Source organism: Amblyomma maculatum, chromosome 1, assembly GCF_055883805.1.
Source record: "Amblyomma maculatum isolate TAMU_Amacu chromosome 1, ASM5588380v1, whole genome shotgun sequence".
Classification (NCBI taxonomy): Eukaryota; Metazoa; Arthropoda; class Arachnida; order Ixodida; family Ixodidae; genus Amblyomma; species Amblyomma maculatum.
In genome coordinates this window covers 479,554,685-479,626,773 of record NC_139344.1, presented here as the reverse complement: position 1 = coordinate 479,626,773, position 72,089 = coordinate 479,554,685, and positions in this window count along the sequence as shown.

The following is a 72,089-nucleotide window of genomic DNA, read 5'->3' as shown; positions in this document are numbered from 1 at the left end:
AAAAAATTGAGCATGCTGTAAAGAACGGGGGAAGCCTTAAAGCGGTAAAGAAGAAATTGGGCATAGGCAAAAATCAGATGTATGCGATAAGGGACAAGGCGGGCAACGTCATCACTAATATGGAAAAGATAGTCAAAGTAGCCGAGGAGTTCTATACAGATCTCTACAGTAGACAAAGTAGTCAGTACCGTAATGAGATTGGCGGTAGGGAAAAACAATCAGACGTTCCACCAGTGACGAAGGACGAGGTCTAGAAAGCACTAGAAACTATGAAAAGGGGGAAATCAGCTGGAGAGGATCAGATAACTACAGATTTGCTGAAAGACGGGGGGGATATCGTGCTAGAAAACCTGGCCACCCTGTATACGCAGTGCCTGGTGTCATCGACGGTACCGGAACCATGGAAGAATGCAAACATTATCCTCATTCACAAGAAAGGGGACTCTAAGGACCTTAAAAATTACAGACCAATCAGCTTACTGTCTGTTACGTATAAGGTATTTACTAAGGTAATCGCTAATAGAATCAGGACAACCTTAGACTGCAATCAAGCAAAGGATCAAGCAGGGTTTCGGAAACGGTACTCTGCTATCGATCATATCCATACCATCAATCAGGTGATAGAAAAATGCTCGGAATATAACCAGCCCTTATACATAGCATTCATTGATTACGAAAAAGCATTTGACTCAGTTGAAACCTCGGCGGTGATGCAGGCATTGCGAAATCAGGGGGTAGACGAGCCATACGTGAAAGTGCTGGAAGATATATATAGCGGCTGCACAGCAACCATAGTTCTGCATAAAGAAAGTAACAAAATTCCCATAATGAGAGGTGTTAGGCAAGGAGACACAATCTCCCCAGTACTATTCACAGCTTGTTTATAGGAAGTATTCAGAGACTTGGAATGGGAGCAGTTAGGAATAAGGGTAGATGGAGAATACCTCAGTAATCTGCGATCTGCTGATGACATTGCCTTGCTAAGCAACTCGGGGGATGAACTGCAAATAATGATTGATGACCTAGACAGGAAAAGTAGAAAGGTAGGCTTGAAAATCAATATGCAGAAGACTAAGGTAATGTTCAACAGCCTCGGGAAGGAACAGCAGTTTACATTAGGTAGCGAAATACTGGAAGTAGTAGGCGAATATGTCTACTTAGGACAGGTAGTAACCGCAGACCCGGACCACGAAAAGGAAATAACAAGAAGAATACGATTGGGATGGAGCGCATTTGGCAAGCACTCGCAGATTATGACTAGCAGCTTAGCGGTATCGCTCAAGAGGAAAGTATACAACAGTTGCATCTTGCCTGTACTCACCTATGGGGCTGAAACGTGGAGGCTAACCAAGAGAGTTCTACTTAAGTTGAGGACAACCCAGAGGGCTATGGAACGAAAAATGGTAGGGGTAACATTAAGAGATAGAAAGCGTGCAGAGTGGGTGAGAGAAATAACTCAAGTTACCGACATTATAGTAGAAATTAAGATGAAGAAATGGACATGGGTAGGACATGTAGTGCGAAGAGAGGATAACCGATGGTCGCTGATGGCAACAAACTGGATTCCAAGGGAAGGAAAGCCTAGCAGAGGGCGGCAGAAAGTTAGGTGTGCGGATGAGATTAAGAAGTTCGCAGGGGTCAAGTGGATGCAGCTAGCACAGAACCGGGTTAAGTGGAGAAATATGGGAGAGGCCTTCGCCCTGCAGTGGGTATAATCAGGCTGATGATGATGATGATGATGATGATGATCGGTTAGGGCGCGAGAGCGCATGCGCAGAACCCAATCGGGTTTTGGGACAGTGGACGACGGTCACCCTATCTTGGCGAAATAGCGTGGACCTTATCGCCCGATAGGGTCGGGGAAAATCGCGGCGTCCTGCCAAGCGGCCGCCGCTCGCCTTGGCACACATTCGTTGTGACGGCATACGAAAAGCCAACGAAGCTTGTGCTATGTCTCATGATGCCCGCACCACCAAATTTAGGCGATAAAACGCCCCATATTTTCTGATTGCTTCCGGATTCACCGAGCTGCTGGGCCTAGCAAGTTCGCCTCGTTTGGTTGCCATGGGAACCAGGTGTCGAAAAGCGCGGAAGGTTGAAATGAGGTTTCCGGGCTCAGCCTGGATTGATAAAGATTGGCCGATTTCGTCTTGTCTGGAGAAAACAGTTTATATAACTAACATTTTTAAGATAGCTTTCTACAATGACAGCAGTTTCTGTTTAATAAAATAGCGTTGTTAGCTTTTATATATTTATATGCTTTTCCCGGGTTACCGTCTGGGCGCTGCAATCGACAAACGCAAGCCCCGCCCCGCTGCGTCGGGAAGACCCCTATTCTAAAACTCACCGGTCGGCTCGAACGTTGCGCCACGGCACGCTATTGTCTTGGTACCCCAAGGCTTGGGTTCCCCTAATCTAAAACTGCCTGTTGTAGTAAAGGTTGTTTCGTTAGAAGACGCCTCGTCTTTGCTGCGACCGTTGATGCCGTCCGCCGAGTCTCGGAGCCGTCAGGCCAACGCTACCGAGGGGCCGCGAGCCGCATGTAATAACTGGTGGCAGCGCTGCGATACCCAAGCGCGCGACCCCGAACGTAATAACTGGTAGCCAGCGACGGAAAGACCAAGCCGCAATCGTCGTCGGAGGGACGAGTCAGACGAGCCAGGCGATACCATCGTCCAACAACTGGTGATCAGCGAAGGGACGACGACAACCAAGCCGTGACATGAGCCAGGCCTGACCGAGGTGCAACATCTGGTGGGAAGAGCCGAGATGTCACAGGCGTGACCCGTGCAACAAGCAGCTCAGCGGAAAACCGGGATCAGTGCAATGAGCCCTGTTTGATGACTGGTTGCCTGCAGCGGAATGACTGCGTTGGATTCTTGGCTGCGAGGTTTGGTGAGTGCGGGACCTTCTTCTACTGAGTTTTGCCAGGCTTTTGTTAAGTAGAGAACAGAGCTGGTAATTGTGTTGTCGTTGCTGAGTTTATTCCAGCAAGGCAATAGTTGGCAGTAGAGAAGGCAGCACTCGGAACAGCCATGGATTTGGATTTGAAGTCGTTGCGCAAGCCGAAATTGCTGGAGCTTGCAAAGGAGTTGGGTCTGAATTTGTCAGATAAACTCAGAAAACCAGAAGTGTTAAAGGCTATTCTTGCGTTGAAAGCTGAAGATGACGAGCTTTCGGAATGCCTTGAGATCATTGACGAACGTCACGAGAAAGAGGAATGTGAACGCCAGAAAAGGCTAGAGAAAGAGGAACGTGACCATAAGGAAAGGCAAGAGAAAGAGGAGCGAGACTGTCAACTCTCTATGGAAATAAAACGTCTCAAAATAGACGCGGGACGCGCTGGTAGGTCTAGTCGGGCTCAGGGTGCAGGAGAACGGGAACCGTTCAAAATGAGCGACCTGATGCAGCCGTTTAAGCTTGGAGACGACATTGGCTTGTTCCTGGTTAACTTCGAGCCAACGTGCGAGAAGCAAGGGTTTTCTCGGGAAACGTGGCCACAGCGCTTGCTCACTGTGTTACCCGGTGAGGCGGCAGACGTAATCGCTCGCTTGACGAAAGAGGAAGCAGAGGATCACGAGAAAGTGAAATCGAGTCTGCTAAAAAAATACAGGCTGTCAGCAGAAGCATTCCGTCGAAAGTTTCGGGAGTATGAGAAAAGCAAAAGAGAGTCGTATACAGAGTTTGCCTGCAAGCTCATGTCAAACATGTATGTGTGGCTCAAAGAAAAAAAAGCGTATGGTAACCACTATAAGGTTCTGCAGTGTTTCGGGCTGGAACTGTTTTACAGTCGGTTACCCGAGAACATGCGGTACTGGGTCATGGATAGGCCAGATGTTAGTACGGTGGATGGAGCCGCCGAGCTAGCTGAAGAGCTTGTGACGCGTCGGGCTCGTGGAGCTAAGGACGGGCAACAGGGGGAATTCGGCTCGAAGTTTGAGGGGCCGAATTTCACGCCCTTTAAAGCCAAGGAGAATAAACGTGGTGCGGATGCGAGTGAAAGCAGTCCGGCCGACGATAAATCGACGGTGGTTGCCGAACGGAAATAAAAGGTTCGAGGCAAGGCAATCGCGCGTCTGTTATACGTGCCAGAAGCCTGGTCATTTTTAGGCGCAGTGTCCAGAGACAAAACCAAAGATCGCGTTTTTGTCATTAGGCAGAAGTGACAATAACATGAAGCTTCTCGAACCGTACACTCGAGACCTCCTAGTGAACGGGAAGCAGTGTCTAGTGCTTCGCGATTTTGCGGCTACCATAGATGTAGTTCACCCCTCTTATGTAGAACCAGAGATGTTCACGGGTGAGTGCACGTGGATCAATCAGGCCGTGGAAGCTCGCAGCGTTCGTTTGCCAATAGCCAATAAATCCCGCGGGGCTTGCCCTGATGTACCCAGGCCAGTACAACCCAAACTGCAGTAAATGCGGCGAAAGAGCAACATACGATCACATTCTCTGGAACTGCGTAAATAATCCACCTGCGGTGGAATTAATACAGCTCCCTTCTCCCGAGCAGTGAGAAGCCATGCTGGTCAGCTCGGACCCGAAGATTCAACTACGGGCCATCGAGCGGGCTAATAAGGTCGCCGCCAGCCATGGACTAGCTGCCATCTAGTACGTCTCTCCTTAGACCTGCTTGAGCAACGAAATAAATGTTTTCCAATCCAAATCCAATTCTCCGCGCCGTTCTCCAAATTGGATTACGTCGCATCTCCACGTGAGTTGACCAGCTGGCATCTTTTTCATTTTTATTTCGCCGCGCGAAGTGTCTGACATTCGTGTGTGTTGCCCTCCGCGTGTTGTCCTCGTATCTTGGTGACGTCCCCCCTCCCTTCTCGGCGTGCGCCCCCCGTGTTTCTGCTCGGACTCGCTGTCCTTGAGGGCATGTGTGCGTGTGTGTGCCCGCATTCACTTCGTTCCCCCCCGTGAACCCTCTGTGGTCTGCTTTTTCCTCGCACTCGTGTGTGCCGGTGTTCACTTTGTTCACCCGCGCGCTCTGAACCCTCACCCGACTCCTCTGTGCTCGCTCTCGTGTTTGTGTGGTGTTGTTAGTAAAGTGCGGTGCTCCCCCTTTCCGCCATGGAACTCACATGGCTTGAACTGACACCCCTCCACTGCCACGGCAACTAGGCGCACGTCTCAACACCATCTTCACTGAGCATGGAGGACTCTCCCCCAGAACCTCGCGCCCGGCTTGCCGGCCGCCGTGCTGGTAGCGTCGGCTGCACCCGCACCCTTCAACAGCTCCTGAACCAGGCCAACCTCTCCCTGGCATCTCAGGAAGATGCACGAAGCTTAGCCGCTGCAATCAGCCGTCCTCCAACGCAAGGCGATCCTATGCACCACAGTCACGTCCCACAGACTCAACCCGAAGTACGGCCATTGGGCGACAACCCCACTGCCAATGCCCCACCAGCCAACCCACGAGAGTAAGCTCCAGTTACTTTCATCGCTATTCCAGTCCACAACGGAGAAATGAGCAGCATTCTCTTTCTCACTCAAGACAGTCCCGATGGCCAAGCCCCCGTCCTCGCATCTACCTCCCAAGGCACACTGAACGAGACCACTCTCCAATATTGGAGCGACGACTCGGTCTCCGTTCCTCAGGTCCGACCTGCTGAAGCCCCTGCCATTCTTCAAGCGGAGGAATTTCCCCCTATCCCACCCGCTCAGGGCTCCGTCCCTCCAGCAACCGCCAGCACTGTCGACGCTTTCGCCAGTGCCGATTATTCGCGCCAAACCAAGGAGACCCCTCCTAGTAGTCAGACAGCACAGTCACAGCCACCTCACTAAAAATGGAGAAGTGCTCTCTATCAAGAATGCTGCAACCTCCGCAGCCCTTCCCCAACAAAAGAACGCCACTGCTGCTCCCATTTTATTCGTCCCCTCGAACTGAGAAAAAAAAAACATAAAACAAAATGAGGGGGAGCCCGGACCGGCAAAAGCTTTGCAAGCTTAAAGGCAATTAAAAGTAAATAAAGAAGAGCAGAGCTCGAGATAAAAAAAAAACTTTTTAAAAGCGATAGAAGGTATTAAAAAAAAAACAAAAAACCAAACAAGGTCAATTCGCAAGGTGGTCCACGCTGGTCGAAGAAGAATAAAAGGAAAAACCCAGAAGGTAGCATCCAGTCCTGCAAATGAAACAAAACAGGAACCAGAACCAGAAAAGAGAACAGCAGCAAAACCACCTTCACACAAATGACAAATAACAATACGGAAAGAGATGCAGACGTACGAAACCCAAAGCATGAAAAAAAGAGAGTCTGAGGTAGAAACGTAAACAGGACAGTCCCCAACAAAGAAATAGAAATCGGGTGAACAATAGAGAATGGCAGTCTCCTGCGGCATTGTAATCGAGGGTCCACAAATTAAAGAGAGAAAATATACTGTTTTTAGGAACAGAAGAATCAAGCAAAAGAAAAAAATTAAGTGCCGATGCCACAGACAAGAGGTAGGGGATGAGAAAGAACTGCAAAACCTAGACAAAACATTCAGAGAGAAAAAAAAAACTATTAAATCTAGTCTGATGCAAAAAGACGTCCGTCACTAAACCAGATTATATTAACCGCAAAATGCAGGGGTAAGAGAAACGATGGAGGAAGATACATAAAAAAAGAAACTACTGCACCACTATACCGGACTCGCGTGACAACCGCAGCAGAAATGGTAAAATAAGTAAAATGTCATATCACAGAGGAATAAGTAAAAAAAAATAACTCCACTCATTTCATAGCAGTATGCAGGCTGCCCATACGGACCCGGCTCTGTAGGCAAGAGTGCCTGCAGTCACGGGCACATCCAGGAAAGCTGAGAGGCATGCCTTAAGCACTCTGCTCAACACAGGAGCACGGAGCCCTCCCCTGTGCAGAGCGTGGTAGGGGGTCTTCAGGACCCTCCGACGAGACCCTCGCCCCCACCACCGTCAGGCTCAAGCACAGGGTCAGCAGGTCGTCCGCTGGTGCTTGTAAAAACCAAGATGGAGAGTTGGCGGCATCGAAGGGCACGCCACAACGAAATACCAATGGACACGTAGAAACGTGATCCAGTAGGCGCACTACAGCCATAGGCGCCTCCATGTAGGCACGTGGGCGTGTCCGAATCAGACAGGCTGAAAGGAAGAGCAATCTTCCTCCTCTGTACTGAGCGTGGTTAGGGGTCGGCAGGAAACTCCGAGAAGTCCCTCATCCCCAGTCTCAAGTACAGTACGGATCTAACGGAAATCCACTGGTGCTTGTAGAGTCAAGGATGGACTGTTGGCAGCAGCAGCGTGCACGCCACAACAGGAAACAGATCAAAAAGGCACCCAAGTAATAAGGCAGCCAGAAAAAAAAAGAGAGAATTAAAGGGTACCTGAGAAGAAAAACAAAGGATTCAAGGAAAATATTAGAGAGAAAAGAAAAGGAAATCAACTCTAAATGATTACGTACGTAATTGGAACGCATGTTTCGAAAAGAATATATATATATATATATATATATATATATATATATATATATATATATATATATATATATATATAATGGATTAGGACAGAAACCCTGCGGCATATAATTTAAAGAATGCGAAATAGCAAGCAAATAGTTAACTTAACAGAATGATGTCAGCGAGAATAGTCAGGTATAGTGCTGCTTATGTGTTGAACCATTTGAATTAAAATTGCACAAGCGACAGGATTCCGAAGCAACGTCGGGTATTGAGACGTTGTTATATCTGATGAGCAAAAAGACTTCAGGCGAGAAACAAAAGGAGCAGTAAGAGAGCAGTCTTGGAAGTAGTGACGGACGTCATTACACATCTTGCCACAGGAACAAAGTGAAGAGGAGGATAGACGTAATTTTTTGAAATAAAAAGGAAATCTGCCATGCCCTGTAATTAGAGTTGTAATCGCATTACTGGGAGGACAAAGGCGTGGTATATTGAGGGTATCGGGTATCCAATTAAATAATTCTGTGCCGCCATTATTTTCGCGCCAATATGTGCTCCACAAGACAAGGGAAGAACGATGTAAGCGTGAACGGACATAACGTTTTGAAAGAGTAGAAGGATGTAAACGGCCGTACTGGCCTGCGCTACCAGCTGCTTGGTCGGCCAACTCATTGCCATAAATGCCGGAGTGGCCCCGGATATGGAATAACATGAATTGAGCGAGAGACGATAAGCGCGACAGGTTCTTTTTAATGGTAAGAATTGTGGGGTTAAACGAATTTACTGAAGAGATGACAGAGAGTAGAGACAGAGAATCTGTATAGAAATGAATAGACGTAGTTGGAGGGTTGCTAAGAGCATATTCAACTGCAGAATTAAAGGCTACAAGTTCCGCTTCATACGCACTGGAAGGTGTCTGCAAAGAAAGGCGATGAACAAATAATATGTTTTGAGTTGAGTTAAGTACTACAAAAGCTGCGCCCGCGGAGTAAGTGTGAAGGACCCATCAGTATAGATATGCAGTGCGCGTTGAGAAGAACAAAACATGGATTCCTGGTAGGTGAGTTTAGTAAAAAGAAATTTAAACTTGATTGAGGTATGATCAGCCCACGGATTGAACAGTGGCTGTATTTTAGAAGGGTTGTATGTAACGTTGCCATAAACTATAGGTTGCCGGAGTGTAAAAAGCTTGAACTCGGCACATAACTGGTCTAGACGAATAGGCAACGGAACAACATTTGCAAGAAAGCAAAGTGCAGCTGTTCGCGTGGTAGCGTAGGCGCCAGTAAGAGCGAGGAGTGGTATTCGCTGTAGTGATAGGACACGATCTCTTAGTCTAGAAAGAGGACAGTGATACCACCATGCAGGGGCAGCATATGTAATCGAGGGGAGAATGACTTGATGATAAATTTGACGCAAATGAGAAGGTGAAACGCGAAAGTGTAAATTAAACCAATTAAGGAGGTTAGTGGTAGAGGCGAAAGTTTTAGTTTGCAAGTGATTTACGTGGGGAATAAAGGTAAGGTACGAATCAAAAACAACCCCTAATAATTTGACAGTTGGCTCGCACTCCAAGACGGATGGTGGGTTTACGCTTTTGTAATGCTGGTACTCCATTATGAAATAAAACATAAGAGCATTTTTGTGCGTTTAACTGAACACGATTTTCGGTGCACCATTGCTGGACTAAAGTCAGAACGCTGGTTGCCCTTGTAGATAACTCGCGACTTGTCTTACCAGGTACAAGGATAATGGTGTCGTCGGCATATGCCTGAATGTGAATTGGGGAAGGGAGAGATATATTTAGGAGGTCATAAAGGACAATGTTCCAAAGTAATGGGGAAAGAGATGAACCTTGCGGACTACCAAGAGTAGAAGGAGCCGAAATAGAACAAGAAGGAGATTGATATGGTAAATGCCGGTCATCTAAGAAGGAAGCCGAAAGAGAATATATATTTTTTGCACATCGATGCTGCCTTAGAAAACGCAAACTTAAAGGGTGCCAAACACTATCAAATGCACCTTTAAAGTCCAGAGAAATTAAAACCACAGGGTGCTTCTGTTGTTTGTAGTACTGTAATAGTTCACGTAATTTATAAAATGGCCTGGACAGCATTCCGGCCGTGAGTGAAACCATACTGATTCCTGTGAAGCAAGTTATTTTTTGATAAAAAGTAGTACATTCGACCATAAAGTAAGTGCTCGAGTACTTTACCAAATGAAGAATTAATACAAATCGGGCGGTATGAGCTCGGAAGGTCCGGCGGTCTGTTGGATTTGGGAATAAAAATAACTCTGCCTATTTTCCATGGTTGAGGGAAGTGACCCAAAAACAGAGAAGAATTGAAAATTGAGGAAAACAAGAAGGGATGAGCATTAAACAAGGAAACGACAAAACGAGGAGAGATAAGATCAAGGCCAGCAGAAGACGTTTCATTTCATTTCATTTATTTTTATTTTCGTTAAAGACCCCCTTGTTGGGGGTTTTACATAAGGGGTGGGGTTAACATGAGAAAGCAAAACATTTATTTCATGTGACAGGTGGGATGTAACTTTATCTAGCAAGGTTGTTGGGCAGGTTATGGCTGCAATTTCATGGGTAAGGTCGTTCCAGTCGCTGGCTGTTTGGGGGAGAAATGACTTGGAAAATGTAGTCGAACGGGCACGCTGGCGTGCAAATTTCAGCGGATGACCAATGCGTTGAGAAGTGCGCGGTGGTGGTGCGCAAATGTATGGCTGCTGTTTGAGCTGGGAGTAATAAAATTTGTGAAATAGGCACAGGCCAGAAATGCGGCGACGGAGGGAAAGACTGCGTAATTGAGACTGTAGCTTTAGAGATGAAACACTAACATAGGATGAGTATGAACGATGAATGAAACGGGAGGCTCTGTTTCGCACGGCTTCTAATGAATCAATAAGGTATACTTGCTGCGGATTCCAAATTGCGGATTCATACTCAAGTTTTGGTCTGATCACTGCTTTATAAGCAAGTAGCTTTACATTTTGAGGGGCGTCGTGAAGATGACGTTTAAGAAAGCCTAGTTTTTTATTTGCAGATATTAGCTTTGACACGTGCTCACGCCATGATAAATCATTGCTGATAGTAATGCCGAGGTAAGTCTAGGACGGGACAAGTTCGATAGGAGAGCCAGAAATCTTATAAGGAAAGAAATGCGGGTTGCGACGACGATGAAAGGACATGAGCTTGCACTTATTGGGATTAAGTGTCATCAACCAGTGATTGCACCATGATTGAATGTGGTTAAGATTGTCCTGGAGGGATTCTTGATCAGCGGTATTAGAAACTGCGACATAAATAACCCAATCATCAGCGATTAGACGGACATGACATGACAAATTTTGTGGCAGATTAAAATAAATTAGGAATAGAAGGGGGCCAAGGACACTTCCCTGAGGGACGCCCGATGCTACCGGCAGACTGTTAGAGGAGTAGTTGTTAATAGTAACGGACTGTGAACGATTTGTAGGGAATTCTTTTATCCATACAATAATTTTTCGATCTAAGTTCAATGCGTAAATTTTTAAGGGTAGTCGTTGATGAGGTACCTTATCGAATGCTTTAGCAAAGTCTAAAAAGATGGCGTCAGTTTGTAAGTTAGCATCAAGGTTGGAATGAAGATCGTGAAGAAATATGGCAAGCTGCGTCTCGCATGATAGGCCTTTTCTAAATCCATGTTGGCATGGAGTGAAAAAATTTATAGAATCTAAATGCCGCATTATCTGAGAGTAGATGAGTTGTTCCATGAGTTTACAAGGGATGCAAGTAAGGGAAATGGGGCGATAGTTGAGTGGAGAGTCTCTGTTACCTGATTTGAATGCAGGAAAGACCTTCCCCATCTTCCGGTCTTCTGGTATGATAGCTGTGGCGAGTGATTGAGAAAGCAACAAGCATAAAAATTTGGAAGACATGACTTTAGTGTTTTTGAGAAACTTTGTGTTAGTTTCGTCGATTCCGGCTGACGATGAAATTTTTAATTTGTCAATTGCGCACGAAATGCCATTTGGATGGAAAGTGATGGCTGGCATTGCCTGTTCAGTAATGGGAGGTAGCGAAGAGAGTGGTTCTTCAGGTTCTATCGTGAATACTGATGAAAAGGGCAGTATTGAATATATCGGCACACTGAGTATCACTGACAGTGTCGCCGTTATCATCAGTGAGGGTGATGTCATGCGATTGCTGGGGATTTACCACGTTCCAAAATTTTCTCGTGTTACTTGTTATCATTTTGGGTAAGTCGTTGTGAAGAAAGAAATATTTCGCGCTTTTTACTGCTGACAAGTGCGCCTCTTCTGCGCTGTAGTATTTCTCCCACGCGGAAGGGCTGGATTTAAGTTTTGCTGAACGGTACAGCCGCTGTTTTTTTATTTTTTAGTCTTTTGAGTTTTTTGTTGAACCAAGGATTTTGTGAATCAGATTTGATTGTGCACTTTGGAATATATCTGCTCGTTAGATCAGTAATTGTGCATTTGAAGATTAACCAGTTCTCGTCGACTGTACGCTTATGGTAGTGAAGTTCAAATGTGGAGAAGAGGGAGTTTAATTCATTATTTATTGCTGCATAGTCGGCCTTATCGTAAAGCCTTATTGTTTTTTTGTACACTTGCCTTTGAAATAATATTAAATGAGGCTTGAATAACTTTATGGTCACTGACTTCCCTCAAGTAAGTAATAGAAGCTAAGGTCTCAGGATGACTAGTTAGAATAAGATCAAGAATGTTTTGCGAAGTCTCTGTGATGCGTGTTGGCTCAGTTATTAGCTGTGAAAGATTGAAATTGAAACATACGTCGACAAATTCACGAGGCTTTTGAGAAACGGTAACATTAGGTTGGCGCCAGTTTATAGATGGGTAGTTAAAATCCCCGAAAAGAATAATTCGTGCGCTGGAATAATTAGTCGGTAATTGTAGCAAAACATTGTTAAACTAACGAGGGAAGTCAGGGCTGTTATGTGGCGGTCAATAGCAGACGCCAATTAATGTTGTTATTCATGCAGTGCGGCCAATGAGCCATATAATTTCAAGGTGAGATGTGTTTTTGACAAGAGAGAAAGATAGTTCTCGATTAACAGCGACTAAAACACCCCCTCCTCGAGAACCCTCACGGTCTTTGCGGAAAATGTGAAAATTTGGTAAATCATGGAGAACTTCAGAATGGCTGATATTTTCGCTGATCCATGTTTCTGTTAGTACAAGCATGTTGCTACCAGACGACGATACAAGGTCTCGTTTGGGAAGGAAGCTGCGTATATTTGTGAAAATGACGGAAAGGCATGTTGCTTCGGTAGTTGGGTCTAGGATAACAAGCTGATAGAGGGTATTGCGGGGGCCGGCGCCGAAAAGATATCTGCTATGGGATTTCCTTCACAGTGTTTGTCGTTTCGTCGAAGAAGTAGCGCTTGGGTCCGATATGAAGCGTCTTATAGCGGAGCGAAAATTTTTCAGTTGTTTCTTTTGGGAATGTAACCAAGTGCTTTCCAATATTTTGAATGCGGCGGGAATAATCTTCACTGAAGTCTGTTCCTTTAAATTTGGGCCCTTTAGATAGAATAGTTTCTTTGGTCTTTATTGATGTCAATTTGACAATGCTTGGGCGTTGGCAGTTTGGGGTATGACGGCCAAGCCGGTTGGCGCGATCTATTTCTTTAGGATCCAAGGCTATTTCGAGGTGTTCTAAGCAATGATCAGCGATAATCTTTTCAGACTCGGAATATGTTTCACAGGGAGATGAGTCAGGCAGATCATAGAAAATGAAATTGTTCCTGCGCGAACGATTTTCAGAATCGTCAAGACGAAGCTGTAGGTCATGAACCAAAAGAGCTGTCTGGTTAGCTGTTGACTGAATGATTTCAACGTCGGATTTAACTGAAGACAGATCCTTGAAATGTTCTTCGAGTTCAGTGAGGCGGGTATTGAAATTGGATATTGTTCGGTCGATCGAAAGGATACGTCCTTTTATATCTTGCAAATCAGAGATAGTGTTGCCTGGCCATCAGACAGCTTTTTCGAATCAGCCAGAACGACATCCAATTTGTCAGGTCCAGGGTTGGCTTCAATGTCACCGGCAAGAAGTAATAAGGACCGTACACTATGACAACATTCGGCACAAATAGCGATCAAACACTTCGGGCCCGGCAGCTGTATCAGGAAGTAATTACTGGATTTTTTAGCAAATAGACTGACCGGTTCACTAACCTGCATAATGAAGTAAGCCAGATTCGATGACTGGGCCGTGGCACAGCTGCCGAGCCCACAGGTCGCGCGGGTTGATTGCCGGTCCTTTATAGGCGGCTCGCCGAGTGACGTCGGTGCCGATGGTGTTTCTCAGTCGAAGTCAAGGGTCCAGTTATTCACTTGCGGTGATTGGGGAGGCTCTTTGATGGCGCTGATGAAGCGGTAGCTGTCTCCGACGGCGCTCCAAGAAAACTCTGCTGGAGACGGGGAAGTGTCCAGGAGGGCCAGGAGGCGTCGAAGAACAGGGTCAGCAGAAAGCAAGCGGAGGAACGAAAGGGCACCTGCATAATGAAGTAAGCCAGATTCGATGACTGGGCCGTGGCACAGCTGCCGAGCCCACCTCCACGTTAAATCCATTGAAGTTATAACAGCCTCAATTTCTTCGAGAGTGAACGGTGGATCCTGGATTGAGTTATTATATGGCTGCTTAATATCATCCCTAACGTGAGTATGTAAAGGTAGATCTAAAGAAGAATCGTCCACAGCGATATGCCTATTCATCAAAAGCTTTATAGTGTCTTGAAACGTCTCTGTATAGGTACCGTCAGGGTATCTCAGCATAGGAATTATTGAGGGAGTCCCGAGCTTTCCGAAAGCATACTTGTATGGCTTGCCAAAAAGGAATTTCCTTGCAGCATTTGAGCAAAGTTCCTTTACATAATTGTCGTGTGTGCGCCTGATGTTAGCTCTATAGACAGCAAGAGCTTTATAATAAATTGAGCGGCGGTAAATTCTCTGCGTAGGATCGAAAATACGTTGTAAACGCCGTCGAAGAGCTCGAACACGTGAGCGCTCCATGCGCAAATCAACCGACCACCAAACAGATCCCTCAGGAAATGTAGATTTAACAGAACGTAAGTTTTCGTTGTAGAGTTGGATAAATATCTGATTAAATTTTGAAAGGACGCTATCAAGGGCAGGCGCTGAGTAGATCTGATGATTGTAAAAATGTTGAAACCAATTCAGAGACGCTAACTGGGAAATTAAGCGACATGAGCTGGCTCTAGTAAGCCTCTTAAACTGTGATGAAGGTTGAGAAATGAAAGAAAAAGAAATAAATCTGTGCTCTGAGAGGGATGAATCTGGCAAAACGTCCCAAAAATAAGCCTCGTTTAGTAGGTTTGGTGAAGCCAATGTGATGTCAATACAACTTGAAGCGTACGGAGTTTCATATGTTGGCAAAAAATTTGGATTATTGATAACAACCAAGTTATTGGATGCAGCAAATGCTTGAACGTGAGTTCCTCTCAGGTCCGTAACACTTCCGCCCCAAAGGATGTTTTTTGCGTTAAAACCACAAAAGATAATATTATCTATAGGTGAAGTCTGTACACAAGTTGCCAGTAAAGCAAGAAAGCTTTCGATATCTGCGCGAGGTGGTATATGTACTGCTATGAAAAGAAATTAATAAGTCGATGTCGAACACAAAATGGCAACAAGCTCAGGGGAAATGAAAGTAGGAAAGACATTAAAATTATGATTGTGGAGCAATACAACGCAGCGGGGATTTTCAGTGCAGTAAATTTTATAAAATGAAGGGGGAATTCCTGCAAATTCTTTTTTAGGGGTAATGTATGGATCGCAGACAGCAGTTAGTGTGATGTGATCATCTTTAATGCATTTAACCATGGGGACAGTCGCGCAGCGTGTGTGATCCAAATTTACTTGTAAGAAATTAACATTAAGGTTGGGACGAGGGGTTGCCGTGGTCCTAAAAGCCATAGTTGGTTCTTGCCCGTATTCGAGCCACTCGATCCTGCAAGATAGTGCAGGTGACGTCACCAGCAGGATGTCCGACAAATACCTATGCACGAGGACGACAAAGAAAAAAACGCTTTCTCAACACCCGATGGCCTTTACGAATTTAATGTTATGCCTTTCGGACTTTGTAACGCACAAGCGACATTTGAAAGAATGATCGATACTGTGCTTCGTGGCCTAAAATGGAGAACCTGTTTGTGTTACTTGGACGACATTGTTATCTTTTCGGAAACCTTTAATGACCATCTCATTTATATGCTTTTCCCGGGTTACCGTCTGGGCGCTGCAATCGACAAACGCAAGCCCCGCGCCGCTGCGTCTGGAAGACCCCTATTCTAAAACTGGCCGGTCGGCTCGAACGTTGCGCCACGGCACGCTTTTGTCTTGGTACCCCAAGGCTTGGGTTCCCCTAATCTAAAACTGCCTGTTGTAGTAAAGGTTGTTTCGTTAGAAGACGCCTCGTCTTTGCTGCGACCGTTGATGCCGTCCGCCGAGTCTCGGAGCCGTCAGGCCAACGCTACCGAGGGGCCGCGAGCCGCATGTAATAACTGGTGGCAGCGCTGCGATACCCAAGCGCGCGACCCCGAACGTAATAACTGGTAGCCAGCGACGGAAAGACCAAGCCGCAATCGTAGTCGGAGGGACGAGTCAGACGAGCCAGGCGATACCATCGTCCAACAACTGGTGATCAGCGAAGGGACGACGACAACCAAGCCGTGACATGAGCCAGGCCTGACCGAGGTGCAACATCTGGTGGGAAGAGCCGAGATGTCACAGGCGTGACCCGTGCACCAAGCAGCTCAGCGGAAAACCGGGATCAGTGCAATGAGCCCTGTTTGATGACTGGTTGCCTGCAGCAGAATGACTGCGTTGGATTCTTGGCTGCGAGGTTTGGTGAGTGCGGGACTTTCTTCTACTGAGTTTTGCCAGGCTTTTGTTAAGTAGAGAACAGAGCTGGTAATTGTGTTGTCGTTGCTGGGTTGATTCCAGCAAGGCAATAGTTGGCAGTAGAGAACGCAGCACTCGGAACAGCCATGTATTTGGATTTGATGTCGTTGCGCAAGCCGAAATTGCTGGAGCTTGCGAAGGAGTTGGGTCTGAATTTGTCAGATAAACTCAGAAAACCAGAAGTGTTAAAGGCTATTCTTGCGTTGAAAGCTGAAGATGACGAGCTTTCGGAATGCCTTGAGATCATTGACGAACGTCACGAGAAAGAGGAATGTGAACGCCAGAAAAGGCTAGAGAAAGAGGAACGTGACCATAAGGAAAGGCAAGAGAAAGAGGAGCGAGACTGTCAACTCTCTATGGAAATAAAACGTCTCAAAATAGACGCGGGACGCGCTGGTAGGTCTAGTCGGGCTCAGGGTGCAGGAGAACGGGAACCGTTCAAAATGAGCGACCTGATGCAGCCGTTTAAGCTTGGAGACGACATTGGCTTGTTCCTGGTTAACTTCGAGCCAACGTGCGAGAAGCAAGGGTTTTCTCGGGAAACGTGGCCACAGCGCTTGCTCACTGTGTTACCCGGTGAGGCGGCAGACGTAATCGCTCGCTTGACGAAAGAGGAAGCAGAGGATCACGAGAAAGTGAAATCGAGTCTGCTAAAAAAATACAGGCTGTCAGCAGAAGCATTCCGTCGAAAGTTTCGGGAGTATGAGAAAAGCAAAAGAGAGTCGTATACAGAGTTTGCCTGCAAGCTCATGTCAAACATGTATGTGTGGCTCAAAGAAAAAAAAGCGTATGGTAACCACTATAAGGTTCTGCAGTGTTTCGGGCTGGAACTGTTTTACAGTCGGTTACCCGAGAACATGCGGTACTGGGTCATGGATAGGCCAGATGTTAGTACGGTGGATGGAGCCGCCGAGCTAGCTGAAGAGCTTGTGACGCGTCGGGCTCGTGGAGCTAAGGACGGGCAACAGGGGGAATTCGGCTCGAAGTTTGAGGGGCCGAATTTCACGCCCTTTAAAGCCAAGGAGAATAAACGTGGTGCGGATGCGAGTGAAAGCAGTCCGGCCGACGATAAATCGACGGTGGTTGCCGAACGGAAATAAAAGGTTCGAGGCAAGGCAATCGCGCGTCTGTTATACGTGCCAGAAGCCTGGTCATTTTTAGGCGCAGTGTCCAGAGACAAAACCAAAGATCGCGTTTTTGTCATTAGGCAGAAGTGACAATAACATGAAGCTTCTCGAACCGTACACTCGAGACCTCCTAGTGAACGGGAAGCAGTGTCTAGTGCTTCGCGATTTTGCGGCTACCATAGATGTAGTTCACCCCTCTTATGTAGAACCAGAGATGTTCACGGGTGAGTGCACGTGGATCAATCAGGCCGTGGAAGCTCGCAGCGTTCGTTTGCCAATAGCCAATAAATCCCGCGGGGCTTGCCCTGATGTACCCAGGCCAGTACAACCCAAACTGCAGTAAATGCGGCGAAAGAGCAACATACGATCACATTCTCTGGAACTGCGTAAATAATCCACCTGCGGTGGAATTAATACAGCTCCCTTCTCCCGAGCAGTGAGAAGCCATGCTGGTCAGCTCGGACCCGAAGATTCAACTACGGGCCATCGAGCGGGCTAATAAGGTCGCCGCCAGCCATGGACTAGCTGCCATCTAGTACGTCTCTCCTTAGACCTGCTTGAGCAACGAAATAAATGTTTTCCAATCCAAATCCAATTCTCCGCGCCGTTCTCCAAATTGGATTACGTCGCATCTCCACGTGAGTTGACCAGCTGGCATCTTTTTCATTTTTATTTCGCCGCGCGAAGTGTCTGACATTCGTGTGTGTTGCCCTCCGCGTGTTGTCCTCGTATCTTGGTGACGTCCCCCCTCCCTTCTCGGCGTGCGCCCCCGTGTTTCTGCTCGGACTCGCTGTCCTTGAGGGCATGTGTGCGTGTGTGTGCCCGCATTCACTTCGTTCCCCCCCGTGAACCCTCTGTGGTCTGCTTTCTCCTCGCACTCGTGTGTGCCGGTGTTCACTTTGTTCACCCGCGCGCTGTGAAACCTCACCCGACTCCTCTGTGCTCGCTCTCGTGTTTGTGTGGTGTTGTTAGTAAAGTGCGGTGCTCCCCCTTTCCGCCATGGAAATCACATGGCTTGAACTGACACCCCTCCACTGCCACGGCAACTAGGCGCACGTCTCAACACCATCTTCGCTGAGCATGGAGGACTCTCCCCCAGAACCTCGCGCCCGGCTTGCCGGCCGCCGTGCTGGTAGCGTCGGCTGCACCCGCACCCTTCAACAGCTCCTGAACCAGGCCAACCTCTCCCTGGCATCTCAGGAAGATGCACGAAGCTTAGCCGCTGCAATCAGCCGTCCTCCAACGCAAGGCGATCCTATGCACCACAGTCACGTCCCACAGACTCAACCCGAAGTACGGCCATTGGGCGACAACCCCACTGCCAATGCCCCACCAGCCAACCCACGAGAGTAAGCTCCAGTTATTTTCATCGCTATTCCAGTCCACAACGGAGAAATGAGCAGCGTTCTCTTTCTCACTCAAGACAGTCCCGATGGCCAAGCCCCCGTCCTCGCATCTACCTCCCAAGGCACACTGAACGAGACCACTCTCCAATATTGGAGCGACGACTCGGTCTCCGTTCCTCAGGTCCGACCTGCTGAAGCCCCTGCCATTCTTCAAGCGGAGGAATTTCCCCCTATCCCACCCGCTCAGGGCTCCGTCCCTCCAGCAACCGCCAGCACTGTCGACGCTTTCGCCAGTGCCGATTATTCGCGCCAAACCAAGGAGACCCCTCCTAGTAGTCAGACAGCACAGTCACAGCCACCTCACTAAAAATGGAGAAGTGCTCTCTATCAAGAATGCTGCAACCTCCGCAGCACTTCCCCAACAAAAGAACGCCACTGCTGCTCCCATTTTATTCGTCCCCTCGAACTGAGAAAAAAAAAACATTAAACAAAATGAGGGGGAGCCCGGACCGGCAAAAGCTTTGCAAGCTTAAAGGCAATTAAAAATAAATAAAGAAGAGCAGAAGCTCGAGATAAAAAAAAAACACTTTTTAAAAGCGATAGAAGGTATTAAAAAAAAAAACAAAAAAACAAACAAGGTCCATTCGCAAGGTGGTCCACGCTGGTGGAAGAAGAATAAAAGGAAAAACACAGAAGGTAGCATCCAGACCTGCAAATGAAACAAAACAGGAACCAGAACCAGAAAAGAAGAGAACAGCAGCAAAACCACCTTCACACAAATGACAAATAACAATACGGAAAGAGATGCAGACGTACGAAACCCAAAGCATGAAAAAAAGAGAGTCTGAGGTAGAAACGTAAACAGGACAGTCCCCAACAAAGAAATAAAAATCGGGTGAACATTAGAGAATGGCAGTCTCCTACGACATTGTAATCAAGGGTCCACAAATAAAGAGAGAAAATATACTGATTTTAGGAACAGAAGAATCAAGCAAAAGAAAAAAATTAAGTCCCGCGCCACAGGCAAGAGGTAGGGGATGAGAAAGAACTGCAAAACCTAGACAAAACATTCAGAGAGAAAAAAAAAAACTATTAAATCTAGTCTGATGCAAAAAGACGTCCGTCAGTAAACCAGATTATATTAACCGCAAAATGCAGGGGTAAGAGAAACGATGGAGGAAGATACATAAAAAAAAAACTACTGCACCACTATACCGGACTCGCGTGACAACCGCAGCAGAAATGGTAAAATAAGTAAAATGTCATATCACAGAGGAATAAGAAAAAAAAAAATAACTCCACTCATTTCATAGCAGTATGCAGGCTGCCCATACGGACCCGGCTCTGTAGGCAAGAGTGCCTGCAGTCACGGGCACATCCAGGAAAGCTGAGAGGCATGCCTCAAGCACTCTGCTCAACACAGGAGCACGGAGCCCTCCCCTGTTCAGAGCGTGGTAGGGGGTCTTCAGGACCCTCCGACGAGACCCTCGCCCCCACCACCGTCAGGCTCAAGCACAGGATCAGCAGGTCGTCCGCTGGTGCTTGTAAAAACCAAGATGGAGAGTTGGCGGCATCGAAGGGCACGCCACAACGAAATACCAATGGACACGTAGAAACGTGATCCAGTGGGCGCACTACAGCCATAGGCGCCTCCATGTAGGCAAGTGGGCGTGTCCGAATCAGACAGGCTGAAAGGAAGAGCAATCTTCCTCCTCTGTACTGAGCGTGGTTAGGGGTCGGCAGGAAACTCCGAGAAGTCCCTCATCCCCAGTCTCAAGTACAGTACGGATCTAACGGAAATCCACTGGTGCTTGTAGAGTCAAGGATGGACTGTTGGCAGCAGCAGCGTGCACGCCACAACAGGAAACAGGTCAAAAAGGCACCCAAGTAATAAGGCAGCCAGAAAAAAAAGAGAGAATTAAAGGGTACCTGAGAAGAAAAACAAAGGATTCAAGGAAAATATTAGAGAGAAAAGAAAAGGAAATCAACTCTAAATGATTACGTACGTAATTGGAACGCATGTTTCGAAAAGAATATATATATATATATATATATATATATATATATATATATATATATATATATATATATATATATATATATATATATATATATATAATGGATTAGGACAGAAACCCTGCGGCATATAATTTAAAGAATGCGAAATAGCAAGCAAATAGTTAACTTAACAGAATGATGTCAGCGAGAATAGTCAGGTATAGTGCTGCTTATGTGTTGAACCATTTGAATTAAAATTGCACAAGCGACAGGATTCCGAAGCAACGTCGGGTATTGAGACGTTGTTATATCTGATGAGCAAAAAGACTTTAGGCGAGAAACAAAAGGAGCAGTAAGATAGCAGTCTTGGAAGTAGTGACGGACGTCATTACACATCTTGCCACAGGAACAAAGTGAAGAGGAGGATAGACGTACTTTTTTAAAATAAAAAGGAAATCTGCCATGCCCTGTAATTAGAGTTGTAATCGCATTACTGGGAGGACAAAGGCGTGGTATATTGAGGGTATCGAGTATCCAATTAAATAATTCTGTGCCGCCATTATTTTCGCGCCAATATGTGCTCCACAAGACAAGGGAAGAACGATGTAAGCGTGAACGGACATAACGTTTTGAAAGAGTAGAAGGATGTAAACGGCCGTACTGGCCTGCGCTACCAGCTGCTTGGTCGGCCAACTCATTGCCATAAATGCCGGAGTGGCCCCGGATATGGAATAACATGAATTTAGCGAGAGACGATAAGCGCGACAGGTTCTTTTTAATGGTAAGAATTGTGGGGTTAAACGAATTTACTGAAGAGATGACAGAGAGTAGAGACAGAGAATCTGTATAGAAATGAATAGACGTAGTTGGAGGGTTGTTTAGAGCATATTCAACTGCAGAATTAAAGGCTACAAGTTCCGCTTCATACACACTGGAAGGTGTCTGCAAAGAAAGGCGATGAACAAATAATATGTTTTGAGTTGAGTTAAGTACTACAAAAGCTGCGCCCGCGGAGTAAGTGTGAAGGACCCATCAGTATAGATATGCAGTGCGCGTTGAGAAGAACAAAACATGGCTTCCTGGTAGGTGAGTTTAGTAAAAAGAAATTTAAACTTGATTGAGGTATGATCAGCCCACGGATTGAACAGTGGCTGTATTTTAGAAGGGTTGTATGTAACGTTGCCATAAACTATAGGTTGCCGGAGTGTAAAAAGCTTGAACTCGGCACATAACTGGTCTAGATGAATAGGCAACGGAACAACATTTGCAAGAAAGCAAAGTGCAGCTGTTCGCGTGGTAGCGTAGGCGCCAGTAAGAGCGAGGAGTGGTATTCGCTGTAGTGATAGGACGCGATCTCTTAGTCTAGAAAGAGGACAGTGATACCACCATGCAGGGGCAGCATATGTAATCGAGGGGAGAATGACTTGATGATAAATTTGACGCAAATGAGAAGGTGAAACGCGAAAGTGTAAATTAAACCAATTAAGGAGGTTAGTGGTAGAGGCGAAAGTTTTAGTTTGCAAGTGATTTACGTGGGGAATAAAGGTAAGGTACGAATCAAAAACAACCCCTAATAATTTGACAGTTGGCTCGCACTTAAAGGGACACTAAAGACAGCCAAAGATGGTATGAAAATCTAATAAACTACACTTGGTGACACTGTCGCCGCATATCCGGCAGCAAAAAATCGAATAATTGCTGAGATATTGCGATATGAAGTTGAGGTTTTTTCTTGTTCCCGCCGGTCGAATTCAAACTGTGGCCTCCAACTACGTAGTTGGAGTTGAGTGACGCACACTATGACGTAAACGGAGACTCCGTGATAGCTAGCGAGCCGGCGCGGCCCGCGGCATCGCATCCCTCAAGGGCCAACTTGGCAACAGCGTACTCGCAATGACGGCCTCAGCCGAAATAAATAAAACGATGAAGAGAGTAATTTACCGAGCGATGGGCCCATAAAGGAAGAAAAAAAAACATAGAGGGCTTGTAATGCACAATACTTTACGTGTTTCTCAAGCTTTTGCGCTCCTTGCACTGTGTATAAACAGACCGAGCCCTCGGTCATCGCAACGCTTCCTGACATGTTTACATACAAATAAGATTTAGTTACCAGCAAAATAGTGTCCTCGCTGCTGCGCTTGTCAGTTTTGAAGCTTCGTCGCACTTTTTTCCTTCAAGGTTTGTGCTACAGCTCCGTGTTCAGCGAAAATTACGTCCACGGTAGCAGAACATGACCGAAGTGCCGGCGCCACTACATTTGCCAGCGCTGTGAAATTCCACGTTAAAATGGATCCAGTGCACAATATAGTGGCCATAGGCATCCAGAACATTAGTTGCAAGACGTGAGAGCAGGCAGCATGCGCCGATGATCAAGAAGTTGTAATTTTTAGACCGGCAGCAGAAACACTTTATTGTAAATGGGGCCATGACATAAAAACCAAAACTATTTCCAAGGTTCTTGTGGCGCGGCGTAGCATCTACTTCCGGCCACCGGCGTGTACGGACGCAGAAGCATGAGCTCCGGCGGAGCGGCGTTTGCGGCCCAGGCCGGCCGCGGAAACAGGTTTTTTGACGCTTCGGCTGACGAGTATCAGGTGATTCTGCCAAGTTTGCCAACCGGGCGCATTGTGCTTAATACTGTTTTCATGCATGGTGATGTGAAGGCTCGACCATACCGAGTTGAAGACTTCAGGGACGCGTTGGTTCGTCTTGGATTGCTCCCAGAGGTGGTCGCCCTGGGGGCGTACCAAATGAACCACGTTTGGGCAGTGACGTTTAAAGACGCCGATGCCACACGTAAGCTGCTCGCTGTCAGTGATGTGAAAGTGAAGGACCATCGCTGTGTAATCGTCGACCCCAACGACCAGGGCGTCCGGTTAAAGATTCACTGGCTGTTGCATGGCGTTCCTGACGAAGACGTGCGAGCCGCACTGTTGCCGTATGGGACGGTGTCTGACATCGCAAGGGAAAGGTGGCGCGCACAAGGCGTCACCGAAAAAGGGTCAACTACGCGCACCGTGTCCCTAAAGCTGAAGACAGGGGTGAAAATTGACGACATCCCACACCAGCTGCGAGTTGCCGGTGAGCCAGCGCTTGTCGTCGTTCCGGGCAGGGCTCCCCTGTGCCTTCGCTGCAAGACGACGGGTCACATCCGGAAGGAGTGCCAGATTCCACGCTGCGCTCGTTGTCGTCGTTTCGGCCACGACGAACCGCAGTGTGTAAAGACGTATGCAAACGTCGCAGTGCCCGTGAGGAACGACGACATGTCGGAACACCTCATGGACGAGGCGGATGCGGAAGAAGCAGCTAAGGAGTCAGGCACCAGCTCAGCAGCAACAACGGTCACTCCCCCCTCCCCAAACGCGGACGAGGTCAAGGAACAGGGTGTCAAGAATTTGCAAGCGTGTTCCGTCGGCGTCGCGGACGCTAAGGTGGCCAGCAGCAGCAACTCAACTGGGGACACGGAGGTCAGTCACAGCACAGTATTCATTCATGAGACAGACAGCATGATCGAATCTGAGGCAGCGAACTCGGCAGCGGTAGCGAAGCGGACACACGACGACACGGAGGACCGAACACCAGGTCACGAGAATGCAGACGTCGAAGGACCGCCGACAAAGACTTCCATGGCGGTACGGCGGGCGTCCTATCGGACTAGGTCGAACTTGTTAGACAAAAGAGGGGGGGCTGCATCGCTCCCACCTCAGACTTAACACCTGACGCCATGGAGGGGTGCTCGGCCACAGACATCACTAAAGGTATGACCATGCTCCCGGGTATTCGTTCATCACCAATGATTTGTCTAGACAAAGCCATTAGATTCGCGACTATTAATGTTCGAGGGCTCGCAGCAAGGCGCAAGCAAAATCAACTGTTTCGTTTGGTTAGCGAGCTGGAGCTAGACGTCATCGCGATTCAGGAAACTAAAGTTGATGGTGAAGAAGAAACCGGGAGAATGGTTAGCCTTTTTACTTCAAGATACAATGCCGTTGTAAGTCATGCAGTTGGAGCAGCGGCTGGTTGTGTGCTGTTTGTGCGTCAGTGCCTTGGTGTCACAATTCAAGCTGTCACGACTTGTGCGTATGGCCGCTTCGTTGTTTGCGATCTCGTGCTGTATTCATACGAATGGCGAATCATTTGTGTTTATGCACCGAACAGCGTGGGCGAAAGGCGCGATTTCTTTGAAGGTATTCGTCAGTATTGCAACTCTGAAAGGCTAACTGTGATAATGGGAGACTTCAATTGTGTACTCTCCGCATCAGATAAAACGAGTAGAAGGCCGCATAGTGATGCCAGCACCTGTGTTCTCGCAGAATTGGTAAATGAGTTTAACCTTGTTGATGTGGCTGGGTGTCTGGAGGGTGGACGAGCGGCACAGTTCACTCATTTCCAGGCTTCTAACCACGCTCGACTCGATAGGATGTACATATCTCTTGATCTGGTGCCTGTATGCCACGAATACCACGTTAAGCCAGAATCGTTCAGCGATCACTGCTTGGTCACCGTCACTATCGCTGGGAACAAAACTAAAAGTCAAGGATTTGACTGGCAAATGTGGAAGTTAAATTCAAAATTATTATCTGATGACAGTTTCCAAGCCGACGTTGAAAGGCATATAGCAAATATGAATGACAAAGGCGTAACAAAGTTAGGGGCTAAATGGGAGGTTTTTAAACAGAATGTCAAAATGACAGCATTGGAAAGATCGAGCGCTATAGCCAGACAAAAAAGGGCCGAAGAAAGGTCCCTTCGCGTGAATCTACAGCGCCTGATCGATGTGGAAAGCAATAACCCCGGTTTGTTCATAGACGACATACGAGCCCTTAAGGGCAAGCTTGAACTACTCGACGCTGACCGATATCGCGGTGCCCTTGTCAGAGCTAGAGCCGAACGGCTGATAAGGGGGGAAGGTCCGACAAAAAGGGCGTTAGGCACAGAAAAGTGGCACGCTCGAAGGAATCAGATAGATGAAATTGAATACCAAGGGACCATTACCAATGAAAAGAAAGAAATCCAGCAAGCTTTCTTCGAGCATTATCGTCAGCAGTTCGCACGATGTGCAGTTGATATCGAGAGTTTCAAGAGAGTTTATTTGCCTTTAATGCCACAACTCGACGAAAAGACGACACGTGTGCTAGAGACCCCCATTACGGAGGACGAAGTGAAATGCGCTATTGGGAATTTGAACCCCGGCAATTCGCCTGGCCCTGATGGACTTAGCGCCGCATTTTATAAAGCTTTCCAGGATTTCCTCTCGCCGGTACTGGAAAAAGTGTATAATGAAGCATATGACCTTAATGTGCTGCCGCCGTCCTTTGCATCTTCTCATACTGTGCTAATTCCCAAAACGGAGGACCAAGGTCAATTACGCAGTGTTACCTCTTACCGGCCGATTAGTTTAACCAATGTAGACTATAAAATTTTTATGAAAATACTAGCTAAAAGACTGCAAACAGTTATTAAAGATATTGTTGGAGACCACCAAACATGCGGTATTAAAGACAGGTCCATTTTTACGAACATCCACATCGCGAGGGCCATTCTTGAATGTTGCGATGCTGGTGGACTTGGAGTAGCAATGCTCCAAATAGATCTTGAAAAGGCTTTTGATAGAGTGCCCCACGACTAGCTTTTGTGTATATTAGACTATGTCAAGGTCGGATGCGTCATCAGAGAAGGAGTGGCTATGGCTTACAGTGCTTGTACAACTAGACTAATTGTGAACAAATCTGTCGGTGACAGTATTCAATCAATCAATCTTTATTTAAGTTTGTACATACAAACTGGGGATGGTGAGAAAAGTGAGCGTTGGACAGCAAATTGCTAGCCAACGCTCAATTCGTCAAGGTTGCCCCCTTTCACCTCTTCTCTTTTGTATCTATCTTGAACCCTTATGTTTAAGCATTATCAAGCATGAGAAAATGCGGGGCTTCAAGCTGCATCAAGCAGAAGTGAAGCTTTTGGCTTATGCCGATGATGTCGCGATGTTTTGTGTAGACTACGAAAGCATCGTAGAAGTTGTGAAAACTGTAAAAGATTTTTGCGCTGTAAGCGGCAGTGCTGTTAACTGGGGCAAGTGCCTGGGCTTCTGGCACGGTGACTGGCCAGCGACCCCAGGCATTTTTGCTAACATGAAATTTGTTACCAACCCTGTCAGCTACCTTGGTGCCCCTCTTGAATCGTATCGGGACAGTGACCCATACTGGAAAAACCAAGTCGGTAAATTGAAAGATAGAGTGGACAAATGGAATGGATGGCAGTGGTCGGTGTTTGCGAAGGCCACGATTTGTAATTTGTTTTTAGTGACAAAAGTATGGTACGTGCTTCAAGTGTTAGTTCAAGAGCTAATGTCCAAAAGATGCATCGTATCTTTGCCGTCTTTGTGTGGGGGTCTTCGTGGGAACGGACAAGTCGGACAAATCTCTTCCGCCGGGTGAAGGACGGCGGGCTTGGTTTGGCACATCTGTTTCTGCGCCAGTTAGTCAATCGTTTCGTGTTTTTGAGGAATGTGAAAAATCCATTTCTTCGTACGGTCTGTCAGTTACGCCTGGGTCGAGCTCTCCCGGGAATTGTCGTTTCTTCTGACCGCATGTCAGGAGGTGTCCACGGGTATCTAAGGGAAGTGGTCTTGGCGTACAGGTTCTTGATGGTGCGGTTTACTTTAGACTATTTGTGGAGTGTAAACCGGAAAAAACTGTATAAAGACTTGTGCGATGTGGTGCTTCCAGAACCGTTGTACAGAGCTGTGTACTCGTCTACCGGGGGCAAAAATGTTCTTAAAAGAGTGAAGAGGATGATGGTGCCGGCAGGGATGAAAACGTTCTTTTTTAAGCTGCACACTGGAACATTGGAGGTAAAGAAATGGAAGGAACAGAAAGGGCTTTTTGTACCCTGGGGTGTCCACTGCATAATATGCAGGAAAGAGGAGACGATTGAACACGTGTTTCTCGAATGCTGGGACGCCGTATTTTTATGGGACGTGCTCCAGAGGACGCTTAAAAAGGAACTACCCATAAGCCCACATGGTATTCGATTCTTGCCAGTAGAAGCGAACAATGATACACCGTTGGATCTTTTGATGCTACTGGCTCTCCACAGCATATGGAAAAGCAGAATGGCTGTAGAGCATGGTGACGTCGATGCACGTTCAGCGAGGCAGCTCTTTAGAGAGAGCATACGGGCATATGTGGATGAACAGAAAGCGTTAAAACTAGAGTCAGAATGGTTGGTTAGTTTTGAAGGGTTGTCACATATGAGGGATTTTTAATCCGACAACTTCAGCTAAGGAAGGCCGAAGCTTTAAGTCAATGCTTGATTTTTTATTTTGTCATGTTATTGATGTCACATGTGTCTTTTTTGTGTACGTCCTCGGTCAGGAAATAAAGAAAAAAAAAAGCGGCGTAGCCGAGCGGTTAGCGCCGAACGTTACGGAACAAGCAGAAGAGAGTTCGAGTCTCACCGCTTCTGGTCGTTTTTTTTTTCTATTTTACTAATAGATTTTTTTTTAACCTTTTGTAATATATTTCTGGTGCTTCGTTATTTTTAGTTTTTACTTTTTACCCGAGGCCCTTTTTTTCGCCAGGCGACGAGCGCAATATATCGACGCTCTCCTTGGTATGAGCGGCAAGTATGCCCCTTTTGTTTACGACGCCTGCAAATAGCCCGTTGAAGGTCTTGTTGACGCCGTATATGTTGGTCAGATGTGCCATGATTTAGTGAACAATTGAATGATAATGCGTTTTTCCATCGGTACTTAGCATATGTATGCTTTTCGTGGCGTACGTAGCTGCAGTCAAGCGGTCAGGTCGCAGTCGAAGCGGCAACGGCGGCGATATGTTGGCGCAGAAGTGTGAATGAAGGAGTGTGTCGGCGGTAGCGGATTTCGCTCGCTCGTGCCTCCGAATGCTCAAATGGGAACCATCAAGGCGCATCTGCTGCTCCAAGCTCGTAATTCAGGCGCTGCAGGTTCAAACAAACTATCCGAGTGCGCACGAAATGCCTGAGCCGAAACATAACCAAAACTGAAGTGGGCGCTTGTGGCGCCTCCAAGTATATTTTTGTATTTGCCTTGCAACGTTTACGTTGTCTTTTCGCCGTCGTTTACGTATGATAAAAGCTTGTTATCATGTTTGAGAAAAAACGTACTACCGCATTCAAACATTCAACGTAATTCGCATTTGTCAGCCTCAGGGATCCCTAGCGCGTCACGTGATTTGTGGTTGCGAGCCTCGGCCGTTTGGCTGTGGTGGCGATACCTGTATTTCTGTTATTCTTCTTTACTACCTTATAAGAGCTCTGATTTCAGTAAGAGTGGTCTTTTTGTAATCAGGAAGTGGGTTTGCATCTATCGATGCAAACCCACTTCCTTTCTCTCTTTAGTGTCCCTTTAAGGCTGTGAGATCCAAGACGGATGGTGGGTATACGCTTATGTAATGCTGGTACTCCATTATGAAATAAAACATAAGAGCATTTTTGTGCGTTTAACTGAACACGATTTTCGGTGCACCATTGCTGGACTAAAGTCAGAACGCTGGTTGCCCTTGTAGATAACTCGCGACTTGTCTTACCAGATACAAGGATAATTGTGTCGTCGGCATATGCCTGAATGTGAATTGGGGAAGGGGGAGACATATTTAGGAGGTCATAAAGGACAATGTTCCAAAGTAATGGGGAAAGAGATGAACCTTGCGGACTACCAAGAGTAGAAGGAGCCGAAATAGAACAAGAAGGAGATTGATATGGTAAATGCCGGTCATCTAAGAAGGAAGCCGAAAGAGAATATATATTTTTTGCACATCGATGCTGCCTTAGAAAACGCAAACTTAAAGGGTGCCAAACACTATCAAATGCACCTTTAAAGTCCAGAGAAATTAAAACCACAGGGTGCTTCTGTTGTTTGTAGTACTGTAATAGTTCACGTAATTTATAAAATGGCCTGGACAGCATTCCGGCCGTGAGTGAAACCATACTGATTCCTGTGAAGCAAGTTATTTTTTGATAAAAAGTAGTACATTCGACCATAAAGTAAGTGCTCGAGTACTTTACCAAATGAAGAATTAATACAAATCGGGCGGTATGAGCTCGGAAGGTCCGGCGGTCTGTTGGATTTGGGAATAAAAATAACTCTGCCTATTTTCCATGGTTGAGGGAAGTGACCCAAAAACAGAGAATAATAATAATAATAATAATAATAATAATAATAATTGGTTCAGAGGAAGGGAAAGGCGCAGTAACTGTCACACTTGCTCTGTGGACACCCGAACCGCGCCGTAAGGGAAGGGAGGAAGGTGGGAATGAAAGTGGAAAGAGAGAGAGGAGCCGTAGTGGAGGGCTACAAAGTAATTTCGACCACATGGGGATCTTTAACGAGCGCTGACATCGCACAGCACACGACGCCTCTTCGTTTCGCCTCCATCGAAACGCAGCCGCCGAGGTCGGGTTCGAACCCGGGAACTCCGGCACAGTAGTCGGGCGTCCTACCACTGCACCACCCCGGCGGGCCAAAAACAGAGAATTGAAAATTGAGGAAAACAAAATGGATGAGCATTAAACAAGGAAACGAGAAAACGAGGAGAGATAAGATCGGGGCCAGCAGAAGACGTTTCATTTCATTTCATTTATTTTTATTTTCGTTAAAGACCCCCTTGTTGGGGGTTTTACATAAGGGGTGGGGTTAACATGAGAAAGCAAAACATTTATTTCATGTGACAGGTGGGATGTAACTTTATCTAGCAAGGTTGTTGGGCAGGTTATGGCTGCAATTTCATGGGTAAGGTCGTTCCAGTCGCTGGCTGTTTGGGGGAGAAATGACTTGGAAAATGTAGTCGAACGGGCACGCTGGCGTTCAAATTTCAGCGGATGACCAATGCGTTGAGAAGTGCGTGGTGGTGGTGCGCAAATGTATGGCTGCTGTTTGAGCTGGGAGTAATAAAATTTGTGAAATAGGCACAGGCCAGAAATGCGGCGACGGAGGGAAAGACTGCGTAATTGAGACTGTAGCTTTAGAGATGAAACACTAACATAGGATGAGTATGAACGATGAATGAAACGGGAGGCTCTGTTTCGCACGGCTTCTAATGAATCAATAAGGTATACTTGCTGCGGATTCCAAATTGCGGATTCGTACTCAAGTTTTGGTCTGATCACTGCTTTATAAGCAAGTAGCTTTACATTTTGAGGGGCGTCGTGAAGATGACATTTAAGAAAGCCTAGTTTTTTATTTGCAGATGATATTAGCTTTGGCACGTGCTCACGCCATGATAAATCATTGCTGATAGTAATACCGAGGTAAGTATAGGACGGGACAAGTTCGATAGGAGAGCCAGAAATCTTATAAGGAAAGAAATGCAGGTTGCGACGACGATGAAAGGACATGAGCTTGCACTTAAGTGTCATCAACCAGTGATTGCACCATGATTGAATGTGGTTAAGATTGTCCTGGAGGGATTTTTGATCAGCGGTATTAGAAACTGGGACATAAATAACGCAATCGTCGGCGAATAGACGGACATGACATGACAAATTTTGTGGCAGATTAATATAAATTAGGAATAGGAGGGGGCCAAGGACACTTCCCTGAGGGACGCCCGATATTACCGGCAGACTGTTAGAGGAGTAGTTATTAATAGTAGTATTAATACAATAATTTTTGGATCTAAGTTTAATGTGGAAATTTTTAAGGGTAGTCGTTGATGAGGTACCTTATCGAATGCTTTGGCAAAGTCTAAAAAGATGGCGTCAGTTTGTAAGTTAGCATCAAGGTTGGAATGAAGATCGTGAAGAAATATGGCAAGCTGCGTCTCGCATGATAGGCCTTTTCTAAATCCATGTTGGCATGGAGTGAAAAAATTTATAGAATCTAAATGCTGCGTTATCTGAGAGTAGATGACTTGTTCCATGAGTTTACAAGGGATGCAAGTAAGGGAAATGGGGCGATAGTTGAGTGGAGAGTCTCTGTTACCTGATTTGAATGCAGGAAAGACCTTCCCCATCTTCCGGTCTTCTGGGATGATAGCTGTGGCGAGTGACGGAGAAAGCAACAAGCATAAAAATTTGGAAGACATGACTTTAGTGTTTTTGAGAAACTTTGTGTTAGTTTCGTCGATTCCGGCTGACGATGAAATTTTTAATTTGTCAATTGCGCACGAAATGCCATTTGGATGGAAAGTGATGGCTGGTATTGCCAGTTCAGTAATTGGGGATAGCGAAGAGAGTGGTTCTTCAGGTTCTATCGTGAATACTGATGAAAAGGGCAGTATTGAATATATCGGCACACTGAGTATCACTGACAGTGTCGCCGTTATCATCAGTGAGGGTGATGTCATGCGATTGCTGGGGATTTATCACGTTCCAAAATTTTCTCGGGTTACTTGTTATCATTTTGGGTAAGTCGTTGTGAAGAAAGAAATATTTCGCGCTTTTCACTGCTGACAAGTGCGCCTCTTCTGCGCTGTAGTATTTCTCCCACGCGGAAGGGCTGGATTTAAGTTTTGCTGAATGGTACAGCCGCTGTTTTTTTATTTTTTAGTTTTTTGAGTTTTTTGTTGAACCAAGGATTTTGTGAATCAGATTTGATTGTGCACTTTGGAATATATCAGCTCGTTAGATCAGTAATTGTGCGTTTGAAGATTAACCAGTTCTCGTCGACTGTACGCTTATGGTAGTGAAGTTCAAATGTGGAGAAGAGGGAGTTTAATTCATTATTTATTGCTGCATAGTCGGCCTTATCGTAAAGCCTTATTGTTTTTTTGTACACTTGCCTTTGAAATAATATTAAATGAGGCTTGAATAACTTTATGGTCACTGACTTCCCTCAAGTAAGTAATAGAAGCTAAGGTCTCAGGATGACTAGTTAGAATAAGATCAAGAATGTTTTGTGAAGTCTCTGTGATGCGTGTTGTCTCAGTTATTAGCTGTGAAAGATTGAAATTGAGACATACGTCGACAAATTCACGAGGCTTTTGAGAAACAATAACATTAGGTTGGCGCCAGTTTATAGATGGGTAGTTAAAATCCCCGAAAAGAATAATTCGTGCGCTGGAATAATTAGTCGGTAATTGTAGCAAAACATTGTTAAACTCACGAGGGAAGTCAGGGCTGTTATGTGGCGGTCAATAGCAGACGCCAATTAATGTTGTTATTCATGCAGTGCGGCCAATGAGCCATATAATTTCAAGGTGAGATGTGTTTTTGACAAGAGAGAAAGATAGTTCTCGATTAACGGTGACTAAAACACCCCCTCCTCGAGAACCCTCACGGTCTTTGCGGAAAATGTGAAAATTTGGTAAATCATGGAGAACTTCAGAATGGCTGATATTTTCGCTTATCCATGTTTCTGTTAGTACAAGCATGTTGCTACCAGACGACGATACAAGGTCTCGTTTGGGAAGGAAGCTGCGTATATTTGTGAAAATGACGGAAAGGCATGTTGCTTCGGTAGTTGGGTCTAGGATAACAAGCTGATAGAGGGTATTGCGGGGGCCGGCGCCGAAAAGATATCTGCTATGGGATTTCCTTCACAGTGTTTGTCGTTTCGTCGAAGAAGTAGCGCTTGGGTCCGATATGAAGCGTCTTATAGCGGAGCGAAAATTTTTCAGTTGTTTCTTTTGCGAATGTAACCAAGTGCTTTCCAATATTTTGAATGCGGCGGGAATAATCTTCACTGAAGTCTGTTCCTTTAAATTTGGGCCCTTTAGATAGAATAGTTTCTTTGGTCTTTATTGATGTCAATTTGACAATGCTTGGGCGTTGGCAGTTTGGGGTATGACGGCCAAGCCGGTTGGCGCGCTCTATTTCTTTAGGATCCAAGGCTATTTCGAGGTGTTCTAAGCAATGATCAGCGATAATCTTTTCAGGCTCGGAATATGTTTCACAGGGAGATGAGTCAGGCAGACCATAGAAAATGAAATTGTTCCTGCGCGAACATTTTTCAGAATCGTCAAGACGAAGCTGTAGGTCATGAAACAAAAGAGCTGTCTGGTTAGCTGTTGACTGAATGATTTCAACGTCGGATTTAACTGAAGACAGATCCTTGAAATGTTCTTCGAGTTCAGTGAGGCGGGTATTGAAATTGGATATTGTTCGGTCGATCGAAAGGATACGTCCTTTTATATCTTGCAAATCAGAGATTAGTGTTGCCTGGCCATCAGACCGCTTTTACAAATCAGCCAGAACGACATCCAATTTGTCAGGTCCAGGGTTGGCTTCAATATTACCGGCAAGAAGTAATAAGGACCGTACACTATGACAACATTCGGCACAAATAGCGTTCAAACACTTCGGGCTCGGCAGCTGTATCAGGAAGTAATTACTGGATTTTTTAGCAAATAGACTGACCGGTTCACTAACCTGCATAATGAAGTAAGCCAGATTCGATGACTGTGCCGTGGCACAGCTGCCGAGCCCACAGGTCGCGCGGGTTGATTGCCGGTCCTTTATAGGCGGCTCGCCGAGTGACGTCGCTGCCGATGGTGTTTCCCAGTCGAAGTCGAGGGTCCAGTTATTCACTTGCGGTGAATGGGGAGGCTCTTTGATGGCGCTGATGAAGCGGTAGCTGTCTCCGACGGCGCTCCAAGAAAACTCGGCTGGAGACGGGGAAGTGTCCAGGAGGGCCCATGAGGCGTCGAAGAACGGGGTCAGCAGAAGGCAAGCGGAGGAACGAAAGGGCACCTGCATAATGAAGTAAGCCAGATTCGATGAATGTGCCGTGGCACAGCTGCCGAGCACACAGATCGCGCGGGGTGATTGCCGGTCCTTTATAGACGGCTCGCCGAGTGACGTCGCTGCCGATGGTGTTTCCCAGTCGAAGTCGAGGGTCCAGTTATTCACTTGCGGTGAATGGGAGGCTCTTTGATGGCGCTGATGAAGCGGTAGCTGTCTCCGACGGCGCTCCAAGAAAACTCGGCTGGAGACGGGGAAGTGTCCAGGAGGGCCCAGGAGGCGTCGAAGAACGGGGTCAGCAGAAGGCAATAGGAGGAACGAAAGGGCGCCTGCATAATGAAGTAAGCCAAATTCGATGACTGTGCCGTGGCACATCTGCCGTACACACAGATCGCGCGGGGTGATTGCCGGTCCTTTATAGGCGGCTCTCCGAGTGACGTCGCTGACGATGGTGTTTCTCAGTCGAAGTCTAGGGTCCAGTTATTTACTTGCGGTGAATGGGGAGGCTCTGTGATGGCGCTGATGAAGCGGTAGCTGTCTCCGACGGCGCTCCATGAAAACTCGGCTGGAGACGGGGAGTGTCCAGGAGGACCAGGAGGCGTCGATGAACAGGGTCAGCAGAAGGCAAGCGGAGGAACGAAAGGGCACCTGCATAATGAAGTAAGCCAGATTCGATGACTGTGCCGTGGCACAGCTGCCGAGCACACAGATCGCGCGGGGTGATTGCCGGTCCTTTATAGGCGGCTCGCCGAGTGACGTCACTGACGATGGTGTTTCTCAGTCGAAGTCTAGGGTCCAGTTATTTACTTGCGGTGAATGGGGAGGCTCTGTGATGGCGCTGATGAAGCGGTAGCTGTCTCCGACGGCGCTCCAAGAAAACTCGGCTGGAGACGGGGAAGCGTCCAGGAGGGCCCAGGAGGCGTCGAAGAACGGGGTCAGCAGAAGGCAATAGGAGGAACGAATGGGCACCTGCATAATGAAGTAAGCCAGATTCGATGACTGTGCCGTGGCACAGCTGCCGTGCACACAGATCGCGCGGGTTGATTGCCGGTCCTTTATAGGCGGCTCGCCGAGTGACGTCGCTGCCGATGGTGTTTCCCAGTCGAAGTCGAGGGTCCAGTTATTCACTTGCGGTGAATGGGGAGGCTCTTTGATGGCGCTGATGAAGCGGTAGCTGTCTCCGACGGCGCTCCAAGAAAACTCTGCTGGAGACGGGGAAGTGTCCAGGAGGGCCAGGAGGCGTCGAAGAACAGGGTCAGCAGAAAGCAAGCGGAGGAACGAAAGGGCACCTGCATAATGAAGTAAGCCAGATTCGATGACTGTGCCGTGGCACAGCTGCCGAGCACACCTCCACGTTAAATCCATTGAAGTTATAACAGCCTCAATTTTTTCGAGAGTGAACAGTGGATCCTGGATTGAGTTATTATAAGGCTGCTTAATATCATCCCTAACGTGAGTATGTAAAGGTAGATCTAAAGAAGAATCGTCCACAGCGATATGCGTATTCATCAAAAGCTTTATAGTGTCTTGAAACGTCTCTGTATAGGTACCGTCAGGGTATCTCAGCATAGGAATTATTGAGGGAGTCCTGAGGTTTCCGAAAGCATACTTGTATAGCTTGCCAAAAAGGAATTTCCTTTCAGCGTTTGAGCAAAGTTCCTTTACATAATTGTCGTGTGTGCGCCTGATGTTAGCTCTATAGACAGCAAGAGCTTTATAATAAATTGAGCGGTGGTAAATTGTCTGTGCAGGATCGGAAATACGTTGTAAACGCCATCGAAGAGCCCGAACACGTGAGCGCTCCATGCGCAAATCAACCGACCACCAAACAGATCCCTCAGGAAATGTAGATTTAACAGAACGTAAGTTTTCGTTGTAGAGTTTGATAAATATCTGATTAAATTTTGAAAGGACGCTATCAAGGGCAGGCGCTGAATAGATCTGATGATTGTAAAAATGTTGAAACCAATTCAGAGACGCTAACTGGGAAATTAAGCGACATGAGCTGGCTCTAGTAAGCCTCTTAAACTGTGATGAAGGTTGAGAAATGAAAGAAAAAGAAATAAATCTGTGCTCTGAGAGGGATGAATCTGGCAAAACGTCCCAAAAATAAGCCTCGTTTAGTAGGTTTGGTGAAGCCAATGTGATGTCAATTCAACTTGAAGCGTACAGAGTTTCATATGTTGGCAAAAAATTTGGATTATTAATAACAACCAAGTTATTGGATGCAGCAAATGCTTGAACGTGAGTTCCTCTCAGGTCCGTAACACTTCCGCCCCAAAGGATGTTTTTTTGCGTTAAAACCACAAATGATAATATTATCTATAGGTGAAGTCTGTACACAAGTTGCCAGTAAAGCAAGAAAGCTTTCGATATCTGCGCGAGGTGGTATATATACTGCTATGAAAAGAAATTTATAAGTCGATGTCGAACACAAAATGGCAACAAGCTCAGGGGAAATGGAAGTAGGAAAGACATCAAAATTAGGATTGTGGAGCAATACAACGCAGCGGGGATTTTCTGTGCAGTAAATTTTATAAAATGAAGGGGGAATTCCCGCAAATTCTTTTTTAGGGGTAATGTGTGGATCGCGGACAGCAGTTACTGTGATGTCATCATCTTGAATGCATTTAATCATGGGGACAGTCGCGCAGCGTGTGTGATCCGAATTTACTTGTAAGAAATTAACATTAATGTTGGGACGAGGGGTTGCCGTGGTCCTAAAAGCCATAGTTGGCTCTTGCCCGTATTCGAGCCACTCGATCCTGCAAGATAGTGCAGGTGACGTCACCAGCAGGATGGGCACAAGGGCGGCCTGCCGTTGCGCATGGGGCGCATTTTACGTTTGGGTCCTTAATCGGTCTGGGACACTGTGCAAGGGGGTGTGAACCGGAGCATCGAGTACAACACGCCTTATCCGGGGAAGGGTTTTGTGTACAAGCTCGAAGGGCATGACCGTACTGTGCACAAAAGGTATATAAAGTCACATGTAGATCATCCTGGACTTCTACTGAAGTCCAACCGATCGTGACCCTACGTGCGGCGCGAAGTCGGGAGTAGGCGGGAGGGTCGACCTCAATGACGTGCACTCGCTGCCCAGATCGCAGAGTAAAAGAAAGTCTGACCTTGCATGTTTCTGGATCAAGGCATAATCCGGGGTTCCTGCGGTTGACGACCACCACCAAATCATCCGGGAGGACGTCCGGGTCAACACCTGATAGCCGAACGTGCGGGTTCCTCTTCGAGGGAACACGGACCTTAATTGAGGCGTTGGTGGCCTCAATGCGGGTGATGGCTGCCCTCAAACGCTCAAGATCTCCTATGTCCTTGGAAGTTACTACCAAGGCACGACGCGCGGGCCGGAGGTTGAGAGCGCCAATCCCCTCGGATTCTGGGTCGATTGATGCCTTGAGCAGAGTTGCAACTTCCTGTCTCACATGATTTGTAGCGGCCGCAGACGTTAAGACCATCTGGTGAGGTTCGACAGTATGATGCTCGTGAGGCCTTATAAAGTCCTGAATACTATCCGTGGATCTGCGAATTGCTTCGCGAGGTGCCACGGAATCTGGAGCAGCCCGCAAAGTTGCTGCGAAGGTCCGAGGAGCATTGCGTCCAGTCCTCAGCGTATTAACTTCGCAAGCAGATGTCCGACAAGAAAGCTCCGCGTTGTGGGCCTTAAGAGCTTCTATTTCCCGGTCGCGAGAAGAGATTTGGTCATGTAAAGAATGGATACGCTCCCTGTCCCGTACAGCACAACCAAAGAAGTGCATTGCCTTTGCATTAAGAGACGAAGCCAGGGAGACGAGAACAGCCCGAACTCCAGGGCCAATCTTACTTTTGCTGGCGTTGATCGTAGAAATCAGCTGCTCGTGTGCCCTCAAAATGGCAGCGTCGGACCCCAGCGGAAAATCATCAAGATCTGTTGACGGCTATATGGCCGCAGCATGCGGGGAGAGGCCAGGTAAGGTAGTCAGATGAGTCAAATTCGTCTCCGAAGGCGAATGCGAATGGCAATCAGCATTCACTTCCGGGGCAGAATCCTCCAAGAAAGGAGTAACGTCCGGAAGGTCAGCCTTACTGTCGGAAAAGTCCACTGTGGCTGGAGGGTGCGCGGTAGAATCAGCAAAGATGTGAGCATTGCCAGCAACAGCAACCGTGTCAGCCATGGTTGTTCGAGCCTGTACCCATTGTACCCATTTTTACCAGTGGGTGTCCGGCGGTGGGTTTCGAACTAATCCCCCACTCCCCCCCACTCCCACGAGGATGGAGCTGACTGCTGCGTCCCCGCGTTCCAGACATGCACGGTGCCACTCATGTCAGCCGTGGCCACCAGGGTGGAGTTGTGGTTGAAGGCGGTAGCCGTCACAGATTCAGTGTGGCTGTTGCATTCGAACACCAGCTCTCCAGATTCGAGGTGCCAGATGCGGCCGCTGTCGTCTTCGCCACCCGTCACCAGGTACCGGCCATCACCAGACACGGCACACAGAAATGCCGATCCTTGGTGGGTGGTGAAGGAGACGGCAGCCTCATCCAGAGGTGTGTCATATTCTCCTGGGAGGTCACCACCGGCCCCCTCTTCCTTGTCTTCATCACTGAGGTCGCTGGCTCCATCCTCCCCCACCCCTCCCAAGCGCGACACTCGCAAGAAACGACGTCTTGCTTTTCGCCCTTTTGAGGAGGCCCTACCCTCCGCAGCTACGCCTGCTCGCTCCACTACCGTCGCGGAAGCAACTGATGGAACCTCCCAGGCCCAAATTACATCGCAGAAAGGCCACAACACCTCGTCGTGGCCTCGGCTGCTCGCTTCAGTGCCGCTCCAATTGAGCCGCCCGCACACTCCAACACCACAGACACATGTCCTGTTTCGTCCCGTGGGCAAGAAGGCCACCTTCCTCACCGCCTCTCGTGATGCAATCGCAGCGGAACTGTCTAAGCTCCCTTCCGTCAAGCGAGTCCGCATCAACTTTCACCGCAATGTCGTGGCGGTTGATTTCCCCCTGTCAGCCGACATCGCCCCACTTCTCGCTGTCACCTCTGTGTGTGGCATCTCCGTTCGCGCCAAAGAGGCCCGCACCAACACCAGCACCGGCATCATCTTTGGAGTAGACCTCTCTCCACCTATCGAAGACATTGCCGAAAATCTCGAGAGCAAGTCCGCCATTGTCGGATGCTCCCGAACCGGTGCGAACGTCTTCGTACGCTTCGCCAGTGCTGCCCCACCTGACGAAGTCGCCTCCTTCAAACGTCGTCGACGTGTCCGCGCCTGAATCCCTCGGTCAGTCCAGTGCACAAACTGCGGCACCTTCGGCCACATCACTGCGGCTTGCAAAGCTTCGGCCCGCTGCCTTCGCTGAGGCGGTCGCCACAACAGTACCAACTGCGAAGCAAGCCATCCCATGTGCATAAACTGCAGTGGGAGACACGCGGCCACTAAGTCCCACTACCCTCACTGGCAAGAGAGCGCAAAGTCGCCACCATTATTTCCTCCTCAGCTCAATCGATTACGCCCCGAGAGGCCCTCCGCTCCGTTCGTGCCCAAAACACACAGGAGCAAATCACAGATGACGCTCCCTCAGCTCGCCTTGCACCTAGGAAGCCCTCGACTCCCGTCCAACCAGGCCACTCCTACTCCGATGTCGCCTGCGGGAACAGCCCACCTACACTTGCATCCAAAGCACCAACTCAGCCACCAGAGGCTGATCAGCGGGACGCAGTCATTGCAGCTCTCTCAGCTGCTGTGGAGGCTCTCATTGAACACCTCCCTCCGAACTGTCCTGCACGTCAACTTTGTGCAGCGGCCCTAGCTGCCCAACGGGCACTCTCCCATCATGGCTAGGTCATCTGTGTTTCGACCGCGCATCCTACAGTGGAATTGTAATTCCCTGCGCCGCCGTCACGCTGAGCTGGCTCATCACCTTCCACGCTGTGCGTATGACATCCTCGCCCTCCAGGAGACTTACGCACGGGCGGAGGATGTACCCCTCCCTGGCTACACCGGTTTCAGTGCTGTGACTGAGTGTGCCTCAACCGTGTGCACTGCCGTGCTGTGCCTTAACTCTTCCCACCCACCTGGGAGACCTCGAATGGCCATCTACGTTCGCTCCAACAACCCGAATACTGCCATCGATGTGTCTGGTGTTGTGAGTGTTCCGTTAGAATGTGCCGTCATCACAGTGCGCGTTGGTGATACAGATACCTCCATGGCCAGTGCATACGTTGGAACACACGTCAGCTGGGACGCCACTGCCATTTCCCGCACGCATCGTTGCCCTCCTCTCCTCAGACGCTATCATATGTGGGGACTTTAATGCACATAACACGGCGTGGGGTGTGCCACTATTACCCGCCGAGGTAGAGAGCTACTTGACATTGCCCTCTCTGCAGGACTCCTTCATCTCAATGAAGGACAAATGACTTATGTCAATGCACGCGGATTCTCCTGTGCAATAGATCTCTCCTTCGCTTCTAGGCCTGTGCTCGTGACTATCATTGCAAACCCCTCCCCGACACGAGCGGGTCTGACCACTTCCCCATCGACCTCTGTCCTCGTGTGTCCAGACCTAACGTCCACACTTACAGCGTCATTCGCTGGTGTCACTTCCGTGAACTGTGCGCCAGTGACCGATCGGAGGCAGATTTCTTCGCCCACATAAGTGAGTGCGCGAAAACGGCTACAACAAGGTGTACTGTGGCCGCAGGTGCACCGGTGCCCTACATAAAGCTCCTCAACCTTCGTACCGCGCGCCGTGTTGCCCAGCGTTGTGCCATCCGCGCTCGTCGTCGCGAACTATGGACGATATACAATCATTCTGTTATTTTGCGCAAAAAACACGACACAAAAGAAACGAGGTAGACAGGACAAGCGCTTACTAACAACTCAGGTTTTTATTGACGGAACATTTGCTTAAATACAGCAGCTGCTCTTATCAACAAGGAGAAGAAAATAAGGGACTTCGCATACATATCAGATCAGCACAGATCCCATCATCGCACGAGTGAATGCATGCTTCGAGATTTTAATTCTGCGCAAGATAACTGAATTATTTTTTTAGAGCAAAATTGAATAATTGCTGACACACGAGTTACCCGATTTTTCTATCTCATTAGCCTCAATTATCTCTCTTCCAAGTTGAGCCTTGCACCAGCGCAGTACTGACGTTTTTTCGAGCGCGGGAGTAGAGTTGCGGCAATTCCGAATATGGTCAATCATTTTGCTACCCGAATTGTTCCTGATATCTCTAGCGTGCTCCCTCAGCCTATCATTAAGGCACCTCCCAGACTGGCCAATATACTGCTTACCACAGGCAAGCGGTATCGAGTACACAACGCTCTTTTTACAGGCCACGAAGCGCTGCTGGTGGCGCTTCGAACAAGCGACACCCTTCTCCTCCGAATTCACTCTCTTGCAGATCCTGGAGAGCTTTTCTGGACGGTAAAAACCACTCTAACACCAGCCCTAGCACCGATCTTCTTAATATTGTGCGAGATTTCGTGCATGCATGCAATAACCGCCACTTTCTTCTGGTCAATTTGATCGGGCATGCTGCCTGGTTTCTTCAGCAGGTTCTCGGCCGTTGATGCCAGTAAGGCCGGTTGGCAACCTGCGCATGGAAGGCGCTGCAACTGGATGGCAAAGCTGCGTCCTACCAAATGCAGGCAGGACTTGCTCAGAGCGTTGGAAAGGCACGATCTCACAAGGCCTCGTTTTAACGGCTTTGGAGTGTGCCGAGCTGAAGGGAAGCAAGGGCTTGTTGCCTCTGGGCTCGAAGGCCCAACATACGTGTTCCCTTGAAAAATGAAGCCCTATATCTAAAAACCTAATGAAATTATCTTCCGGTAACTCATGCGTCAATTCTAATGGTGCTAGGCACTCTGCGAACGTAGTTAGATGCTTATGTACACTAGCCGAAAAAGATTCTTTGTCATAACCTACGAACACAATGAAATCATCAACAAATCTAAAAACTTTTAAAACGTTAGTGTCGCGAAGGCAGTCATGAAGCATCTTGTCACGTGTCGCTAAAACGATGTCACTAAGACATAGTGTTAGGCACGATCCAATGCATACTCCTTGTTTTTGAATTACTGTCATATCTTTCCACTGCTCATACGTGGAAGTCAGGTACATTGTTAACAGTTCGACGAAGTTGTCAACCGATAAACCTGCATTATTTTGGAAGGCTGTTGCACCATGGCTGTCAATACAATCGCGGACATTTTTTTTAAGAGACATTCGTGAGGTATGGAATAATACAAGTCCTTTATATCTACGGACAGATCTGACATGCGTTTGTTGTTGTTTGATTTTAAAAACTCAATTATTTCGTCCGAATTTTTTATCCTAAAGGGATGGTCAATTTCTAAAACACTCAACTTATCCTGCAAGAACCTGGCTACGGCTTGCTGCCTGGATCCCTTTTCCAAAACAATCACACGGAATGGGCATGCATCTTTGTGTGTCTTGGCACTGAAGAACATGTTTAAGGTTAACTTCTCAGCTTTCACTACAGAGTGCACTAGCCCATCCAGCTTTAACGCCTCGATAAACTTCATTGCCTTTGTCTTAACTCTCGCGAGTGAAAGCTTTTTACCCTCTTTGAAATTTGTAGCGATCGCTTCTGAAGCCTTCTGAAGATACATAGTTTTTTCCAGGATACAGAAGCCTCCCTCCTTATCGGCCGGTACAATATTCAAGGCATTATCCTTCAGGTACCGAACAGTCTTTTCAACAGGTAGGGCCCTAGTTGACGATATGTATGCGAAGTTACTTATTTTCTTCTCCTTGTTGATAAGAGCAGCTGCTGTATTTAAGCAAATGTTCCGTCAATAAAAACCTGAGTTGTTAGTAAGCGCTTGTCCTGTCTACCTCGTTTCTTTTGTGTCGTGTTTTTTGCGCAAAATAACAGAATGCTTAGGCACCAACTAGCCTGCAAAAGCGTACTCGCAAGATATACAATCGCCTCGGCGCGGCTTGCCGTCGCTATGCAAAGCGTCCCCGTCTGCGAAGCTGGGCCAATTTCTGTGCGGCCCTCTCTCACGTCGGCCGTCATCAGCACTGATTGTGGCGCGTAATGCGCTCGTTCCTCCAACCTGGCATCCCACGGTGTCCGGTCGTCGCGGTGGCCATTCACCGAGGCATCACCAACCTCGAACTTGCCGAGCAACTGGCCACCCAGTTTGCACCGCCCACAGTAGCCTCAACTGTTCCTCCTTCGCCACTTCTGGTTTGATCTGCCAATGCCCTCTGCATTGTTCCTAGTGTTTGGCACCAGATCCCTGCCCTGTGTGAAGCGGACTTCACCCCATTTGAGCTGCGGCGCGCCTTAGACCACCGCAAGAAGCATAGTGCCCCCGGTCTAGACGGAGTCACCTATAAAATGCTCCGAAACCTCGAGACACCGCAGCAAAACCAACTGCTCGCAGCAATCAACGAAGTCTGGCGCAGTGGGAACATCCGCAAGCTTGGCGTGTGGCTGTTGTCGTTCCCATCCTCAAGAGGGGCAAGCCCCGCAACAACCTCACTTCACATCGACCCGTCTCCCTCACTTCCGCTCCTGAAAAAGTCTTTCAGGACATGGTCCTTCATCGGCTCAACTGGGTAGCTGAGGCTACCAACGCGCTTGCCCCACAACAGAGTGGGCTCCGAATCCTACGCTCCACAGCGAACTCCATCGCCGACGTCGTCTCGACTTTGGAGCAAGCTCGCCTCTTCCGTCATGCCGGCTTCCTCATCCTGCTCGACGTGAAGAGTGCCTTCAACTCCCTCCCACACTGGGCCATTTTGGACTCGCTTAAGGCCATGGGGATAAGTGGGCACTTGCTCGACTATATCCGTGCCTTCCTCAGCGGCAGAACTATCCGTGTGCGCGTTCGCTTTGAGCTCAGCTCTCCTCGTCCTGTGCAGTGTGGTGTCTCCCAGGGCAGTGTTTTGAGCCCCTTTCTTTTCAATTTGGTGCTCGCGGGACTAGCAAACAGCATCGGCCACCTACTTCGAGATGTTGTGCGTGTTGCCGTCTATGCTGATGACTTAGCCCTTTTCGCCACCCCCCTAACAACTGGGTGTAGCCACCAAGTGCGCCTCCTTCAGTGTTCTCTGGACAGTGTCGTGACCTTCCTGGCAAACATCGGACTGAGTGTCTCCAGTGTTAAGACCAAGGCACTACTCGTACATCCACGTGGCTACACAGCGCGTCAGCAGCTCGCCAAACTGCGCATCGGCGGCCAACCTCTCCCGTGGTGCAAGTAGGTCCGGTACCGAGGACTGCTCACTGACTACACACTAAAGTGGTCTCCCGCTGTCAACGCCCTCCGCAAAGAGACCAAGCCAGTCGCTACTCAAGCACGTCGCTTTCTTGCGCGCGGCGAGGTGCCACGCCTGCATTATGCAAGCGACTGTACGACGCTGTCGCTACGTTGAAGGTGCTCTATGCCCTGCCTCTTGTCGGCCTCGCCCCAATCAAGTGGCATATCCTTACGTACATAGTGTTTCACTGTCGCCGGCAGTTTTGGCCAGTAGTATCCATGCTGTACTCTAGTCAAAGTGCGGGGGTAGCCTAGGTGACTGGCGGTTGGCTCGTCTTGACACGCTTGCAAAACTGCACTGCGGAGAGCTGATGGGACGACGAGTAAATGACTGTTTCCCCTAGGGCGGAAGTTCTTGTAATGTACTTTGTTGCGAATAAAGAACGAAGGCATTACTCGGGCGAAAATCGTAGGCACAACCGTAGTTCGCTTTTCCAAGAAATCAATAAGAGGGAGCAATTGCTGGTCCTCTCGCTGCAGTTGGGAAAGCGTTGCGTTATCTATGACACCTAAAAACGCAGTGCCTTCATCGGTCATAGTGGAAGGTTCCACCGGCGCTCGGGAAAGGCAATCAGCATCCGTGTGCTTCCTTCCGGATTTGTAAATAATGGCCATGTCAAATTCTTGTAATCGAAGGCTCCAACACGCGAGGCCCCTGAAGGGTCATCTAAGTTCGTCAGCAAATAGAGTAATGGTCGCTAACGACTTCAAAAGGGCGAGCGTACAAATAAGGGCGGAACTTCATAACCACCCATACCACTGCAACGCATTTCTTTTCGGTTGTCGAGTAGTTCGTTTCTGCTTTAGACAGGCTTCTGCTAGCGTAAGCAACTACCCTTTCCAAACCATCCTGGCGCTGCACCAGCACAGCACCTAAGCCCACGTTGCTGGCATCCGTATGAAGTAGTGTAGGGGCGGCGTCATCAAAGTGTGCCAGGACAGGTGGTGTTTGTAAACGCCTCCGCAGCTGATTAAAAGCCTGTTGCTGTTCTTCATCCGAGCTAAAGACAGCGTTGTCACGCGTCAATGAAGTTAATGGCCAGGCAATTCTTGAAAAGCCGGCAATTAACCGACGGTAATAGGCGCAAAAGCTCAGGAAGCGCCGCAATGTCTTTTTGTCCGTAGGCGTTGGGAACTTCGCGACTGCGGAGAGCTTTTCAGGATCAGGCCGGACACCTTTTTGGCTAACGACGTGGCCTAAGAACTGCAGCTCCTCGTAACCGAAGTGGCACTTCTCGGGTTTTAGGGTGACGCCCGCAGATCGTATGGCCTGAAACACAGCTAGCAAACGGCGTAGAGGATCTTCAAATGTGGCCGAAAACACAATCACGTCGTCAAGATACACCAGGCATGTTTGCCACTTTAGTCCCAAAAGCACAGTGTCCATCAGTCTGTGAAATGTTGCTGGTGCCGAGCATAAACCGAACGGAAGCACCTTAAACTCATACAATCCGTCGGGAGTGATGAATGCTGTCTTCTCCTGATCCCTCTCATCTACTTCTATCTGCCAATATCCACTTTTCAAGTCCATTGATGAGAAGTAACGTGTATTTCGTAGGCGATCAAGGGAATCGTCGATGCGAGGAAGAGGGCGCACGTCTTTTTTGTCACTTGGTTGAGCTTGCGGTCGTCTATGCAAAATCGTAAGCTGCCGTCCTCCTTTTTAACAAGTACCACGTGGGAAGCCCAGGGGCTCTGTGACGGCTGGATAACGTCGTCTCTAAGCATTTCGGCCACCTGCAGCTGAATGATTTCACGTTCTTTCGGAGCAACAGGATAAGGATTTTGTCGAATTGAGCGAATCGAGTCATCCGTAATGATTCGATGTTTTGTCAAGGGCGTTTGGCCGACCCCCGATTCGGAAGCAAAGCAGTCTCCAAATTGATCTATGAGATCCAAAAGGCGGTCTCGTTCTGAAGAAGACAAATTTGGACTCACATCGCCGATGGTTACGTGTGTCTTGCACACTGATCCTCTCTGCTGCAGTAAGCAGGAGTGCTGCGCATTTGGGAGGCTGTCGAAAAAGGCCACAGTTGTACCTTTCGGAATTTGCTGACACTCGTCGCTGAAGTTTGTCAGCAGCATTTCGGTGTGTCCATCTGTCAAGTTGACTAGCCCCCGAGCTATAGAAACACCTCGGCTTAGTACCAGGGTGACTGCCCTTTCGGCGATTCCATCGCCGGTATGCGCCACGTCGCACTTCACTTGAACAAGAGAGCATGATCGCGGAGGTTATGTCACCGTCCCCTTGGCGGCGCGTAAGGGCATCAGTGATACTTCCGCATAACCAAGGTCCCCATGATTCTTGGTGAAGGCAACGACGCTGTCCCGAAGGCTTATTACAGCCCCATGAAGGCGCAGAAAGTCTATGCCCAAGATGAGGCCTTTCATACAGTCAGCGAGAATAACGAAACTGCCAAAAAACACCGCGTTTCCTATTCCTATCCGAGCAGTTCACTTCCCTTTCGGTGCCAGTATTTGACCACCAGCACTTCTAATTACTGGCCCAGTCCCTTCGGTTGTTACTTTGCGCAGCGTATCAGCCAGTTTGTGGCTAATAATTGAAACATCCGCTCCGGTATCCACTAGAGCATGTACCTCCAGCCCGTCAATAGAAACGGCGAGGTCAGCACTAACAAGTTTATCCGGGTCGCTCAACTCTGTCGGCATTTGCGGCGGAAGTGCGGCAAGGTCGGCGCTGTCAGCTTCGTCGCCGGGCCGCTCATCTGGTGCGGCATTTTCGGCGGTAGTGCGGCAATGTCAGTGTTAATGTTAACAGCGGCGTCAGAAGCACAGGTTGTAGGCGGTTGCGGCGGTGGTGATGGTTTGGCACTTTTCGACTGGTTGCAACCTCCCCTTGCGAGGTTGCGGCTGTTAGTTTCCCCGGTGAGGGCTCGGGGCCGCTGTCCGCTAACGTCAGCAATGCTACGACGCATCGGCGAAGGATAACGCTGTGGTGATGGGGAGGAGCGGCGGCGGAAGCCCGGGGATTTGGTTTCCCTGCTGACCAGAGGGTCGTACTCGATTTGGGCAGAGTCGGCGTTGAAGTGTTGGCGAGCAGAAGCAGGCAGAAAGGCTTGCCCCTCTTCGCGGTAGCGGCAGTACCGATACACGTGGCCAGGTTGTCCGCAGTAGAAACAGAGTGGTCGGCTATCATAACTGCGCCACCTGTCAGTTCGGCGTGGTTGAAAGCGCCGCGCACTGAGGTCCATGGAAGAATCGCGTCTCCTGACGGCTCGATGAGCTCAGTGGGGCGTAGTCTGGAGACGGGCGACGAAGGACTGCGGTGAAGCTCTCGTGTTGCGGCTCCTGGTAAGGTGCAGGAACGTCGGCCGTGAAGCTGACCGGTTGTGGAGCGTGGTATGGCTCCGAAATATCTGCCGCGTTGTCGGCGGGGGGAGTCTGGTTACATAGTGCAGACGGTGACAAGGCATACCGAATTTCATTCCTGACGGCTTCCACGAGGGCCTGTGATGACTAAGCCTTCGTAGCCGTAATTCGCTGGAGCTCCTCAAGGACGATTTCTGTAATGAGGTCTCGAAGAGTGGTCCTATCGGTTGCATTCAGCGCCGCCGCAGTCGTAGAAGCACAGTAACGGGTCGGTTGTACTGGCAGCACCAGTCTTGTAGGGCTCGCTCTATAGCCGTAGCGTCCTTAAAGGAGCCCCGAAACGATTTTTAAGCACATTGTTTTGCCTCTTGGTTACGTAGATTGAGTTATAGTGAGACTATTAATGGTGGTTGTTTTGTGTATTATCCAGTATTTAATATTTTAATTTGTTCGTGAAAGCGAGTTCGGACCACTGATGGTGCCGACACACAGCGGCCATTTTTTGGCAGCGGATATGACGACATTGGGTCCGATTTGATGATTGGACGAACAATAAATTCACGGCTAAATGAACTCTTGATTAATGATACGCTCTGTCACGTTCTTGCGTTTTCTAATATACTTACAAAACCGACATATTTATTTTATAATAAAGCACTTCAAATAAAATGTTACAAAAAAAAACGCTAGAGGCTCTGTCTATTTTCCCGAATCCAAGAATTTCGCGCCCCTCTAGTAGAAATGACTGCACATGTAGCTCCTGTTTGCCCTGTGTTTGCCTCATGTGACACGCACGTGGTTTCCGTTTGCCTATTCCTCGTGGTTTGTTGTAGGTGGTTCTTCGTATCCTTCGCTCGTGAAGTCTGGTGCCTGGTTATATTTCGTGCTGTCATGAAGAAATTCTGCGCAGTCCCAGGCTGCTCAAGCAGCGAAGGCATTGGAGGAGTGTCGTACCACAGATTTCCTTCCCATAATGAACGAAAAAGAATGTGGTTAGAAGCTCTGGGCATTGAGAAAGAACCGAATCGGCGTGTGTGCTCGGCGCACTTCACTCCAGACGCCTTCGAGTGTTCATCGGTAGTTTATGCATCCGTAGGCTACAGGCAACGGCGGCTACGCAGCAACGCGGTGCCAACGAGGCCAGGCGCTCTGCGAAAAACAGTCGAAGACGGAAGTATCGTGACGGACTGAGCAGTGAAAGTTGTGCCAATGACCACGTTTTTGGTCAGCGAGTCTTTCGAAGTTCATACACGATCAAGGATTCAATGTTTTAACTGCTGTTGTATACTTTCTCAGAGAGTCATCGTTACGAGTAACAACCTTGGCAGCCGCTCACTGTTCTCTCGACTGTCAACAGATCGGGCCGCGTGGTCAGAGTTTGCGCAAGCGTGTCGATTTTTTGTTTTATTATTTCAGAGCATGGCTTGCCAGAGCTCCGACCGCATTATCGAAAAAGAAAAAGGGGGGGACGGAGTACATGTCTTAGACAAAGTTTTGTACCAAGAATCATTGCTGCACGTTGTGTGGTTTCATCCATGACTTCAAAACTTGCAAAATGGACTTTATGCCAGCGGCGGTGATCATCCAGCTGGTTTCGATAGCTGCTCCTACTGGCTGCCACTACACCATTGAAAGTTCCTTGTTGCCAGTCCCAAAATCTAACCGTGCCGTGTCGACCGTGTGCATGACCTGTGTGTTGAAGATGGATGTTTTTCTGCACCTGCAAAGTGTGTCCATGTTTTTGACCAACTGCATTTGATCCAGTTTCCACTGTCCCCTAAGTGCAAACAAGTTCAAACTGCTGTAGAAAAAAATGTTCGTGTTCCTGAGGGACCAGGCCACTGCAAGACGTCATAAGTGGCATGCAAACAATCTGCTGTGGTCCAGTGTGTCCCAGTCAGCATCTTTTTTCGACGTTATGAGGGATTATGGTGTGCAAATTACGGAGCTCAGAAATGAAGATCTGTCCTTTCTTCCTTTATAATTTGTTCGAAGCCCAGTGTTCATATGTCCAGCGATATTACCTGGAACCTTAACCAACTCCCTACAGCTGTGCTTTTCTTGTAGCTAATGATTAGCACTTAGAAAGCAATGCTTGTTGTGCTGTATATGACCCTGTTGAACTTTGCAGAACTGAAAACCCGTGAAATGTGCCAGTTGTAATGTAGTGCAGCTGCAATGGGATGAACCTGAACTGATAATATTCTTGAACAAAACCTGCGGTCCAGATTGTGGCCCTCTCTGAAACTGGCTTGCTAAAAGGAAGATCTCTGTCTAGATATATGACCGATAAAAACTGCCACGTGAACTGTTTTTCTGATGTAAGTCTCGCTGCTATACATACTCCAGGAAATTCCGCATGTGTCTTTTGATAACATTACCATTTTTTGGTTGGATGTCATTAAAGTAGCGGCTGTGAGGATACAATTCTGCTCACAAGCTCTTTCTGTTGTTTCTTTGTATGTGCTTCTACAGAAAATTTCAACTGTAGCTTTGTAACTGGTGCCCATCTCCTCAGATCACATGTGTTGATTTAAATTTCTATCCGTCTCTCAGGGTGACAAGAACACAGATTTCTATTTGTGAAAACTTCTAGACATTGTTGACAGTGATAAAAGCCACGCTTCCTATTATCCTTCAGCCTCTGCTGTACCTGCCCCTGCATTCATCCAACATCCAAGTGAAGTGGTCACTGGCACCTTACTGCATTTGGAGTGACCATTGCTTGCATTTAGTGCTGCCTACCATCTATGTGGCTCCAAAAGTGCTATCCGGGTTAATATACTTGGCAGCAAGGAGTAGGTGTCGAACCTTGCACATCAAGAATATGAACCTCTTTTTCTTTTTTGGTATGCTCTCGACATTGGAAGCTCAACATTGTCTGCTTCATACCTTGCTGCAATATTCCATGCGTCAACATAGTTGCAGGTGAAAGTTGTGCAATGCCAGAACTTTTGCCTCACTATCAGAATATAGGTATTGTTATGGCTGAGCCTTGGAAGAGACACCTAAATGTGTATCCTAAGTGCCAGTGGCACAAGAGCCTTTCCAAAATGCATCACTGAAAGTAGCCTGGCCAGTTGGTGCATGTCTCTTTGTGAAGCAGCTATTCAGTTGCTAGCGACTTCTGTGTTAGTGTCTTCATGACTCTGTTCCGTCACCCTGTGCACTATTTTGCTAAGGAGAATTTAAAAAATGGCCATTAACATGGCCACAGGGGAAGCATTTGCTTTTCTTGGTTCTTCCCGGTGTTGCAATATGGTGTTGTAGTTTGGCCTCATGGTTCCGGAAAGTGTAAGACCAAAAATGAAGAGCCCTGAAAAAAAAAGTGTTTCGGAAGTTGTATATCTGTGTTGCCCTTTTCTCTCTTTGCCTGGCATACTAATTGCTTTTTGGCTTAACAGTACCACATGCTGTAATTTGTGCTGCAAGCTGTGCACTGTATGAACAAATGAAGCTTGAAAAAACTGGTTTATTTTTTTTACCCCTCACAGTTGGGACATTTAACCCTGTGTAGCGTTCCGATGGAAACACCTTCCTAATCATGGTCACCGCACTTGAAGGGATCACTCTTTGTTCTCCAGTTCAGTCTCTCCCCTAAATTCATCTTGCAAACTGGTGGTAGGCCACCTAATATTTTCTAGAATGAAAAGAAGAGAGATCTGTGAAAGAGCAATCTCGGGATTTACAAAGCTCCAGTCCACATTGGTTTGACTCAAATGTCTAGCATACTGCAAAAAGAGTACCACCACAAATCACCTCCATACCTTGAGACAGAATACCCTATGTAGTGTGTTTTTTTTTATATGTTTTCTCGCCTCATGAAATAAAAGAATATAAAAAAAAGGGTGTACATTCTAATAAGTTCTGCAATAGATTAGTCATTACATTACTGATAGTGCTTTGTACACATATGCAATGATAATAAATGAGTAAGCTGCACTAGAGAATACAGTGAAATACTCTGCTATTACAGCATGCACACATGTTGGAAAGGTTCAGATTTCCTTAATGTGGAAACCTAGTCTGCCAGTTTCTGGTGCACTGCACCCTTCTCATTTTTGAAGGGCATGCGGTACGCTTTTAGAAGGCCTCATTCCAAAGAAGAAAACGAAATGCAATACGTGCACAACGCGCGAGCCACCATTAGTGTTTTTTTCAGGGGATTCAACCTCGGAAATGCCTTGTTGTGGATATCCATTTCAGGCTCCTAGCTGGCCCCTCTCGATGAGGTCGCCGTATGCGATTTGCAACACCTCGGTATCCAGGCAGAGTACAATATTCGTCTTTACATATGCAGTCCCGGTTCCTGGCTGCACATGGCTCAACATCTCGGCAGCACAGAGGCTCCGTACGCAGCAACAGTTTCAAGTCATCAGTCTGGTGTTCTCTCCGCTCGCGTGACTTTCGGGGTTAAACTTGAACGTAATGTTACCACAGTGGCTCTATCATCACGTTTTTAATCGCGATATGGACAAGGCACATTTCGTCAATAACACGTATGTTGTTCTTCGAAGTTCGCGAGGCGTGCCTGCGTACCGAGAACGACTTGGCGGAAATGATCTAATCGACTCACTGCATTCTACAAGAATTCATTCCAGTCCCAAGAAAGGATGCAAAAAAAGTGCTGCGGTTCATATTTACCAGTGCGCATTGTCAGCTTGGTGGTGATCTGGTAGCGTTGCTGGGCGATCGTCGTCGTCAACACCGCGCGGTGGACGCGACGACGCTGGTCGGCTGCTGTTCGTCCCCTTTCGGCGTATCCCCGCACGGAATAACGCGCAGATCGTCGCTCCGTCGCGATATCTCGCGTTCGAGTTCCGATTAGTGTGGCAAGTTCATTTACGGTGACTTCTTATGCACTCCTAAGGTGCTAGCAGTGCTGATATCGGATGGTGAAGCGTCGCTGACCATCCACCTGTTTATCACCATGGGAGCGACGCTGTCAACTTACGCCCACGTGTTCCTTGTAACCATAGAAACGACGCTGCCATCCTTGGCAGGAACGAGTTAAAGTAAACAGGCAACCATGCACTGATAACTTCCGCGACGTCATCGGTTTGCCTCTTTCGGTTGGTCGCACCCAATGACGTCAATGGGAGAGCGAAATGGGAATGGGAAGCCCCGCAAAATTTGAGTTGAGGGCAGTTTTTGTTTGCTTATATTTTTAAATTTCTTCATTGAATAACTCCCGTTCCTGTGCACCGATTCTTGTAATTCTTTTTGAGCTAGCATCCTTGTGACATAAAGGATTGACCTGAAGCGTAACCGACATCACATTACGAAGCGCTTCGCGGCTCCTTTAACGAAGTCTCACAGTTTTAGGTGGGTTGCCGACCAAGCCGGCAAACACATGTTCTTTGACACCATGCATGACATGCCGTAGCTTCCTTGGCTCACTCATATCAGGGTCGGCACGGCGAAAAAGGCGAGCCATGTCTTCCGCAAACATAGCCACACTCTCATTCGGCTTCTGGATGCGCACTTCAAGCAGGCGCAGCGCATTGTCTCGTCGGTCAGTTCTCGCGAAAGTGTCGACCAGCTGGCAGCGAAAGTCGTTCCATGTGGATAGCTGGCCTCGTGGTTTTCAAACCACGTTCTAGCATTATCCTGAAAGGCAAAATAAGCATTGCAAAGCTTCTGGTCTGTGCTCCACTGGTTGATATTGGCCACTCGCTTAAACTGGTCGAGCCAGTCCTCCACATCTTCAAACGCTTCCCCGCGAAAGCACTCTGGCACCTTGGTGTTCTCTAGAGTCACCGGCGTAGGGTTGGGATGTGCCATGGCTTGGGAGGTCTGAGGAACATGGGTGTTTGAGGAGTCGTTCGGCAGATGGCTGTACTCCGACGCTAGGCCTAAAAGGCGGCGGCTAGCAGGATGGACAAGCGTGTCGATGTTTGGGATCCGCTGTGGACTGCCGGAAGGAGTCTTATGCTACCCAGAACCTCCACCAGTGTCACGTCTCGGTAGAACGCCAAGGAGGGCCTAGCGATAGATCCTTTAAATGGTCGACCAGAACGAGTCTTGCGTTCAAGCTTCTTTCTTTTCCAGGCTCGCGCGTTTCGTCTCAGATGTCATCTTTTTCGTCGTCTTCTATGCGTCAATATATATATATATATATATATATATATATACCGGGTGTCCCAGCTAACTTGAAACAAGGGTTACAAAATAATATATTTGAGGTAGGTCAGTGAATCCAACTGCATACAACTGCCAGCCTGTTTGCGCACTACAGGCAATTTTTTGTTTTGCAATTACTTAATTAGCTAATTATGTTAATTTCTCTAACTTTTTAAATATCAACTTTAGACCAAAAATGTGAATTGGAAAGTTGTAGAGCACCTTCAGAAACCCCCATTTCAATAATTGCGATAAAGAAAGTCTCACGTGTATCTTTTTTTTCCGGGCTCAGAAGAAAGCCCGCGAAATACAAATAATACCACGTGACTAGCGCATTTGTGCGCCGCGATTGTGGTGCTCTCAGTCGTGGTTTGAGCGAACGAAATTAGCTGCGGCCGTGTCTTCTTGGCCCCGTTAAAGCGGCAGGCCGATATGCCTGCGATGGCTTCTTCGCCCGGTTCAGACAGCCGGCCCACGTGTCGGTGCAGTAGCAGCGAGAGCGGCGAGCCGACACCACCGAGATTCTAACAAGGCCTCCTCTCCCATCAGCGAACCCTACGAAAAACGGATGAGTGATAAGGTATCAGCCACTGTATCTGCGCATACATGCTTGGGTAAAGGGGCGAGATGACATCATGTGACTCGACTAAAATTAGCGCTGCACCTTCATTTGCCGGTTCTTTATCGTCATCCGCCTGTCATGATGTAGGCTGCTGCGGTGCGCAGGTCTGGCCAAAGTCGCGGTGGCGACGGGCGAGCTCGAGCTCGCTCGAACCATCGCCAACATTTCTGCCTGCCGCTGCAACGGGACCATCGGGTCATGGCAGCAGCTGATTTCGTTCGCTCAAACCACGACTGAGAGCACCACAATCGCGACGCACAAATGCGCTAGTCACATGGTATTATTTGTATTTCGCGGGCTTTCTTCTGAGCCCGGAAAAAAAGATACACGTGAGACTTTCTTTATCGCAATTAATGGAATGGGGGTTTCTGAATGTGCTCTACAACTTTCCAATTCACATTTTTGGTCTAAAGTCGATATTTAATAAATTAGAGAAATTAACATAATTAGCTAATTAGGTAATTGCAAAACAAAAAATTGCCTGTAGTGCGCAAAGAGGCTGGCAGTTGTATGCAATTGGTTTCACTGACCTACCTCAAATATATTACTTTGTAACCCTTGGTTCAAGTTAGCTGGGACACCCGGTATATATATATATATATATATATATATATATACATACATGTAGTGACTAAACATTGGTTTGGTTTGGTTTGTGGGGTTTAACGTTCCAAATCGACTCAGGGGAGGTCTCCGGAAATTTCGACCACCTGGGGATCTTTACGTGCACTGAAATCGCACAGCACACGGGAACCTTGCTTTTCGGCTCCATCGAAAAGCTGCCACCGCGGCCGGGATTCGATTCCGCGTATTTGGGAACAGTTGTCCATAAGCTAAGTAACATCTTGTATAATTTCACATCTTAATTTCAAACATCATCATTTACGTGCAAAATGCTCTGCTCTCAGCAGTTAAAGTTATTTTTTTTCACTACAACACTGCATGTTTGTGGGCGCGTGTTTGTGCAGATAACTCATGCGCAGGTACTCAATATATTTGTGGCCCCGCATAAGGTCAGTCCTCTGGAAGCAAACTCACAATCCCTGCAGCGCGCTGCGAAGAAGCAGACTCGCTACTCAAAGTCCCTGTGTCGCTTCGAATAACAGCTCGAACACCGCCAGACCACCGGAAGAAAAAGAATGAAAGCAAAAGACTGCGAACGCACAGAATCTGCGCTCACTCAGGTGGTTTACATGAGACCGACAAAGTCGGGTCGCGGAGGCCTGTCGGACTAAAAACCGGCTGTCGGACTAAAAACCGGCTTACGTCGCATCATCATCATCATCATCATCATCATCATCATCATCAGCCTGATTATACCCACTGCAGGGCGAAGGCCTCTCCCATATTTCTCCACTTAACCCGGTCCTGTGCTAGCTGCATCCACTTGACCCCTGCGAACTTCTTAATCTCATCCGCCCACCTAACTTTCTGCCGCCCCCTGCTACGCTTTCCTTCCCTTGGAATCCAGTTTGTTACCCTCAGCGACCATCGGTTATCCTCTCTTCGTACTACATGTCCTGCCCATGTCCATTTCTTCTTCTTAATTTCCACTAGAATGTCGGTAACTTGAGTTATTTCTCTGACCCACTCTGCACGCTTTCTATCTCTTAATGTTACTCCTACCATTTTTCGTTCCATAGCCCTCTGGGTTGTCCTCAACCTAAGTAGAACTCTCTTGGTTAGCCTCCACGTTTCAGCCCCATAAGTGAGTACAGGCAAGATGCAACTGTTGTATACTTTCCTCTTGAGCGATACCGGTAAGCTGCTAGTCATAATCTGCGAGTGCTTGCCAAATGCGCTCCATCCCAATCTTATTCTTCTTGTTACTTCCTTTTCATGGTCCGGATCTGCGGTTACTACCTGTCCTAAGTAGACATATTCGCCTACTACTTGCAGTATTTCGCTACCTAATGTAAACTGCTGTTCCTTTCCGACGCTGTTGAACATTACCTTAGTCTTCTGCATATTGATTTTCAAGCCTACCTTTCTACTTTTTCTGTCTAGGTCATCAATCATTATTTGCAGTTCATCCCCCGAGTTGCTTAGCAAGGCAATGTCATCAGCAAATCGCAGATTACTGAGGTATTCTCCATCTACCCTTATCCCTAACTGCTCCCATTCCAAGTCTCTGAATACTTCCTCTAAGCAAGCTGTGAATAGTACTGGGGAGATTGTGTCTCCTTGCCTAACACCTTTCTTTATGGGAATTTTGTTACTTTCTTTATGCAGAACTATGGTTGCTGTGCAGCCACTATATATATCTTCCAGCACTTTCACGTACGCATCATCTACCCCCTGATTTCGCAATGCCTGCATCACCGCCGAGGTTTCAACTGAGTCAAATGCTTTTTCGTAATCAATGAATGCTATGTATAAGGGCTGGTTATATTCCGAGCATTTTTCTATCACCTGATTGATGGTATGGATATGATCGATAGTAGAGTACCGTTTCCGAAACCCTGCTTGATCCTTTGCTTGATTGCAGTCTAAGGTTGTCCTGATTCTATTAGCGATTACCTTAGTAAATACATTATACGTAACAGACAGTAAGCTGATTGGTCTGTAATTTTTAAGGTCCTTAGAGTCCCCTTTCTTGTGAATGAGGATAATGTTTGCATTCTTCCATGGTTCCGGTATCGTCGATGACACCAGACACTGCGTATACAGGGTGGCCAGTTTTTCTAGCACGATATCCCCCCCGTCCTTCAGCAAATCTGTAGTTATCTGATCCTCTCCAGCTGATTTCCCCCTTTTCATAGTTTCTAGTGCTTTCTTGACCTCGTCCTTCGTCACTGGTGGAACGTCTGACTGTTTTTCCCTACCGCCAATCTCATTACGGTCCTGACTACTTTGGCTACTGTAGAGATCTGTATAGAACTTCTCGGCTACTTTGACTATCTTGTCCATATTAGTGATGACGTTGCCCGCCTTGTCCCTTATCGCATACATCTGGTTTTTGCCTATGCCCAATTTCTTCTTTACCGCTTTAAGGCTTCCCCCGTTCTTTACAGCATGCTCAATTTTCTCCATGTTATACTTCCTTATATCGGCCACCTTGCGTTTATTGATTAGCTTTGATATCTCGGCCAATTCGATCTGGTCTGTTGGATTGGAAGCTTTCATACTCTGGCGTTTCTTAATCAAATCTTTCGTCTCCTTAGACAGCTTACCGGTATCCTCTCTAACTATCCTACCGCCTACTTGTACCGCGCACTCAGTAATGATATCTCTGAAATTATTGTTCCTTGCCTCTAGGGTAATGTCGCCATCCTCAGCTAGAGCTGAATACCTATTCTGTAGCGATATCCTGAACTCTTCTGCCCTCCCCCTCACCGCTAATTCGTTGATGGGTTTCTTTCCTACTAATCTGTTGCGTTCTTTCTTCAGATTTAGGCTAATTCGGGACCTCACCATCCTGTGGTCACTGCATCGCACTTTCCCGATTACCTCTACATCCTGCACAATGGCGGGGGTTGAACACATTATGAAGTCGATTTCATTTTTAGTCTCTCCGTTAGGACTTTTCCATGTCCATTTCCGGTTCTTCCGTTTGCTGAAGAAGGTATTCATGATTCGTAAGTTATTGCGCTCTGCAAACTCAACTAGTAACTCCCCCCTGCTATTCCTAGAACCAATGCCATAGTCACCTACTGCCTTGTCTCCTGCCTGTTTTTTCCCTACCTTGGCATTGAAGTCACCCATTAGTACAGTATACTGCGTCTTTACTTTTCGGATTGCCGATTCTACCTCTTCATAGAAGCTTTCAACTGCCTGGTCATCATAACTACATGTAGGTGCATAGGCCTGTACAACCTTCAGTTTATACCGCTTATTAAGCCTAATTACGATGCCTGCAACCCTCTCATTAATACTATAGAATTCATCTATATTACCCGCTATATACTTATTGACAAGGAAACCTACTCCTAGTTGTCGCCTCTCTGGTAAACCTCGATAACACAGTACATGCCCATCCTTCAGTACAGTATATGCCTCATTCGGCCTCCTAACCTCACTAAGCCCTATGACATCCCATTTCATGCCCTCTAGTTCCTCTAACAGCACTGCTAAGCTAGCTTCACTAGCTAAGGTTCTAGCATTAAACGTTGCCAGGGTCAGTTTCCAATGGCGGCCTGTCCAGCGGAGCTAGGCTTTCTTAGCACCCCCTGCTGCGTCACAGGTCTGACCGCCGCCGTGGTCAGTTGTTCCGCAGCCGCTGGTGACTGAGGGCCGGGGTCGCATCACTGATGGGCTAAAAAATATGGCAGGCCGGTACGATGTGAATGTAGCCATATGAGCACCCATCAAACATAAACAGGTATGTTCGGCAATCCAAAAGGAGAGGGAGCGGTCAGAAAAAAGGAACGGGTGTGGCATCACGCACAGGGACAAGTTCGTAGCCTTTCGCAAAGGAGTTGTTTACATGATTCCCCTCTCTTGCGGAGCCCGGTACATTGGGCAGACGGGACGCTGCATAAATAAAAGGTTGCTCGAATAGAAAAATAATCTAGACAGTAACAAGGAACTGCATTACCTGGTAAGCGACTGCAAGAAGTGTGAAACAATAATAAAGATGAAAGGAATTTGTACCGCCTTATGGCGAAGAACAGATATACTTTACAATAAAGCACTGCGATCAGACAACGCGGGAAATAATAGAAGCCTTCCATGTCATTCAAGACTCAAAACATATAAGCAAACCATCTGTCACTCTGAATGACAAAGAGATAGCTTTTATTGGTGACCTTTTAGTGTCGCACGTGTCTCTGCCTTTTGGTTTGGTTGGTTGGTTGGTTTGTTGGGTTTAACGTCCCAAAGCGACTCAGGCTATGAGAGACGCCGTAGTGGAGGACTCCGGAAATTTCGACCACCTGAGGTTCCTTACGGTGCACTCACATCGCACAGCAGACGGGTGCCTTGCTTTTCGCCTCCATCGAAAAGCGGCCGCCGAGGCCGGGATTCCCGCGTCCTTAGAAACAGTAGTCGAGCGCCGTAACCACTGCGCCACCCCGGCGGGGCCCTTTTGGTTTGGTTGTACCGACTTCAGTGTGACGTAGAATGTACTGTTTTTTCCATTAAAGGCGCCAAGTTTTCGCATTAAAAGCTTAGTTGAGAGTCAGTGCTCGTCCCGTGTCTTTGTCATTCTTGTCTACTGTTGTTCGCGCTGTTTCACAATTATGAACGTCTACCAACTTGCCCAAATGAACATTCTGCTTGTACATTACAACAACAGCTAAAGCTAATTAGGCAGAGTGCACTGGAGGGTATTTGTTCCCGATGTGGCCTCAAACCTGATTCAGGAAAACACATATAAGGCCGTGAATTGTTTAAATCTTTATCTGTTCCTGTTCGGCAGCCGCTGCCATGCGGCCTTATCGTTGTGATTATTGCGCGCTTATCAATTCTGTATGCTGTGTTTGTTCATGCTCGGTGTTCTGATACGACGCGTTATCATTTTCTTTGTCGCGGACGATGCACCGATATCTGTCTCGAAGAATAAGATCACTCGCGTATGTTTCTACAATGTTCCAGTTTGTGCTAGTGGCAGTTTGCGACGTTATCTAGATCGTTCTGAGCAGCCTTTAAATTGAGCGTTGACGAATGCGACGGGCATTCCTTTGTTCGACGATCGACGAGCACGTTTGTTGCTACCGCCGTCGCCGAGTTGCTTAGTTCTTTTGCGGGCGCTAGTCAGCCCAATAAAGAGTATCTTCATTGCAATAACCAACACTTCATTTGTGTCATCGATCTGGTCACCACCACGTGACATCTCATTCATGAGAGTGTATTTTATAGAAAAGTGTCGCTTGATAGTCGACTCTGAAGGGGGTAGCTGCGCCTAATGCAAATACCAGCGGAAGCTTACACAGAACAAGATGCGCAGGAAGACGAAAAAAAGCATGCAACCAGTCAAATAAATGCAGCAACATTTCTCGCGCTCTGAGAAAAGCAAAGAGAAAACTGGCAGGAGCGCAGAAGCAAGTGGGTGCAATGAAGGCGCAAAATGAGTGAGTGTGCGGTTGAAGCTTTTTTTTTTTAATCCCGCGCGTGACCTAGACTTGATTGTGACCGTACAACAACCGTTTGGCTCTTGAAACCGAAGCCAAAACTGGTGAAGAAAGTAAAATCAAATATAAATAACTTAGTGGTGGTCGACGAAAAATCACATGGAGATAGGAATGCCTTGCGCATCATTGGCAAGAAAAACAAAATGCCACTAAAAATTGGTCTCTGTACCACTTTAAAATTATTGCGAAGTCATGCGCGGCCTTTACTCAAAATTTAACGGTGCATTTCTGCATTTTTACTTGTTTATTTTGGTTGCGCCTTTTTGCTCAAATTTTAAATGTATTGTAGACTTTGTAAAATAAAAATCAATGATACAGTCACCGCTTTTGTTTCTTGCCTTTCCTTCTGTTACGAAAAGAAGCACACCGCATAATAATATTGATGTATGAAGCACCAAGTGATTTCTTAATAAAACACATGAATAAAAAGTAAGAACAAAAACTGGAAAGCTCTGATTCAGACTTCCTGTGTTTTTGTCGCATGCGATCTTTAAAAACATGCGCTTGCCGTGCTACGAAAAAGCAAGGTTGCCCTGCTTTTCTGTAGCATATATGTGACGTCATGAAACATTAGCAACCTGATATGCGGTAACTGTCTTACTTGTTTTCTGTGGACACCGCAACCACGCCGTAAGGGAAGGGAGGAAGGTGGGAGTAAAAGTGGAAAGAGAAAGAGGAGCCGTAGTGGAGGACTACTGAGTAATTTCGACCATCTGGGGATCTTTAACGTGCGCTGACATCGCACAGCACACGGACGCCTTTTCGTTTCGCGTCCATCGAAACGCAGCCGCCGAGGTCGGGTTCGAACCCGGGTACTCCGGCACAGTAGTCGTGTGTCTCATCACTGCACCACCCCGGCGGGTCAGGAAGCGGAGCGACGTGCTCTGACCTCACAGCGGGTCGAATATGAGACGAGCCAGGAAAACGAGAAGAATCACAAACAGAATTTCTTGCAAGCGACGGCGCCAAGATGCAGAGCGCAATAATAATAATAATAATAATAATAATAATAATAATAATAATAATAATAATAATAATAATAATAATAATAATAATAATAATAATAATAATAATAATAATAATAATAATAATAATAATAAATTAGTTCACAGGAAAGAAAAGGCGCTGTATCTGTCGCACGCTCTGTGGACACCTGACCCACGGCCGCTCAATGGAGGCGAACTTGGGTGCGGCCCGTCGCGTCGCCCGGAAGAGCCGTATTGCGCCTAGTTCTCATCGCCACCGCTACGGGAAGAGTCCGGGCGGAGAGCTGCGCGCAGCGGCCGTGGCTGTGCTTTCGTTTCGGCGTCCGCGTGGTCGGCGCTTGCTCGATTTAGGATTTATGAGCGGCGTTTCACACATTATGTGATGCTACGTGCAAGTTTGCTATTGATAAGGTGATAGCGGCATGTCATCATCTCTGGGCTTTTCCAAGTCATTTGCGGTCTTCCGTTTACAACGAGAATCGAGGCAGTCGTGTGCTTCGCTGAGTGGGCACCCATTTAGTTGCGTTTCAACCACTGTAATAACGTATTAGATATTACAATCTTGAAATCGGGACAAGGTTTGGGGCCATTTATTCAGCGCGCACTTTTCTGGAAACTTACAATTGAGGACGTAGCGTTCAACATTATTGTTCAGCCAGTTCCTCCGTTTTCACTGGAAATAATATTCAAGTGGGTACCACCACCTAAGCATACTAGCTAACACAAACTGTTGCAAAAGAAACAACACTAGACAGCCAGTTCATCGACACGCCCGCAGGCTCAGGAAATTTTTTTTTCGTTTGGTTATGAAGTCGCGTGATCGGCGCTTGCTCGATTTAGGATTTATGAGCGGCGTTTCACACATTATGTGATGCTACGTGCAAGTTTGCTATTGATAAGGTGATAGCGGCATGTCATCATCACAGAAGGCACGCAAGCTTATATTACAAGCGAAGAACTTTCCTCGAAAAAGGTTTATGTGCAAGCGTGGTTTTTTCCACTGTCTGATTGATGTTGCCTGTCCAATTGGTCAGCAGTGGTCGCATTAGTTTGGTTAGGTCCTTAGTGTGACTGCGGTCTTCTCTCTCGCAAATCAACTCCGGAAATTGCACAAAATAGGGAAGAAGGGATGAAACTAACATGTTGCATAGCTTGCTTCTTCTTCTGACCTCCGGGCACTTCATCACCTTGCTAACAAAGGTGCATGGTGATTTTCAGATACCTTAGGCATCCGTCATCAAGAATTTTGATAAGTCGAGGGTTTTGCAGGAATCACAAGGCACAAAGTTAATAAATGGATGGGGACTAATACAATTATTGACACTCTAAAGTAAGCACTAGAAGGTATTTAAACTTTGGTAATATATATATAATGAAAACACGGGCAGGCACTGAAAATAGAATAAATAAAAATGTTTCATGAGATTCTGTAAATTATTCATACTTTCTCTTCAAATCGACGTGCAAGGTGATCAGCCAAGAATGCAATCGGTGCTAACTCTATCTCAGCTGCTCGTGCACACCACACATGAATGAATCCAAGCTGACTCGAAAACTCTGTCGCAGCAGACGTGATATGGCAGTTGGCAAGGTACGACTTTCTTAACCGCGAATTCCAAGTTTTATATCTGCTGATTGTTGATAGGTGCATTTGCAGACCGATGCTTGCAAGATGCCAACCTGCACAAAGCATGGCAAAATGTGTATAACACCAGTCGATATTTTTTTTTCGCTAGTGGTACCTTCAGTATTTTCTCCGAGGTGAAAACTGCAGCCCTTGCGTCAACTTTGTCGTTCCCGCCTTTGAATTGCCTTAGGCTGCTAAAAAGCGATACTATAGACCCGCTTTCAGAGCCTGCTTTAGGGCGTCTCGGAAGCTGAAAATAAGATTCGGGTAAATGCAATGCACTAGTAAGGCACAAAGAAGACATTGTTATAAGATACTTGATGTGATCAAAAAGGTACTTAATTTGCGCCACTGTGGATCTGATTGTCATGATTGTTGCTTCGTATGTTTGCTTGGGTTAGCCTTTGCTTTGACGTGCCTGCTTGGACCTGAATGTCTTCGATGTGGCAAAGTCCAACTCTAACCAAGATAGTCACTCGTCATCTGACAAATAGAGCGGCTCCTCTTGGTGTCTCCATGGCTTAACTTATGCGATGTTGGGCAAGGCATACCATTTTGATATCATTGTCATAAAAGTGATCGTGGCGCAGCTATCTTGAAACACACATGCTTCAGGATGACACGGGGGGTTGTGCAGGAGGAAATGAAGTGTAGCTATAACAAGTGGGGAAAATAAAGCTATTGACCTGCGCACATTAATTTTTTTAAGGTTGTTTGGCTCAACATGAGCCCGCGTGAGTAACTTGTAATGTGGGCAGTTCGGGAACACGGAGGGGACAGCTGAAGGAAGCAGGATCTTCAGTTTTATGTTCTTCCTGTAATCGTCATCTGTGAAGTGTAGTGAGTATACCAGTGACTTGTCACTCGGCTCCCACCGGCTTCCTCTTCCATCCTAGCTCTCCCGAGATATGTTTTTCAGCCATGCTGCTGGACGTTGTGAATCGCACGGGAACTCATGGTAACCGATCTTTTCTTGCTTTCATGGTGCACAGCGGCACACAGCAGTTGCCTGGCATGGTGCTGCATACGCTTAGGACGCTGTTATGCTGAGTAGTCAAAACGATAACACGCGCCAACCCAGCCAGCGCGCTCCTTCCGCGTCGTCTGCTCGTCCGTGCCGGCGGCGTCTTGTCCTGGAGTGGTGGCGCCCTCGCGGAGAATGACGGTGGAAACTGTAACTTCTCCCAATACGCGCTTCCCCAGCCATTGAGGCGCGACGCGACGGGCCGCACCAAGTGCGCCTCCATTGAGCGGCCGTGCCTGACCCGCGCTCTAATGGAAGAGAGGGAGGTGGGAGAGAAAGTGGAAAGAGAGAAAGGGGAGCCATAGTGGAAGGCTACGAGTAATTTAAACCACCTGGAGATCTTTAACGTGCACTGACATCGCATAGCACACGGACGTCTCTTCGTTTCGGCTCCATCGAAACGCAGCCGCCGGCAGAGCTTAACCACGGCCGCTCAATGGAGGCGCACTTGGGGGCGGCCCGTCGCTATACCGTCGCGTCGCCCGGAAGAGCCGTATTGCGCCTAGTTCTCATCGCCACCGCTGCGGCGCCACCGCTCCGTGACGAGTCCGGGCGGAGAGCTGCGCGCAGCGGCCGTGGCTGTGCTTTCGTTTCGGCGTCCGCGTAGTCGGCGCTTGCTCACTTTGGGATTTATGAGCGGCGTTTCGCACATTATGTGATGCTACGTGCAAGTTTGCTATTGATAAGGTGATAGCGGCATGTCATCCAATTATAACGAGAATCGAGACAGTCGTGTGCTTCGGTGAGTGCGCACCCATTTAGTTGCGTTTCAGCCACTGTAATAACGTATTAGATATTACAATCTTGAAATCGGGACAAGGTTTGGGGCCATTTATTCAGCGTGCACTTTTCTGGAAACTTACAATTCAGGATGTAGCGTGAAAACTTTATTGTTCAGCCTGTTCCTCCGTTTTCATTGGAAATAATATTCAAGTGGGTACCACCACCCAAACATACTAGCTAACAGAAAGTGTTGCAAAAGAAACAACACAAGACAGCCAGCTCAGGCAATTTTTTTTTCTTTTGATTATGAAGCCGCGTGATGCACAGAAGACACGCAAGCTTTTTTTACAAGCGAAGAACTTTCCCCGAAAATGGTGTATGTGCAAGCGTGAGTTTTTCCACTGTCAGATTGATGTTGCCTCTTAAGTTGGTCAGCAGTGGTCGCATTAGTTTGGTTAGGTCCTTAGTGTGACTGCGGTCTTCTCTTTCGCAAATCAACTCGGGAAATTGCACACAATAGGAAAGAAGGGATGAAACTAACATGTTGCATAGCTTGCTGCTTCTTCTGACCTCCGGGCACTTCATCACCTTAAACAAAGTTGCATAGTAATTTTCAGATACCTTAGGCGTCTATTGTCAAGAATTTTGATAAGTCCAGGGTTTTGCAGGAATCACAAGGCACAAAGTTAATAAAAGGATGGGGACTAATAAAATAAAATTATTGACTTTCTAAAGTAAGCACTGGAAGATATTTAAAGTTTGGTAATATATAAATAATGAAAACATGGGCAGGCACTGAAAACAGAATAAATAAAAATGTTTCATGAGATTCTGTAAAAATATTCATACTTTCTCTTCAAGTGGCCGTGCAAGGTAACCAGCCAAAAATGCATTCGGGGCTAACTCTGTCAGCTGCTGGTTCACACCACACATGAATGAATCCAAGCTGACTCGAAAACTCTCTCGCAGCAGACGTGATGGCAATTGGCAAGGTACGACTTTCATAATCACGAATGCCAATTTTTATAGCTGCCTAATTGTTGATAGGTGTATTTGCAGACTGTTGCTTGCAAGATGCATGCAACCTGCACAAAGCATGGCAAACAGTGTATAATCTCAGTCGATATTTTTTTTTCGCTAGTGGCACCTTCGGTATTTTCTCCGAAGTGAAAACTGCAGCCATTGCGTCAACTCTGTCGTTCCCGTCTTAGAATTGCCTTAGGCTGCTAAAAAGCAATACTATAAGCCCGCTGTTGAGGGCCTGCTTTAGGGCGTATCGGAAGGTGAAAATAAGATTCGGGTAAATCCAATGCACTAGTAAGTCACACAGAAGACATTGATGTAAGATACTTGATGCGATCAAGAAGGTACTTAGTTTGCACCACTGTGGATCTGGTTGTCACGATTGTTGCTTCGTACGTTTGTTTGGTTAGCCTTTGCTGCGACGTGCTTCCTTGGACCTGCATGTCTTCGATATGGCAAAGTCCAACTCTAACCAAGAGAGTCACTCGTCATCTGAAAAATAGAGCGGCTCCTCTTGGTGTCTCCATAGCTTCACTTATGCGGTGTTGTGCAAAGCATACCATTTTGATATCATTGTCATAAAAGTGACCGTGGCGGAGCTATCTTGGAAAACACATGCTTCAGGATGACACGGAGGGTTGCCAAGGAGGAAATGAAGTGTGGCTATAACAAGTGGGGAAAATATATCTATTTGCCTGCGCACATTCATTTTTTTAAGGCTGTTTGGCTCAACATGAGCCCGCGTGAGTAACTTAACTTGTAATGGGGGCTGTTCGGGAACACGGAGGGGACGGCTGAAGGAAGCAGGATCTTCAGTTTTATATTCTTCCTGTAATCGTCATCTGTGAAGTGCAGTGAGTATACCAGTGACTTGTCACTCGGCTCCCACCGGCTTCGTTTCCGTTCTAGCCCTCCCGAGATGTGTTTTTCAGCCATGCTGCTCGACATTGTGAATCACATGGGAACTCATGGTAACCGATCTTCAGATCTTTTCTTGCACTCGTGGTGCACAGAGGCACACAGCAGTTGCCTGGCATGTGCTGCATACGCTTAGGACGCTGTTGACACAGGCACCGATGACACGCATGCAGAACTATCAGAACCACGCAGTTATGCTGAGTAGTCAAATGAAAACACGCGCCAACACGGCCAGCGCGCTCGTTCCGCATCGTCTGCTCGTCCGTGCAGGCGGCGCCTCGTCATGGAGTGGTGGTGCCCCCGCGGAGAATTACGGCGCGAACTGTAACTTCTCCCAATACGCGCTTCCCCAGCCATTGAGGCGCGACGCGACGGGCCGTGCCAAGTGCGACTCCATTGAGCGGCCGTGGCTTAACAATCAGCGCATAGCATCAGCAAACGTAGAATGAGAGTAACAAGGCAAGGAGAGGAGCGGAGATGCCCGAGCAGAGAGAGGAACGGCTTGACATTGATGCTGGTCTGAAGAGCGAATAGACGGAGCATAACCGCCGAGTTGGGCCTATGCAAGAGTTCAGTCAGCGGCAACTAACTCTCATTTCTAAACATAGATGACCACAACAAGCTCAGCGAGAGAAACGTGCTCCTCGAATGCAGAGATCTAACTTGAAACGACTTGGGCAAGTCAGCTTGAAGCATCAAGCCGACTTAAAACGCCCAAGTCGCCAGCGCGTTTCATAGACGCTCACGCCGATTTGCTTTGCCAAGACAAGCACATGCTTCGTCAAGTCGAGGTCGTGCTTCGACTTGAGAGCACATTGCTCGTCTGTGACCGTACATAGCTGAGCTAAGCCAAGTTTTTTTTCTTAGCTCCTTAGGAAGTGGCTGCTAAATAAAAACGTTATGATTCTCACTTGGAGCAGACGTGACATTGTTGCAGCTTTGCTTTAGATTACTTCTTTTAAGAATGGAGCGCTTTTTACCTCCTTTCTGAGATAAATGGCGAAGTTCAGTTCAGTTCAGTCGTTCAGTCATGTCGGACTCTTCGTGATCCTATGCACCATATCACGCCACGCTTTCCGGTCTCTCACTATTTTCCTGACATCACATAACTTCATCTGCAGCGCCTCGAGGATGCCATCTAACCATCGCGTTCGCTTCCTACCCCTTTTCCGGTGACCCTCAACCTTTCCCAACATCAAATCTTTCTCCAGCGACTCATCTCTTCTCATCAGATGACCAAAGTAGCTGAGCTTTAACACCCTCCGAAAGCCAAATGGCGAAAGGACAGCGCACAATAAATGAGGACGAAGAAACACGGAAACGAACAGGCCGGGCGTTAACTACTAATTTCTGAAATCATTTTCTAAAATCAAGCACGATAAATACCGTACACTAGACCACATGATAAGGTCGTCATTTGTTTGTTTGTTTGTTTGTTTGTTTGTGGGGATTAACGTCCCAAAGCGACTCAGGCTATGAGAGACGCTGTAGTGGAGGACTCCAGAAATTTCGACCACCTGGGGTTCTTTAACGTGCACTGACATCGCACAGCACACGGGCGCCTTGCGCTTCGCCTCCACCGAAAAGCGGCCGCCGAGGCCGCGATTCGATCCCGCGTCCTTGGGAACAGTAGTCGAGCGCCGTAACCACTGCGCCACCCCGGCGGGGGGTCGTCATTTGAACGACCGCAATATAAATGTATATTGGTTCGTGTTCACTCCAACCAAAGAAGACGTGATGGATGAAAAATGGTGTAGGAAGGAAAGTCAGAAGATCGAAGGGGAAAAGACGAAATAAAGCATGGAAATGGGAACTTAAAAACCTAAAACGAAGGTCCGAAACGAAACGAAAAAGGCCGCATCAAAAGAAATCCTAAAATCATCGCAGAAAAAAAAAAACAAAAAACCGTAGTCAATCAACTAACAAACAGCCAACAAGAAACAAGGTGAAAAAAAAAACAAAAGCAGGCGGCCAACAGCAAACATGGCAAAACAAATCATCGCAGAAAAAAAAAAAAACCGTAGTCAATCAACTAGCAAACAGCCAACAAGAAACAAGGTGAAAAAAACAAAAGCAGGCGGCCAACAGCAAACATGGCAAAACAATGATGTGCCCCGCCGTTGTGGTGCAGTGGTAAGAAGCCCGACTACTGTCTGGAGTTCCCGGGTTCGAACACGGCGGCTGCGTTTCGATGAGCCCCGCCGGGGTGGTGCAGTGGTTAGACGCCCTCCTTTACGGCGCGGTTCAGGTGTCCACATGGCAAGTGTGACAAATACTGCGCCGTTCCCTTCCTGTGAACCAATTTATTATAAAACAATGAAAAATAAAACAAAACAGCACGGAAGGTTAAAAAAGAAACAAAAAGAAAAAAAAAACATCGCAGAAGAAAACAAAGTGAGAAACACTGAGCCAAAAAAATGCTCTCGACACAGGTGGCCATTATAGTGGCTGCGTCTAAAACTAGCTCGGACACCTTCTAAGAACTTCCGCTCATTGTCTAGTAGAAAGATTGAGGGAGAGCTGACGCATGCGTCTCCGGCCTTATTTCATTCAATTTCCCTTTCCGCTTTGATGTAGCCAAGAACTTCGTGTTCGATTTCAGAGGCCGGTGGGGCTGATTGCAGGGTTGACAGATGTCCCCCCGACATGCTTTTGACATCAAGGAAGTGCTCACCGCATCTTTAGTTAAAACAGCGCCCAGTCTGACCAATATACACTGTTCCACATGCGAGAGGAATCTGGTGCAACACTGTCTGGCACTTTGTGTACTTGCTGGCATGCTTTACAGTGCAAGCTGGCTGTTTCTGCCTGTTAACTCTCCAGCAAATCTCGGTCAATTTGCATGGAGCCGAGAAGCTGTCATCCCCATCAAACCTCACTGCCACCTTCTTGATGTTATGCGACAGCTTGTGGATGTGCGGAACAACGATCAAACTTTTCTTTTTGGCTTTCATTCTTTTTTACCATTAGTCACATCCTGAAGTAAGGCTTCGCACAGGCCGGAAACCAAGGAAGTTGTGTAGCCTGCAGAGTACAGGCGAAACTAGTCGAAATTAGAATCGAGCATATGTTCACAGCTCTTCGTCAGGGAGGCCAAGTGCATTAGTCGTGATCGCCCCCTTCACCAGTCTGGAATGCGCGCTGTTTTAAGGCAAGAGACTTTTCTTAGACCTCACGTTGTAAGCCCAACATGCATGTGCGTCGTGAAAGAGCAACATCAAATCCAAAAACTAAATCGTGGCATTTTTGGCATTTCGCAGGTGAAATTCAACCCTTCTGAAGAAGCCTTGAACAATTCAACGACACCAATAATAGTTCTTTCTGTGGCTGCTGCTGCAGTGCCTAGTAAATCGACTTAATTAGAAGATTTTGCGGAAAATTCCAACCACATGCCGGAGGTTCTGAAACACCAACACTATCCGCCCCTTGTTATTGATGATGTCATCCGAAAAGCGGGAATAATTAATCGCAATGGATTGTTTGTGGAAGGCCGGAAGGCAGCACAAAATAAACACCACGCAAATCTGATCTTATCTTTCGCAAACAGCCTTCCGAACGTAAAAAAATACTAAAAAAACACTTTAACATTATTGAACAGAGTGATCGCCTCTTCAAAATTTTTTCTGTAGTTCCGCGCGTTACATGCAGACGACCAAAAAATTTGCAAAATTATGTAGTCCACTCTACTGTCGATAAAGCAGATCCTGTGGGTTGCTTGCCATGTGGAAAGAATAGATGCCAAGTTTACAAACACGTGCAAACAACGACCACGGCAACAACGAACAACGACCACGGCTCACTCTGATTTTAAACACTCCATTCGCGGAAACTTGAATTGTAACTCCAGGAACGTGGTATACATGCTCGAGTGTGGCGAGTGCCAAATGCAATACATAGGGCAGACCGAGAACCCCTTCCGAATTCGATTCAATAACCATTGCGCGAACACTAAATCTCTCCCCCACCTTCCCCTGTCCAAACACCTTCAAAAGAAGAAGTCACGAATTCGACAAACTCAAAGTTATCCTGTTCCAGAGTGGCTTCCTTAGTAACCGCGAACGGGAACAACGAGAATCGTACTTTATTTTTAAATTTAATGCCCTACAGGCCGGTATGAATGAAAGCCCTGGCACCCTTCCTCCACTTCAAAGTTCAGTTACCCCGTAAATTCCTTCCTCAAACACACCCAAGCTGCCAAGTCAAGCTTATTGCAAGTAGCCCAAAGGAATGTCAGCCTCCCCCACCATACGCACAATGAAGGGCACACAATGCCTGCTTTGGTCGCCTGTAGTCATACCTGTTACCTGTTACTGTACTTCGTCCCATGTGCCCTGTTATTATTATTATTATTATATATTTTTTTTTCACTTTCCACTTGCAGGTTTCATCACTCCTCATCTGCACCTGCATTTTACTTCAACAATACCATTGTACTTTCCTCGTTTTTCTACTCTCCACCTGCAGTTCATCACTCCCCATCTGCACCTGCTCTTTACCCCAACAATACCATTGTACTTTCCTCCTGCTAAGCCCCGCTTTGCCTCTCCGCCACCTGCTTCTTTTCCGCTCTTCGCCTTTAAATCTACCGGCATCGCTTACATTCGCACTCCTGATGAAGGCCAACTTCTGGTCGAAACGTCGAGTCCAATAAATGTTTCTTTAAATGAAGCGTACCCTTCGCTCTATAGTTTTTTAAAGCGCCCTAGTATGTTAAATGTTCTCGCATCCTATATATATATATATATATATATATATATATATATGTGAAAGGGAAATGACGGTGCCCATTATAATACAATGAAGGAAAGAAGCCAACAGTCATCGAGG